At 40.5% G+C, this 72,089-nt stretch overlaps 4 protein-coding genes across 5 annotated transcripts; 3 read left to right on the top strand and 1 right to left on the bottom strand.

Moving 5' to 3' along the window:
- Positions 1-8,158: 8,158 nt before the first annotated feature.
- Positions 8,159-32,412, top strand: LOC5573537 (polypeptide N-acetylgalactosaminyltransferase 16). Of its 2 annotated transcripts, none has more exons than XM_001654622.2 (5): positions 8,159-8,422; positions 20,659-21,228; positions 30,863-31,101; positions 31,152-31,680; positions 31,742-32,412. In XM_001654622.2, exons 2-5 carry the CDS (start codon positions 20,915-20,917, stop codon positions 32,367-32,369), a joined length of 1,710 nt encoding a protein of 569 aa, XP_001654672.2. In that variant the 5' UTR covers positions 8,159-8,422; positions 20,659-20,914; the 3' UTR covers positions 32,370-32,412. The 2 variants fall into 2 exon arrangements, with proteins under 2 accessions (XP_001654672.2, XP_021693954.1); XM_021838262.1 differs by having other exon boundaries at positions 8,159-8,522.
- A 16,687-nt stretch (positions 32,413-49,099) lies between these two features.
- Positions 49,100-50,957, bottom strand: LOC5573539 (actin cytoskeleton-regulatory complex protein pan1). The gene is made up of 3 exons (XM_021838261.1): positions 50,452-50,957; positions 50,218-50,270; positions 49,100-50,049 (listed from the first exon to the last, which is right to left on the bottom strand). The coding sequence occupies exons 1-3, from the start codon at positions 50,842-50,844 to the stop codon at positions 49,197-49,199; spliced, it is 1,299 nt and encodes a 432-aa protein (XP_021693953.1). The 5' UTR covers positions 50,845-50,957; the 3' UTR covers positions 49,100-49,196.
- A 10,782-nt stretch (positions 50,958-61,739) lies between these two features.
- Positions 61,740-62,655, top strand: LOC5573538 (glutathione S-transferase 1-1). The gene is made up of 2 exons (XM_001654624.3): positions 61,740-61,974; positions 62,045-62,655. The coding sequence occupies exons 1-2, from the start codon at positions 61,834-61,836 to the stop codon at positions 62,570-62,572; spliced, it is 669 nt and encodes a 222-aa protein (XP_001654674.2). The 5' UTR covers positions 61,740-61,833; the 3' UTR covers positions 62,573-62,655.
- Positions 62,656-62,772: 117 nt separating this feature from the next.
- On the top strand, positions 62,773-63,938 carry LOC5573540 (glutathione S-transferase 1). The gene is made up of 2 exons (XM_001654625.3): positions 62,773-63,117; positions 63,313-63,938. The coding sequence occupies exons 1-2, from the start codon at positions 62,977-62,979 to the stop codon at positions 63,919-63,921; spliced, it is 750 nt and encodes a 249-aa protein (XP_001654675.1). The 5' UTR covers positions 62,773-62,976; the 3' UTR covers positions 63,922-63,938.
- The last annotated feature ends 8,151 nt before the right edge of the window (positions 63,939-72,089 follow it).

Below are 72,089 nucleotides of genomic sequence, written 5' to 3'. Positions count from 1 at the left end.
TGAAAATATTTTTTTGAATAATATGATTTATATGAGCGTGTGTATATTTTCCCTATTTTTTACATAAAATTTATGTGTATTACCCGATCTTGAAGCTACTATCCAATAATGCAGGTACATATCAAGTTATAGAACACTAAACCAGTGCAAATGGGACCAAGGGACCATCGAGTTAGCTATGACAATAAACTTTTACTATGGTTCTCTAACACGATATCGAGATATTGTCTGTTTCATTCACAACAAAACGCGCCGCCAACTTTCGAACAGACTGAAAAAATCGTCGCCAGCCAACCAATCAAAGGAGGTGATTGCCTTTGTGTTGGCAAGATTGGTGAAACGTCAAATTAACAGCGGTTGCTTGGCTGGCGACGATTTTGGCGACGGTTTCACCGGCGACGATTACAAATCGTCGAGTCCGATAGGGTGCAAAAATTACAATATTGAATAAGAATAAGTAAGAGAGAGTTGACTGCATAACAAATAAAATCGCTAAAATATATTAAGAAACCCGTTTTGGCCGAATGTTATTTTTGGCTCCTGATTGAAACTTACCTTTTAAGAGGATTATTGACCTGTCTTAAACTTCATATAATTGCCAGATTAGAAATTAAACATTCTTAATGATTTTCCCACGAATTCTTCCAAGATATCACAAGATCCTGCACCAGAAATTCCACCAGGATTTCTCCAGAATTAACAGATAGAAAGGTACAATTTATGTGAGAAAGTTTCACAAACTTACAAGTTTCTAATATTAGCACATTGGGAAGGTGCAGTTCGCGCAACGGTAAGTGGAAAACGTGCGACTTGATCGTAGCGCTAGTGTATACCTACCCAATAACGGTATAATTTTCGCGAATGACACGGCCATGCAGCCGTGATGACGAACATCACGTATTGAACCTTATAGGGTACACGCTCTATTAGTGGAGGTAGCTTCAATGGTGGAAATAGATATGCGATATTTGGCAATGATTAACGATGCTTAGCTAAGCTATCGAACTACATTCAAATTTAATCATAAAACTATTGAAAACAATTATGTTGCTTAAATGTTTTGCCTCTGCACCATTCGTGATGCATCAGTACCCATAGTGAAGGGCCCCATAAAAATTCAATGGGTTGCGTCCTTCAATGGCGCAACCATGCTAAGAACATATCTCCTCTAGTGTTCCTATTCCTATTGGTGCAAGGAGTTTTGCAAGGAAATGTTCCTTTAATTGTAATTTTCTCACATTTAACTGTTAAAAGTAGTTGAGATCTATCGACTGACACGTGAAAACCAGATATTTGGCATATTATGGCTGCTTTTCCTCAGTTACTCCACTATCGGTACTTTTGCCCTAGCTGGCCTTTCGTCGGTGCCCATATGCATCCATCAATCTATCGCGAAGCAACAAAGTTGCGCGTCCATTGTATGTCCTTTTCATTTAACCCGCAGAAGAAAACTGCGCGCGGCATATGATGCATTGAGATTGCACATTCCAGCAACGCTTTCGACAGATTCGTTCGCTTGCTGCGATCTAGATTTGGACGCTGATGCTCTCGAGTGCCGATCATTCTTCAAAGCGGCTTGCTTGGATGGTGGTGGTGGCGCTAGAAGTGCAAATTGACACGCACATGGTTTATTTCGATCGATACGATGAGGGGGCGATCGGGGCTTTGTAGCCGCGGAGAGTGTTTACTTGGCGATTGGCGCCCTATTCGGCATATGATCATTTGGGGGAGTGATGATTGGTGGCTAGGTAATTTCTCGCCAATTTTTCGGTATTGTTTAACGATCGTTTTATGATCGTTAGGAAACGACGATTGAATGCATAACAACTGTTCAGCTGCGGATTGTGGACTCATTCTTGTTTTGGAGGGATTGGTGCCTGTGATAATTGTTGGCGCGAGACGAGATTCTCACACGTCGCGACTATTTAGATTTTAGAAGGCCGTAAAATCAAAGATGGAATGAGCAAATCATTTGAGTAAATCACTAAACATTTTAATCTGTGAAATCTTTCATAGCAGTTGGAGCAAGTCATCAAGGCATTTTTAATCCAATTGAGCTATCAGGCTATCGATCACTTTTCAAATGAATGTTTCCTAAAAGTTTATATTTTTTATGGAAGGTCTCTTAAATCGATTTTTTTCTACCCAAAATGCTATCTAAAGTAATTTTCCTTTTTCTGCTGGCAGTGAATATTTTTGCAAACTTCTAGTGACCACTGCATAGTTTTTTTTCGGAATTTCTTCTTAGATTCCGCGAGGAAAAAGTTGTGGCAAAATATGGTTCACTCCCATCACCGACAAACAGACGTAACACATGGAACAATGGGTGCATTCTACGACTGGCGTGAGGTGAGAATTGTCGGTGTCGTATAGCGAGGTGACAATTCTCGACTCGAGTGAAGTGACTCGCCGTGTAAATCAAATGGAGAGTCACTTCACTCGAGTCGAGAATTGTCACTTCGCTATACGAGACCGACAATTGTCACCTCACGCCAGTCGTAGAATAAACCTGCAAATCTCGATCAAAATCATAGTCACTTGTACGCCCAATGCTAAAATTGGTGTGTTTGGCCGACGGGTCAATAGATGGCGGTAGTACGTAAACGTCAAACGCGAACAAAAACGATGCGAGCGCTGCGGGCGGCGGATTGGCCACCTACCATATTTTTGTAACGACTGTTAAAAAGGTGGCCGATGGACAATGATGAGAATGTGACGTCTGTTTATCTGTGCTCCCATGTTGAAAAAAAAGGCATAACAGTCCCTATATGAAATTACAACCCCAACAGCATCTGCGAAACGTAAATTATGTTCGAATTTATATTTTTACTGATAGAAAAATGAGGTTTCTGTGCGGAAGGGGTAGGACTTGAGTCATAGAAGGATTGATCATCCTGTGAAGAGATTTGTGTAGTTTTCTTGAAAAAATCGAGTGTTTGGAATATGAGTCATGTTCGGATTTTGAGACGAAACGGTACCCTATTATGAGTTTTACACACTACCTCAATAATAGTAACATTGCAATTATTGGCAAAGTACCCTAAAGGGTGTCCACGATGAAATTGCCACACTACTGCCCATAACTGCATATTTGTAACATTCGACAAAAGTAGGCATTGAGTAAATGGGATACCAAGTTTGCATTTTACTGCAGTATGAGAGGTAACTAAAATTTCAAAAAATCACTAAGAATTCTAAAGAGCTTTTTTGAGGCTACAATTTTGTACATCTTATATCGCATGTTGGGTGAATAGTTAGAAAATAATTCTGATGGAAATTTCGTTGCTACTACATTATGAGGCTCATGTATAATTTCAATGTGACTGTTATGCGGTTACAATTGCCAATGTGACAAAACAACTTGGTATTTTTTTCGAATTTTCTAGAACAATCTCACAGATTTTAGTAAGTTGAACGAAAGTATTTATCATTTGATGACTCTCCATGGTATTAACTCCAATTTGTCAAAAATGTCGAATGTGACTGTTATGCAGTTATGGGCAGACTATGAAATTGCTCTAACTTTTTAACCTTTGGGTAGAATTTAATGAAAATTTGGGTGGATTTAGTTCATAGCGCATTATTTACATCCTGCAAGTTTTAAAGTCCTGTGATCAAAACTCGCGGAAATGGAGTCGTAAGAACAGCTCGTGCGTGATAAAATCTTGCACATTCATCACGAGAACAAGGATCTCTCGCATCGTTCCATCGCTAAAACGTTGGGAATCACGAATTCCACGGTGTCGCGAGTGATTAAGCGGTTCGAGGAACGATTGACCACCGATCGGAAGCCCAGACTCAACATTTTTTGGAAACCGACGCCGAATGTGGACTCCGGCCCGATAATCATCGTCATCGATAGTCGTTGCAAGTAGTCTTTCCAACTTTTCTCCAACGCTGCCCAATCTTTCTCACTTGACCGTTTATTACCAGAACGTCAGAGGGTTAAGGACAAAGACAAATTCGCTATTTCTCTCGTTGGCTTCCTGTGATTACGATATTGTGATATTTACCGAGACGTGGCTGTACGCTGACATTTCGAATGCTGAGCTATCGAGGAATTCTCGAACTAGCGCACTTCGACGGGGTGGTGGCGTGTTGATTACGGTGAAATCGGAGCTAAACTGCAAATCCGTGCATCTTGTAGATTGTGAAAGTCTCGAACAGATTGCTGTACAAATTGTCCTGCCACATCAATGGCTATTCGTTTGTTCCATCTATATCCGTCCTTGCAGTCAACCCGACTACTTCATCAAGCACGCTGAATCTGTATAAGGGCTTCTTGACATGGCCAACCCTCATGATACAGTGATCATAATGGGTGATTACAACTTGCCTCATATAGCCTGGAATTACGACTTTTCTGCCCCTCAACGCTTCGTCTGAACAAGAACTTGTTGTAGTGGAATCGTTGCTGACTACTGGACTTAAGCAGATCAATTATGCTGTCTACTCAAACGGTAAGTTGCTTGACTAAGTATTTGTCAGTGACTCACAAGGGAAGGTCACGATGGTGTTACACGGGGTTTTCAACCGGACCATTTTTGTTAGATTCTACATGCCGAAATAAGAAAAACCCCAAAGCCTTTCGGGTGATGGACCAGTGGTTTAGCCAGGAGGGGCTCTGAAAGGGGCAATTTTGTACGTATATTATATTATTAAGCTAATTGGAAATTTGACAAAAATATTTTTTTAGTATCTATTGTGATGGCAGAGAACAGAATTGACATTAATGTATGTTTGAAATGTATTTTCCATGTCATAGGCGCAATCGGGATGGGTTTAGTATTTGTATACTATTCTAATAAAACCAAATTTGTTTTGGTGTCCATAGTCCATGTTAGTTACGCCAACTCAATGATCGGCTTTTTGCGTCGCAACACTATGGAATTCACTGACGTGCACGCTTTGAAGTCTCTCTATTGCTCCTTGATTCGAAGCGTGCTTGAATATGGAGTACAAGTTTGGGCTTCGTATCATGCAGTACATGTAACGCGTATCGAAAGGATCCAAAAAAAGTTTGTCAGATTTGCTCTCCGACGACTTCCGTGGACTGATCCCGATAATCTACCTGCATATGAGCGTTCGGGATGTGGCAAAGAACCTGCACCTAAGCCGAAGTTTTGTCCAGAAGGCCAAAACTAAGGCTGGGCTCCCAAGTAACATGTTTAGTTTTTTCATTTACTACAAGCTGTTGTTACCACCATATCGTTAAAACTTATTTTAGAACTTATTAGTCTTAATAACCTTAATAAAACTCTGATAAAACTCCGTTAAGCCCGAAAAGGCCCACACTACTACACTATTGAGGCCCACACTACACACTATTGAGCTCATCTAGCGGTATTGAATCTTTTACGATATCCTAATACACGAAATAAAATCAATGTTAAGAGCACAGACAAACATACGTAACACTTAGAACAAATCTCGATCAAAATCATAGTCACGAGGACATGTGCGCCCAATGCTAAAATTATTGTATTTGGCCGACGGGCCAACAGGTGGCGGTAGTGTGCAAACGTCAAACGCGAACAAAAACGATGCGAGCGCTGCGGGTGGCGGATTGTCCACCTACCATATTTTTGAATCGACCGTTAAAAAGGTGGTCGATGGACAATGATGAGAGTGTGACGTCTGTTTGTCTGTGTTAAGAGCTTATGATTGTACAAACATCAACCAAAAAGTTGTTTATAAACCTTTTTCAATATTGAAACCATCATGATGTCTGCCGCCTCATTATAATCAATTAAAAAAAATGATTTTTTGCATGGCACAAAACTTCCTTACGATCGCGTGAAATTCCTGCCAATAAAAATTTACTGGTGAAATGACATACAATTTTTCGATTTACAGCAACGCGCCACAATTACGAAATCAAAATTCGCTAACTCTATTCCATTTTCAGAATGATTTCATGCTCATCTCAATCATATATCGAAATTTCCCCCGCATATTGTAATTATCAACCCGAAACAGCGACAATAAAAATGGATCCCATCCAGTTAAATCTTGCTGGTCCTGTCTGGGATGGATTAAGATCAATTGGTGGTTATTCTGAGCAATTTAATCTTTCATAAGGGCTTTCGATCTTAAGAATCCATGCGCAAAATCCTTCACTGGCTAAAATATTCTTAAATTATACTATTTGTTCTGCACAAAGACAAATAGGTTTTTTGGGAGCCTTGGCTTGAACTTAATGCACTTAGGAAAGCTAGTGCTGTCAAAAAGGTAAACAAATCAGAAGATTCGATTTTGTGAGGCAATTCAATTTACAAAATTCGTGCCGTTATGTATCTAACTACGTGTTTATTGGAATGCATTGTTATGATAAAGTTAGTCGTGGGTGATCAGTTGGACTTATGCAGAAAACGGTAAGTAATAAGTGCTTAAAAAATGAAAGCTTTTTCATGTAGCTCAGCTGTTGCATGCAGCATAGTTGTCCCAGTGGAACGGGAAGTTAAGGCAAGCATGAGAAAATATGCTATATACGGTAGTCAGATAATTTTACGAGAGGAATATTTGCCATTTCTATGTTTGCGTTTTGATTAACTCATAATTCACTACATGATTATCATTATCAACATAATGATATTGATAACCACACGCTGACTGCATTCCAATAACATGCATCAGACAGTTGAGATTTAAGAAGGCTTTAACATGACTTAGTGCAGTCTTAGAAGTTTTATCTATGCTTTTATAAGACAAGCAAGATGGTGTACTAAGTATTAGTTTTAATAGATACTACGCAGCTCCTTCAAAATACAATTTATTATCAACAAATGTGGCCAGCAAACAAGTTTTAACGGGAGCTCTTATAGATATCTACAAAACATTTTAAAGTGGGTTTTACTGAAAAGATCGTTTAGCACTTTGCAATGCTTTATTAAATCGGTTAGGAATAATACATCTCTAATAAAACCTTCATAAATAACATTTAAGATCAAAAAGCATTGAAATTGTTACTTGGGCTTCGAACGTTCAAGGTACAAAAGGCCCCTAATCGCGACGAGAAGCAGAACAAGTCCGCCAAAACCCGTGACAGGAAGTTGTACCTCAACATGCTGACGAAAATTGAAAGCTGCATCATGGACGACGAAACATATGTGAAGGCCGACTTCAAACAGATCCCCGGCAACCTGTTTTTCACGGCCAAGGATAAGTTCAGCGTTCCGGAAGATGTCCAAATTTGCGAAGAAATTCCTGGTTTGGCAAGCCACCTGCACGTGCGCGAAGCGGAGTGCACCTTTCGTGACCCAGGACACGATGAACGGACAGATGTACATGAAAGAGTGCCTCCAGAAGCGGCTGCTTCCTCTCCTGAAGGCCCAAAACGTCCCAACAATCTTCTGGCCACTACTCCAAGGACGTGCTGAAGTGGTATGCGGACAATAAGGTCAATTTCGTGCCGAAAATGTTCAACCCTCCGGAGCTCCGCCCCATCGAGAAGTACTGGGTGATTATGAAGCAGCACCTTTTTAAACGACCTAAGGTAGTGAAGACAGTCGAGGAACTGAAGAAAGTATGGGTTAATATGCAAAAAACGGTTGATTCACAGGTTGTAGGTTGTGCAGAATCTTATGGCCGGGGTTAAGGTGCGGGCATTTGCGTATGGACTGTAAATAAAATACGAGTAAAATGAAGTTTAATAGTTATTTTTCAATCCCTGAAAAATTGATGGCAATCGGATGAAAACTCGAATTTTGCGAATCAATTTTGTGTGTGGCAATTTCATCGTGGACACCTTTTATATCCTGATTACTTTTTTTTGTATATTCCCTTATTCCTGTTCGGTCTGCTTCTCAGGCGCGTGCGGCGTTCCAAAAGTTAATACTTTGAAGACATTCGGTTGCTACCAGCCCTGTGTCAGTGAAAGTAGCTTTATACAATATTTGTCCCGAGAGCAACTTGACCCCGTTCGTTAACTAAATCAAAACTCTTCGCCACCGAATCAATCTAGTAATCATCATTTCCGCAAATTAGTAGCACATCGCAGTAGGTACAGGCAGGAACGTATTTGCACGCTAATGCAAATACAGAACGAAGCGGCAAATGAACGAGCGAAAATGAACGAATCAGAGTGCCGGTGGGCGCCGCCTGCCTCTCTGCTGCGTGGAGCAATCAATAAACGGAGGCACGCGTGGAGTTCGCCTACTGCGCTCTTGCCTAGCATGGTTCATCAGTATCGTTCGAGCCGGTAACGCGTTCGGTTAGTTCAGGTTGAAGCGCTGTATTCCCTCGAGGACAGAATTGGACCGGAGATTATCCGCGGCAATCGATTCCGGAACGTGAGCTCGCGTGCGTATCTGTAAACTGCTCTGGGCGCCGCGTCGATTAATGGTCACACATGTGATTTCCTGTAGTGCAGTTTTGTTCTTTGGACCTGTTTCGTCAGTCAGTGGGGTGGTCCAATGTACATGTAGGTACCTAATTTACGGCTATGATTAGATTCTTATTGCTGTTTTCGCTAATCATCGTGGTCGGCGCTTTCATAATTGGTAGTGCCAGTACATAGACAGGTACGTTTGCTCGGCTAATTTTCGGGGGCTTCTGCAATCACAAAAATCGACCCTCGGCGCCTACTGTTCGGTTCGATTGGCGAGCAGCAAAAACTGAAATGGCACAGAGCGTACTGCGATTTGTGGCGAAACAGAAGCTGAAGAAGCCACACTAACCTTCTGCAATGTGAGTCATTTTTTGGCTTCGCGTAAATTATACGTGCGCTGCGGCAAGGTCAGCTATCGATCCGCATCAACGTGGGCCCTTCCCGCAATGACGTTGGAAATGCTCTCTTATATTTCGTGGACTAGCTTATCGCGCTAGTGCTGATAAGACCTAACATCGCAAATCAATCGAATAGCAACGGACGAGTCGTCGACCGCTGCTCATGTTAGAGAAAAGCGCGTTCACATGGCGATTCTAATTCTGATAATTACCCGATGTTGCGAGGGTTGTTGCAGTGCACTCGAAAACAATGAAGCCATTTGTACTGTTCGTCTTCAATTGAATGGCGTGAAGATGGGCAATTATGTATCCCACAAGTAGCACAGCACTGCAATTGGCGGAGACATGTGAAAATGGTCGCAAATTGGCTTCAATTGAACTCCGCGTCGGACGCAGATGAGTCTAGATCGGTGTTGATGATCAGTGATTGCGAGTTTGTTGCAAATTGGTACAACTGGACACTTGAGATCGAATACCTACATCACATATGTTTGATGGGCTTAGATGGTACACTCAACGAATCAATATTGTACTCCCAAGTTGGTGCAGTCGTCTAGTAGAGAACGCAACGGAAATGGCTTTCACTGTAGTTTATGAAAACGAATAATTGTTTTATAAACATATGCAGTGGTTGCAATGCAGCTCATTGATATTTTGATGTGCGGAGTTTCCAGTTCAATGATTTGTCCAGCAGTGATTTCGTTTTTCGAGTTAGATGAGATCAAATTTTAATATCACAACAGAGAAACAGACGTAACACTCCCAACAAACATTTTAGCGTAATAAGAGCTAACCAAATCACTCTTATAACTTTTATTCGTGTACTTCAGCTTAGAATATTTTTTTTTAAATCGATCGCCCACCTCACACCACCATCATCATCTGGTGGCCATTTTTTTGTTTTTTTTGTTACAAGGGCTACCACCTACGGAGTGGTAATGGCTAAGACCAAACGCGCCATAGCGCCCTAGGAGAATTCGTCCGAGTTCCTGCGATCGATTATCGATGTACTCTTTCCGCATCATCCCACAAGCCCATGGCCCCCAGCGCCGTATGCGGCAGATGAAGGAGAAGAAGTGGCGGTCTTCACTGCATTCGGCCCATTCTGCATCAGAGAATCCGACCAGGTCTTCAGATTTCGCGTTATTACTTGCTCGCAGCTTGTAGTCTGTGGTGCATCTCCAGTCGTTTTGCGTTGGACAGCTCGTTTTATGACTGAGGATGGAGACAGCCGCCGATATGTCCGGTCTAGTGTTGACCGACTCATACAGCAACTGATCAATTAACTTCTGGTAGTTTTTGTTGTCCGAAAGTAGCTCTCCTTCATCTTGCTTGAAGTATCCAGTATCGATAGGGACTTTGGACGACTTGGCCTCCTCTAGTCCATTCGTTCCGGAAATTTCATCGATGTATAGCTTCTGACTTAAAGAGAAATCGCCGTTCTCGTCACGCTCCATTTCGATTCCAAGGTACCAGTGTACGTTTCCCATTGACGAAATGTTGAAACGTTTCTGAAGTCCTCTGGCTGTTCTCTCGATGGTACGCTCGTTGCAGCTGGCGATGATCAGGCCATCGACGTACACAAGAATGTAGCACCACTGGTTCCTTATTCCGGTAGAGACACTGGTCAGAATTACACTCCTGGAATCCCAGTCACAGCAGGTCAGTGTGCAGCATGTGGTTCCAGGATCGCGCGGCTTGCTTCAGTCCGTATAGGCTTCTCGTTCTCGTATCCGTGCACAGTGAATCCAGGCGAATTATGCATCAGCTTCACTCATACGATCAGCATGCTGCTCGGGAAAATCTTGAAATCTTCTTTCTGACGCCTCGTTGAACTTGACATCTCAGCTGATGATGATAGCGTTGCTTTCCGGATTCAGTAGACGGTATGCTTTGCGTCCCTCAGCGTAGCCCACCAGCACTAGTCATTCAGCTTTCTGGTCCAGCTTCTTTTGCTTCTGGCTTGGAATATACACCCATGCCAACGAACCAAACACGCGGAGATGGGTATGCGAAGGTTTGTGACCATGCCTTAGCTCATAGAGCGCTGCCGTCGTAGGTATACCTACGTATTCTATAGAATATTCTGCAGGTAGTTAGCTGTTGAAATGGCTTCACCACAGAACTTCTTCAGATTAGCTTCCGTCAGTAAGCACCCCATCATTTCTGCCAACGATCGGTTCTTCCTTTCAGCGATTCCATTTTGCTAGGGAATGTATGACGCTTGCATCGCAGTAGATACAGTACCGTGTAGCAAGAAAAATCGTCCACCAATACCATAGTGTAACGGTTTCCACCCAGAGTGTTCAATTCTAAAGGACCAGCCAAGTCCGGATGGATGAGATCTCCTGCTACTGCTTTGCTCCTGCTTTCGGATACCCTTGGGAATGACAGCCTTGCCATCTTGCCTTCGTAACATCGTTTGTCCGCCGCAATCTTGCATAGTGATTCCATTGTATAGCCCTTCACGCACGACGTTCTAGATTGCATCAATGCTCCGGTGTCCCAACCGGCGGTGCCACAGATGAACGCATTGCTTCGGATGACTGTTGGCGGTTAGTATTGTCTTGTCCGATCCAGCTTTTTACGAGCGCTAATGGCTGCCGCAAATAGGCTCGCTTTGTGGTAGGGATCAGTCGGTATGACGTTTGGCTTGGGTCCGTTCAATATCCAGTTTTTTAAAAGCGCTAATGGCTGCCGAAAACAGGCTCGCTTTCTGGTAGGGATCAGTCGATTTGACGTTTAGCTTGGGTAATTTTATATAGAACAGACCCAAGCCAAACTTCATATCAACTGATCCCTACCAGAAAGTGAGCCTTTTTGCGGCAGCCATTAGCGCTCGTAAAAACCTGGATAAAACGACCCAAGCCAAACGTCAATTCGACTTATCCCTACCAGAAAGCGAGGCTGTTTGCGGCGGCCATTAGCGCTTATAAAAAGCTGGATAGTTTCTTGAGATGACACAGGTTGCCTCTTCGTTCTCCGATGCCGATTTTGCATGACTTCTTGTCGAAAAATACTGAGAAACCTTGATCGGTGATCTTGCTTACCGATACTAGCTAGTACCGGAACGTGATAAACTTGACTCAGCTTGATGTTCATCGGGTTTCCCCAGAGGGATGACGTCCTATTTTTTCACCATGGAATTTGACAGCTTGAGCTGTTCCTCCTTATCGGGAGCATAATTTATACTCCAGAGTGAAATTCCACTCACACACCTATATTTTTCGGATGTTTACCTTTTCCTACGAGAGAATACGGTACATAACGCATGAAGCGCAACGAAATCTGCTAAAGCTGATGATGATAATGAGCTGCTGAAAAGCAAATGTTTCGTCGGATAATCAAACCATAGATAACAGACAAAAAAAGGAAGAGTGAATCAATTTCTTCAGAATGAAACGCAAGTAATGCGTTGAATCTGTGTGCCGTGGTTCATTTCCCCACATTCGCACCAGCTACTTTGTTAATATGCACATTCGTATGGGTGAGCTCCGCTATGGACCGATGCACGAGTTCACTAATTTGACGTTTGAGCGGTGCCGAATTCACTAGTTTCCATGGTCGCCTAAATAACACGACACCGCTATAACGTCAAATAGTGAACCCGTGCATAGGTCCATTGTTTTATAAGAGGCCACAGAAAAAGATCGTCTTAGCAATCCCTTGGGTTTCCTCCACCGTTGACGCCTTGAAACATGCCTACGCCAATGCCGTTGGCCCTGACTCGCTTTCCGTCCACTACCGTAATATTCTCTTGCCATGATGTGTCCACCCAGACAACCAAAATGTACGCATAACGAAATTACTTGGAGGCTTTGTATGTGCAAAATTTCACTTATAAGATGTCGCGAAAAGGCCTTCTACGTACAAAAGTGGAGGCGATGCATTTATTATGTGATGATTAATAACATACAATGCGAGTGTATAAATATTCTCCCGAACTAACCTGTTATCTTATGCGACTTAACTTATGATAACAAATGTTGATTTGACAGCTGCTACGGATTGAATCGACTTACTTTGTACGAGTGTACGGGACGAAACAAAATGTACAAATGAACTCAGAAATGAAGTGTTTTATGCGAGGAAACTCATCAATTTGTCGAGTTTATCCACGGTGTTTTGCGAGTTTGATGTAATTAGTATGAATAAACGAGTTATAACGTGAACTTTCATGCGATTTCTGGTTGTCTGGGCAGAGTCTCCAACAGATCCACATCGTTGGTCATGTGTGAAGTAGCTCCGGAGTCGAGAACCCACAGTCCTCTAAAACAGGCCTGTCCAACCTTTCTGAACCGCGGGCCAAATCGCAGAAATAATTTTGTGTCGCGGGCCACATTTTTAATCGAACAAATATTCCCTTGAAATCTGACAAAAGTCAGTAAATGAAGTTCATAAAATCTAACAATAATGGAGTAAATTCCAAAAAAGATAATCTCGTTCGGATTTGAAGATAATTGCTTCTAAGCATTCTGCTGGTCGGTTTGTCCATTATCCATTGTGAGATTCCCTTTCAAAATTATATAATAATCTAGTCTGGAATATTTTGAGAATCTACCCCAGAAATTTTAGATCCTGTGTGAATAATATCCAGGATGTTTTTTAAACATCTTTCTCCGAATTCTGTCAAGCCGACCATATATTATTAGCATGAACATTTCGTGCTTAAATCCTGATCAAGCTTTAACGAAAATCTTGGTCAGAATTTCCAATATTTTACAAGAATCGTGCCTAGGATGCCTTCAGAATCTCACCCAATAATCATTTTGGAATGCCACCTAGAAATCTTTGAAAATGCTGAAAAAGTATTTCCAAAGAAACCTGCTCAAAATGTTGTTATTTATTCGTTTAATATTCTGGCAAAATTATGTGTTAGATTCGTTAAAAATCCTATCCTATTTTGTAAAAACTAAATTGAAAATTAAATAGACTTAGTAAGTTCTAATTTCGGGTTGGTATAATACACAACGATAAAAATATGAGAAGAATCATCGAACCCTCCGCGGGCCGCACAAAATAAGGACGCGGGCCGGATGCGGCCCGCGGGCCGTACGTTGGGCAGCCCTGCTCTAAAAGAATCGCCGGTTTCTGCAGCAAGGCACGTTTCGTCAGTAGTAGCCATTTTCACCTTCTGCTTCGGTTTTGTGTGATCAGCAACCTTACTGTCATTCGCAAACTTCTTGCAATCACGACGTAGTTTCCCTCCTTGTTGCAGTAGTGGCACGTTACTTTCGGTCTTGCAAATGACGGTCCGTTAGATGCGCCACCGGCTCACAGTACTTTCTCCGCCGCCTGGCGCTCCTCACGACGTCTCCACTCGTCCAGTAACTTGCCCTTAGCGAATTCGAGAGTAAGGTCCTCTTCTGGTCGATATTAAAGTTCTGTGGCCAAGCTCCCGTATGACTCCGGTAGACTTGAAAACAGCATCGCCACGATCAGATGTTCCTTGAGTTCTTCTCCCATCGCAGTCAGTCTGTTCATTCAGGTGGACCGACATACTTCCCCCTTCCTGTAACCGCTGCGAGCAAAGCTTCTGTAGCACATGGACCTTGCTTGAGAGAGATGACCGCTCGTGGTCCACATGTCCTTCGCCGTTGCAGCTCGAATGATGTGAGATACTTAACCATCTTCGATTGACAATCCGATGAGCGCCCGTGCCTTCGCGTCGTTAGCAGTCCAGGTGGCATCCGCTTCGTCCGGCTTCGATTCCGTAACGATGGCCTTCAATCCTTCCTGGATCAAAACCAACTCCATGCGAAACTTCCAGACTGGATAGTTGGAATCTCCCAGCTTCTGCAGCGAAGACTTGAATTCGTTCATCTTGAGAATTTCTTGATTCTTCCGCAGTTCCGCTTGACTAGTAGTTTGCTGGAACCAACAACCTGATGAAATATGGGAGCTGAAGTGGAAGACATCTGTTCTGCCCATAAAAGTATAACTGTCCCATATGGATTTCCGAACCAACACCTGTTTTCATCGAAACATCCATGTTTTAACATATACTTTATGACGCATATACAAATTTACACATTTTGTTTGAAAATGTTGTGGAAAAATATGAAGTTGGTGCAGTCCCATATTGAAAAATAAAGGCATAACAGTCTCTATATGAACTTCAAATCCAAATAGCAACTGAAAAACGTGAATTTTGTTCAAGTTTATATTTTTTGCTGATCAACAGAAGCAAAATGAGTTATCTGTACGGTAATGCCAAATGAATATGACATGCAGAAATGTACTAGAAAATTATGAAAATTTGTATGAGAAGACAAACTTCAAACTTTGAGTGCTATTTTCTCAATGCCTACTAATTCAATATGGGACAGTTATGCTTTTATGGGCAGTGTTCTAGTTAACGGTTTATTAAAGAATGACAAATACAGTGATACCTCCATGAATCGATGTTCCATGACTCGATATCGACTCATGGAACCATACTAAAAACAAAATTTCATGGTTACTATGATGGTCCCTAGAAGCAGCTTTCCAAAGGATTGCTGTTCCATTGCTCGATATTTCCATGAGTCGATGGTCCCTTCAATATCGACTCATGGAGGTTCCACTGTATTTTTCATTTGATCTGCCATGGTATAAAACAATAGGTTGCTGTGATGAAGTTGTAGAACCGCAGTGTTTCTTCGATCCACGAACAGAAACCACCAAGTGACCCGTTGGCTTATAGACTTATCTGTCTACTAGATCCGACGGGCAAGTTCTTGGAGAGGTTGATTTTCAACAGGCTAGTACCGGCCATCCTGGGCCCGCTGTTATGGAATGCGATGTACGATGACATACTGAGACTGCCCCTTCCGACGGGTGTTAAGATATCACCCTAGTGGTCTATGGTGAATCGATGGAGGAAGTAGAGTTGACAGCAGCGCAATCTATTTCCATAGAAGAGGAATGGATGAAGTCTTGGAAACTAGGACTGGCCCGTCACAAGACTGAGGTGGTTGTGGTCAACCACCGCAAGTCCGAGCAACGGGCGCTTAACTCGGTAGGTGATTGCACCATAGAGTCCAAGTGATCCCTTAGGCATCTTGGGGTAATGATCTATGACAAGCTCAGCTTTGCTAGCCACGTTGAATATGCCTGTAAAAGGGCATCTACGGCTATAGCAGCGCTTTCGAGGATGATGTCTAACAGCTCTGCTGTAATTGCCAGCAAACGCAAGCTACTGGCAAGTGTGGCGCTATCCATACTAAGGTATGGAGGATCAATTTGGTCAAAAGCGCTTAGAACGAGCAGAAACCTAAAACGGTTGGAAAGCACGTACAGGATAATGTGTGTGAGATATAGAATCCACTACGTTGGAGAATGGCAATATAATTGATCACAGCAAGCCGGTGGGCATCTCTGAATGTTCACTACTGTCAGTTGCCCACAAGATGCAGCTGAGAGAGTGGAGAGAAATGTTGGCTCTAGCCAAACGCACATCTTCCATTTGACAGCTCTAGCTTACTGCGAAGCTTTGCAAATACATCATCATTGCTTTTGGGATGAACTGAGGTTGGTTTCTCAGTCAATACAAGAGCATGATTTCGCTTTCCTCTTTGCCCTTTTGGGTAAAGAGCTACAAAGAGACAACGAAGAGCTGTCTGGAAATGCTCTTCCCCGAACTGAGAAATGGGAAAAAATGCTCTCCCCCTAACTGAGAAAGGGAGAAAGTAATCTCTTTCTCTTTTAAGCACTGAGGTTGTCAAAATAAACTCTTTACCACTGTGGGAATGAAAATAAGTAAAGACAAACGTGTAAACTCTTCATCCCGCAGATCAAGTACGCTCAGTTTGTGTGGGGTAAAATCGCTTCTCTTTTGTAGTTGATCATTAAAAGGGGGAGAAAGAGGATAAGTCAAGAGCAAGGAAGAAGCCTGTTTCCAGGTGATTATCCAAAACTCCACATTGGCGATCCTGCCAGCTTTCTACTAATTTGTGGAAAGATGCCTAGTATTTATTTCAGATTTTATCAATAGGAGGAATCACCCTGCAGCGTTGCTAATGTGAAAATCAGTAGTGCAGGCTGCAGCGTGGAGTGTGTCTAGTAGACATTTCTTGACCCCCATGTCAGATTAGTTTTACGCTCGTTGAAAAAAAGTGAATGCAGAAGAGAAAACCAGAGAAGCAGTGGTGTGCGTACGCTTACAGTGTGTTGTTTGCCGAGGGGGGATATGAGCCCCGGCAATGTCCGCTGCCGAGAAGCGACAATTCTTCGATCTTGTTGTTTTGCGTATGGCAAATGTCAGATCGAACGATTATATAGTGTTTACCGTGAGGAAAGACGAGCACCGGTAATGTCCGCTGTCGAGAACTGAAATTTAGACGATCTTGTTGTTTTGCGTGGTGCAAATGTCAGATCGGTCGCTTACAGCGTGTTGTTTGCCGAGGGGGAAAACGAGCCCCGGCAATGTCCGCTGTCGAGAAGCGTCAATTAGTCGATCTTGTTGTTTTGCTTAGGGCAAATGTCAGATCGGACGATTATAGGCCTATTCAAATGACGTCTCAAATCAGCTGATCGGGAAGTACTTTGACAGTTCTTCTATGAAAATGACAGGCCCGTGTTAGCACCGGTCCTCCACTGATGTAAACAAATGCATAGACGGATTTGTCAAATGAAAAGGCCTATACCGTGTCGTTTACCGTGAGGAAAGAAGCGTCCCGGTAATTTTCGCTGTCGAAAACCAAAAGTTCGACGATCTTGTTGTTTTGCGTGGTGCAAATGTCAGATCGGTCGCTGACAGCGTGTTGTTTGCCGTTGGGGAAGACGTGCCCAGGCAGAGTCTGATGTTTGATAAAATTGAAAATTTTGACAAACTTGTTATTTTGTGTTGTACAAATGTAGATTAGAAATCTTAGAGCGCGTTGTTTGCTGTAGGGGAAAAGACTCCGAAATGTTCGTTATGAAAACAAGATTCTTAGAGCGTGTTACTTGCTGTGGCAGAAGAGCTTTTCGGCGATTCCATTGTTTTGAATTGTGCAAATATCAGATTTAAAGTACAGAGCGTATAGGTCTATTCACAAGACGTTTCAAATAAGCTGATCGGGAATCTCTTTGACAGTTCTTCTATGGATATGATAGCCCCGTATTAGCACTGGTCCTTCACCGAATTAAAAAAATGCATAGACGGATCTATCACATGAAAAGGCTTATTGTATGCCGTAGGGGAAGAAACCAAACAAGTTGTATGGCAAAAAATGAAAGCATGACAATTGTTTATTTTTTTTCTTAGTGCTATTTGTAAAATCAGTGTTGTTTGTCGTGAGGTACAATTCATGGAAATGTACATCGATGAAATATTAGAATATGCCGACAAATGATTGAAATTTAATTAATAATTTGAGAATGCTGGATGAGCAGCACCCATTGGTGCTATTTGTTTCTATCATAGATTTGAGTCATGGTTCATAGAAACCCAGAATTATGGGGACTATGCACCTTAACCTTGTAATTTCTTATCTCAATGCGTGGAAAATTTCTTGCAAGAAATGGTAAAGAAAAGTATTTTTCCTTGATCGCAGTAAACTGTTGAAAAGATATGTCAATTCAAATGGAGCTTACTCTAGAAATTTTTTTAACTATTTTTTCCGCAGAAATTTTTACCTTTCTTGAACGGAACAGCATAATTAGCTTCAAGCAATAATAAACTCACAAAGATGTGGATAAATTGTTCTCTAGTGCAAAATTTATCCTGATAAGCCATTCGAATCCTGGACGAGGTTGCGGGTGAAACCAAATCAAAATCATCGTTCAAGCTTTCCTCCGCCCGTGCAGCACTAATCGCGTTCCGAATGGCAAAGAACTTTGAAGAGGCCAAGAATAGCGGAGGTTCACCGACGGCCTTCGATGAGTATACAGCCCTTGGGTTCGGAGCTCCCGTTAGAAGTGCAAAAGTTACGTGGCATGGAGAACTAAGCATCAAATATTTTTTGCAACATTTTTCATAAAGCCCAATAAAAATGACGAGAGCATGAGCATGAGCATAGATGACCGTACAATTCGTAGTAGCTACTCCGTTATTGACCAGAACAATCGAAGTAGCACATGGAATTAATGAAAAAAAGGCCAATAAAAATGACGAGAGGATAAAAACTGATTAAATGGTTTGTTTAAAACCAGACTCGAAACGAGTGAGACTGGATACCAAAAAAACTGTATGACTGAAATGGCACGATTGTTTGAAGCATTATTTTTGAGGCGACTGCGAAATCATATGCCAATTCCTAACTCCTATCTTCTGACTAATAAAAACGCACGGGTTATAACAAAAAAGCCTTTAGGCCAACAATAGTCATATTTAACAGAATTTGTTTTTTCAAAATATGCAAGTAAAATAATTATTAAGAAGAAATTTCCCAAAATTAATATTTTGCACCGAGTCCAACTATCCGAGATTTGGTGTGTCGTATGTAGTATAAAGATGAGCAAAAGAAATGGATGTTTTTTTTTTTATTTTAAAATATGTTCTAAAAACTCTGTCCATTCATATTTGTTTTTCGAAAATTGACTACAATTTCTTTGGAGCAGAGGGAGAATGTGAGATATAGAATCCACTACGTTGGAGAATGGCAATATAATTGATCACAGCAAGCCCGTGGGCATCTCTGAATGTTCACTACTGTCAGTTGCCCACAAGATGCATTCATGCTGCCCCACTTGCGAACCGACACTTGCCTGGGTAAGTTGTATAAGCATCGCGTGGAGGGTGATTCCTTTCCAGGTGATTATCCAAAACTCCACAATGTGCTTAAGAACAGCAAGTGCATACCGGACGAATCTAAAGAGGACGTGTGCATCATAGCCGGGATGACGCCCATCGGGCTTATCATCAAGGAAGATGTTCAATGCTTCAACCAAAGGGGTACCAGAGGAGTCTGCGACACGTGTAAAGAGGAAACGGGGAAGTGAACTTCCATCTGACACAGTTTCTGTCAGGACATGGTTGCTATAGACAGTACCTGCATAGGTTCGGGCACTCAGAATCTCCTGCGTGCCCCAATTGTGCTGGTGTGGAGGAAACAGCGGAGCATGTCGTGTTCGATTGCCCCCGTTTCATTGTTGTGAGAGATCGCATGCTCGCTACATGCGGAGGAGACACGTCCCCCGACAATATAATAGAGAGAATGTGTGCGGATGCCGAGTGCTGGAATGCAGTAACTACGGCTGTCACTCACATTATGTTAGAATTGCAGCGCCTAAAACGTGCCGGCCAAGAGTTGGCCGCAGAAGATTAGCCCTGCCGAGGCTGGTCCCTTGTAACATTGTTCACGTCGGCTAGGAGAAGCAGTTTACCTAGGCAACTTCTGCTACATGTGTTGTGCCCCTCCCCGAAAAAATACCGTAAGGTGGTTCCGGAGAGATGAGGGTTTGAGACCAAGGGTAATGTCGGTGCACTCTGTACACCACTTAAGCAATTCTACGAGAATTGCTCATGTACAGTGCATAGGTTGGTTTTAGTGGGTCGCTGAGTTACCTTCTCATGGGGTCTTTTTGCAGATTTCTACATTGTAAAAACAGCGATTAGTGAGAGATACTCTCAATTTTTTTCAGAATTCAATCCCTGACCCCATCATGCATCGGTTCTTCGAATAAAAATTATCTATCGACTAACTTTTTATAACTCAATTCTGAAGGAACAATCGAGTTCTGGATATATCGAAATATAAAACACAAAATCAGCCACTCGACTGGAAATATTGCTGCCTTAACTTTTGGCATGACATAAGTTGGCTTTAATATAATTCTCAATACCGGTATAAAATGTAGGATGAAAAGAGCTCACCAATTTTGAGTCGTCAGCTCAATCGAATCAAATACCTATGTATCTGAGAATATACAACAACGTTTACAAATCCATGTAATAAGACCCTCAATCATTCTCTCCTTTCTAACATAGAAAGCATCTAATTCTTATTATTCTGCGTCTCATTTCAGATAATCGTCGGAAATAATCCCGTTTACTAGAAACACAGAAAAGGCGCCACAAAAAATCCTCTCGATGCGTTATCGCGTTCGACAGTAAACCAAAGCACGCAAATCGGCACCCGAGCCGAGCACCGAGAGATAGAGATTACAGTTGTCCCGCATACCCCTCAAACCACATGGCCTTGCTTCCGGCAGTGACCGCGGGGCGTCGTAGCTAGTAGCCGCTATCAGTCACCCGCGTGTCTTCGGTGAACTCGCGAGCAGAATGAAGATTTTCTTTCGCAAAAAGTGCGGCTTCCTGGTGATTTTGGTGTTTGGGCTGCTGTTCATCTTCTGGAACAACGTTTACCTGTTTCACGAGCCGCAGATCAAACGAAAGGTGGACGACCTAAATCAAACCGCCAGTTTGGCGCTCGTCTACAGCAACTGGAACGAGCTGAGTCGACATGGGGCCGAGCTGGTCGGTGGAAGCAATACTACGTCTCCGATCAATGGCACCTACCAGCGACACTATTTTAATTTGGAGCTGAGCGACCGGATTGGCGTCGATCGAACGCTGCCCGATACGCGACACGCAAAGTAAGTTGAGTTGTTTTTTGTTATTAGAGATTCCTTTAAAAGTTGCTTCACAGATGCTTAGCTTAGACTGACTACACATATCAATGGTTGCTATTCCGTGATTGACCGAAGTCAGTGAATATGCACAAAGAATCAATTAGAAGTTCGGCTGGGATTGGCCATAATCTTCTTCAGTGTGAATAATTCAGTGCCTCTATTTATACATGGTCAATAACGGCGCCGGCCACGTCCTTGCAGTCAGGTGGGATTGAGGGAAGGAATGTTAGTGTGTAACCTTTGCTATTTGGAGACCGTGTTTTCCTCTGCATCTCCACAAAGGCTACTGGGAGGGATGGTTGTTAATGGGGAGGATTGTTGGGTCACAGAATTCACTTTGATAAGCGATTAAACCATGATAAACGATTATTCGTGAGATATAAACATGCTTAGGAGTATAATATTTTCAACTGACATGGAAAATTTCCAAACAGGAGTAAATAATGTCGTTACTTGAAGTGACGAACCATTCAAAGTTTGTTGAACAAATAGCTAAAAGCAACATTCCTACAGCTGTTAGGATGAAAGCATGTGTAACAATATATTACAGGGCTGGTAGCAAGAATTGGTACCGAAAAAAGTAATTTTAGTGACCAAATTTGAGAAATAAGTGACTAAAAAGTGACTTACTATTCTCGAAAAAGTGACTTGAAAAGCAAGCCGTAATCAATTTTATTTTATTTAAATTCTAGTATACTGTTTTACGATCAACATCAATTATGATAGGGAATATTCCATATGATCTTCTGCAGGTAGTAGGTCCAGTTGAGTACCATATTTGGACATTTTTATTGTGCTTCCAAATTTACAAGATATCACCTTGAATTTTTTCAAACAGGGTAGTTTACATTTACGTCTGAAATCTGAAAATCTACTAAAAAAGGATTATTTTTAATTAGATTTTCAATATTTTCAAAATTTTGTGACTTCTATATTACCAATGTATTTTATATTGTAAATTTCAATAAGAATTTAGAACATTTGTAAAATTAAAATTTTTGTTGTTATGTTATTCGATTTATGTTATTCCATTTACACTCCAGCTTTTCTACCCAATAATGTCAATATTTTTATGCATTAATCGATATTTCAAATCAGTAGCGCAACCAGGATTTGATTCTAGGGGGGGGTTTTGTAAATTTTAAAATATATTTAAGAAGATTTTTTTCATGAAAAAATCGAGTTGAAGAATAAAAGTATGTTTTAGAAATTAGAAAACATTACAATAAATTAGCGTGATGCTATACAGCTGCTCTCTTTCTGCAGAGGCGTCTGGTCAGCCTGTTCAACCTGTTCATTGAACAGGTAGACCATTTGAATCAAAATCGTACAACTAATTTAAAAAAGGAAATCAAATTTGGTGGTATTTCACCAAAGACAGCAGCGCAAAAGTTGAAGAGAAACTACTGTGCCTGTTCAACTGCTGCTGTTGAACCAAATCCCATATAACTAAGGTCCCACATACATTCACAGCTTAGTAATCTGTACACGCTCAAAAGCATACACACCAAATTTTTATTGCTGTTAATCAGCAAATTTTTGCTGATTTTTTTTGTGCTGTAAATTCAGCAATCCATCCAGCAAAATAAAATTTGCTGAACTGATCAGCAATGCAAATTGTCATCCAAATGACAGCTGGGTTACTGAGCATTCAGCAAAGCGAATTTGAATTTGCTGATTAATCAGCACTAGGTTATTTGTTATTCTAGTGGGATTTCTTGCTGACTTCCAGCAATTTCAGATCGCCAGCACCCGGTAGATGAAACATTTTAGGTAATATTTGTAAAAGATGTCATAGAAAACAATATAAAATGCGAATGCGTTATATGTGATAAACATTTATTTAAAAACTAGTGGTCCCGGCAAACTTCGTCTTGCCATCAAGTAGGCTGTTGAAAAACGCCATGGAACGCTCCGTGTAAAATGGAAGTTCCGTTCACTCCTGTTTTTTCAACTTTCCCGTTAAATATCCTTTGCTTTTTATATACACAAACACGTCGGAACACTTCAGGAACATAACTATGGAAGAATCATTCTAATCCGTCGAGCCGTTCTCAAGCCATTTCGTGACATACAAACACCACTCCATTTTTATTTATATAGATAAACGCAATTTTCTGCGCTCTGGGGAAAATGGACATCGTCTACCGTAACGGTAAAGTTGCCACCTAGAAATAAACATTTTGATATTTATTGAACTATCAATATCATAGTGAATGTTTAGTACTTACCAAATACGATATTACGAAAAATATACATAAATATATGGATGTTCGGGTAAACATTTTTTTGCTGCTCCATGCTGATATTGTAAATGAAACGAGTGGGAGAAATTAATTCTTTTTTTAAATTTTTCGGGTGACAGATAAAACAGTTTGCTGATACGAGTTCAGCAATAATGTTTGCTGGTTTACAGCAAAATTTCAAATAGATTACTGGTTATCAATCATGTGTCATATAAATTACTGAAAATCAGCAAAACTGATGGTGATGACAAGTATCCAGCAAGTTAGATTGCTGAATTCCAGTAAGCAATTTCAGAAATGCTGTATATCAGTAAAATAGTGTATTGCTGGATTGGTTTCAGCAAACGAAATTGCTGGAAGATTAATCGAAAATTTGGTGTGTACATGTGTGGAAACAACCCGTTCAACGAAAGAAGTTGAACAGGTTTTACTTTTTCTCCTTCCGAAATATTGGTGCACGCTAAGCAGTTTCCTAATCGAATGCAATTTGTTCGGAATAGATCGGATTTCCAATGTCCATCCAGACATATTTACATCAACTTAGAAGGATATCCACATTATAAAATGAGAGGTTTTAATAATTAAAATCAAATTTATAACAATTCGAATGCATACCAAGCATACGTAAATTCGATTAATCCAATGTTAAACTAATCATTTCTGGTCTTTGGTGAAGTTAGCGCAGTCAATATGGAAATAGAATGTTCTTAGAGTGCAAATTGCATGCTTTACGGTGCTAACTTTCATGCAATACGAAATCGGTTTCTCTCGACAGGTTCAACCAGCCGATTTGAACAAGCTGAAGAAGATGATATAAGCTCAGGAAGAATGTATTATCAATGGAATAAGTGCATTTATTTTTGCTCCGTAGACTGCTCCAATTTCCATATTTTAATAATAGATGATTCCATATCTGTTTTCTCTATAGTTTATTGTGGGATTCATGTTGTTTTTAAAGAAGGATTAACCTTTCTAACGGGATTTTCGGCTTGCCACCGAAGCGGACAGCGTACAAATCATTCGCGATGTGTTCTTACGCTACATTCATACAATTCAAGTACCGCCGTGTGGGGTGACATTTGTCCTAGAGGGTGACTTTGACCGCCCTTTTCGATGCATCTCTTGAATTGCACGGGAGGCAAAAAACTAATTCATGACCATCTAGTGGCTATTTACAACGTATTCTTGAAGCTTACCACATTGTTTTCATTATTCTGGTTATAGTTTGCTGTAAAAATCTTGGCCCAAAGTCACCCTTATGGACCAAAGACGACGGTATTGCTCATTTTAAACGCGCAGATATGCGCGCAACGTCAACATTCAAGTAGGTTTGAATTTTTTCGTTCTTCAAGTATGTTTGTAATTATCTAAATCTGAAACATTTGGTGATTTTTATTATCACTGCGACGATATACCACCATTTTCTGTTAATCGCATTCCGTGGATTTTTTTTTGCAGAGCACAATACGCACATATTCACATATTAGTTGTAATGCCTAAGGGACCAAGAAAATTATTTAAAAAAATAGTGTTTTTTCTATATTTCTGCCGGATACACGAGATTAATATGCAGATGAAAACATTTGCAAATCAAGTAAAACGTACCAATAAATCGTAAAAAAAAATGCACACTGCAGTTATTTTACTAAATGCAAGAATATATGCAAATACGCGCACATTGATACATTTTGTTATTTCTGATATGTTTTGTAACTGAAACGTGCAAAATCCAGTCAATCACCAGTTTACCGTTTACATAGGCGTTATTTACCCAATTAAAAAATATATTTTTCTTGTTGTTGCACAGGTGGCTTATTTGAGCACGCGACGCCTCTGTACTTTCTGTGTAGTCTCTTAAATATATTTTCGAGTTTATCAACAAGGAGAATGGCTTCAAGCGCAGAGATTTGCAATAAAAATCATTGAAAACTAATTGTCAGATCTTACAGGATTGGCAATCCTGATAATCGAGTGCAAAGGTCAAAAATTAATTCTGCTTTCATTGGGCGATTTTATGTCCAAACATGTGATAACACCTTAAACAACTATCAAACCTTAATTTTTGGATGCCTTTGAAAATCACGACTCATTTACTATTGTAGTGGGACGCCAATGCATCCATATTTCTAATAGACAAATCCGAGTAATATTTTTCTAACATTTTTTGAATGAACGCCCTCATCACCCTTAACACTCAATCCACACCTACATAAAAATTGTCATAAATTCCTAATGGGTCCGAAATGATTCCACCGGCAGCTAAATACTTCAAGAGCATTCGAAAATTTTCCTCCTCTCTAATAATCTTTAAAGATCAAAGAATTGGTATACTCTAAAGGTCGCCAAATTTGGCAAAATGCTTGAGCAACTATAAGAATTTTGATATTTCGGATGCTGTAGCAATGAAAAGGTTCTGAAGGTTTGGCAAACTGTGGACACAACGAAAGTTTATGAATTTAAAAAATGAAACTTAGATCAAAATAAAATCATTTACATTCCTAGTGTTCCTACGAATCAAACTAAGTTTTTGCTCTGTGTTGAATTTCTAAAACATACTTGGCAACCCTTAATTTTTTTCGGCTCTGGGGGGGGGGGGTGGTTTCGACCCCCAAAACACCCCTTGGTTGCGCCACTGTTTCAAATAAAAAATGAAGACAGAAGATCGAATTTGATTGGAATACTGCTTAAACCGCGTCCATTAAACGCCGACTAAGGAAGAAATTTTCCATCAATAAGTTTACTGGAAGGTATTCACATTCTAAGACTTCCTCATGCAATTACGACAAGTACTTTTCGTTTTGCCGTAAATTTATTATTACTTCGAAGACCTCTTCAGGAGTTTGTTTTGTGATTTTTACGAACTTTTTATGTAATTTTTCTAAGAATCGTTTATATACCTTCATGTATTCAATCTGTTTTATTTTTTTTTAAGAAAAACCACGAACAAAAAAAATCTTAAACTTAAAACAATTTCATATTTTTTTGTGAAAATTTTTGAAAAATCCACGAGGAATTTCTAAATAAAATCCTAGGGTAATTTCTGATGAAACTTGAGTGAGTTATAATGATGAATACCTACGAGGATCCCTGAAAGATCTCTCGAATTCTTGATGAATATATTTCTTGATAAATTGCTATGATAATAAAAGCATATTAATCCATCAATGGTCGGAGCAATCACTGTAATAATTGCTGTAGTATTAACTAGTGTGGAACCTTGAATGAAATTTTAAAGAATCTATGCAGGTCTGGAAACTGTATTTGAAAAAATATCAGTGATGTGTTTGAGCCGCAGTAATAATATTTTGAAGAAATGCTGGAGAAATTTCTAGAGGAATGTAATGAATACTAATAATACCTTAATTATGTTTTGAGAAATTCCGGAAAGTAGTTATGGATGAATTTTTTGAGAGAATCCTTAAAAAAATGCCTGGATTAAATGAAAAAGGCGTAGGAATTATTGTAGGGTTTCTTGTAAAAATGTCGATTTTTTTTTGAAAACTCTATAATAAACCTTTGGGGAAAAACTTCTGTAGAGCATGCGGGAAGAGTCCTAGAAGTTGAAGTTGAAGAAATCTGTGAAAGAATCAGTGATCTGAAAGAAATACAGAGATTTTTTCTTCAGAGTAATCTCTGTGAAAATTGCGTAGGAATGCTCTTAATTTTTTTAGTATAAAATTGAGAAGAAATTCCTCTGAGCTTCTATTGAAAAATTGCCGGTGGCATTCCTGGTGGACTTCTTGAAAGTATTCCAGAAGGAATCTCTGGATAAATAGTTACGTAATAGTCTCTGAAGGTTTCTCTGGCGCCTCTAGAATGTTGCACCAGAATTCATTGCAAGCAGATTAACCATCTATTTTCGACTACTTTAATCGATAGTTTCTTTATGAAAAAGCGTTTTTATAAAAAGTAATTCAAAAATAATATTTCAAAAGGTCTATTTTTTTTCAAAATCATTTTAAAATTTGTTGGTTGTTTTACAATAGTAAACTGATTGCTTACCAATAGGTTTACTATTCAAAAAGTTAGTTGACTTTTGGATTAATCTGATAAGTATAGAATCATAATCTACTGTTAACTCTCCCTTACTCGATATTTCGTATCTCGATATCGAGTTAGAGAACCACAGCAAAAGTTGGTTTTCATGGCTATTGCGATGGTCCCTTGGATCGCATTTGCACTGGTTTTGTGTTCCATAATTCGATACCTCCTTTACTCGATGGCCCCTTCAATATCGAGTTATGGAGAGTTGACTGTAGAAACTAATTCATAGTATTCCTCTGGTTCGGTTTGCATCAAGTTCGTCAAAAATAATTGAGCTCTGGAGCTACCATGGGAAAGAGAGGGTTATGGCTAAAAAGTGACTTTAGATACCATATTGATTATAATGCCTTTAGAGACCTTAACTAAAAATAAAAACTTTTAAGAGATGTGCATTATAATAGTATCCAAGCCTTTAAAAAAGATCTGCTTACCTGAAAATATACTATTTTTACTAGCTTTCATTTTCCTACAAATATTATTTATTTCATATGCTCATGAAAGATACCCAACTAGAACTGGAAATCGTGTTTGCCTTTCCCATTTTAGCAATCCTAAGTCCTACTTCCTTATTTAAACAAGTTATTCGGAATATAAAAAATAACTTAAAGTGAATTGACTGAATACCTCAAGTTGTAACAGTTTTTGATTGAAGAAATGTTGTGTTACAAAAAGGACATATTCTGCCATAATAATTACTGGTTCGAGGTTTTTTTTCCTGCGTATAGCTGAAATCTTCTGATAATTCCAGGTTTTTCCAGGTTGAATAAAATTCCCTGATAATTCCAGGTTTTCCAGGATTTTTCAGGTAGTAGACACCCTGCTAACTTAAAACTTAGTCTAAATTAAGAAGGCCGATTCAAAATTTTCACCCGAAAAATTAGCTCAAAATAATTGAAAAAAGTGACTTTTTGATGAAAAAAGTGACTTTAGTTGAAATGGCTTCAAAAAAGAGACTTTAAAGTGACTGGCCTCAAAAAAGTGACCAAGTCACTTAAAAGTGACTTGCTACTAGCCTTGTAACTCAAATTGAAAAAAAATAAATAGATTGGCTGGACCATCACATAATATTCTTATGCCGACACTTACAGTGGCGAACCATTCAAAGTATTTTGAATAAAATGAACGTTTTGCAAGTCTATACTTCTAGCACAGACAAACAGACCGAACCATTCAGAGCTTTTTTTTTATAAAAATAAAGGTAAAAGGCAAGCGATTTTATATGAAAAGATAAAACAAAAAAAAAAATGAATTAGAGTTTATGCCGACACTTACAGTGACGAACTATTCATAGTTTGTTGAATAATCATATTTATGTCCCAACGTTGTAACGATTAAATGTGCGGTCATATATATTTTATAGATTTAAAAAAAGCATGAAACGAGCTCACCAATTGATCCTTCATCCTTGATTGAGCAGCCACAATTTTCAGTTTTATTTGAAACATACATACTAACTGAGAAACGCGAATCGTTTTTCGTATTTGCGCCACGCGGACCGAAAACAATTGGTCTTGATTCCGTCGCTCGCCCTGCAAGAGCATGCCACAGAATCGGAAGACCAGACACTACTCTGGAAAAACTTCATGAGAAATTTCTCATTCATTTTTTCTGCTCAAACGTGATTTATTCATTTGGATATCACGTAATAAACAGAGATTCCATAAGGTAATTAGTTGAAAAATAAAGAAAGATGAAGAAAGTCCTGGCAAGTGTCATAGATTTTTCGGAATGATTCCTAAAAGAATTTCTAAAGCAATTCCTGGAAGAAAGCGTGAACAATGTTTGAAGATGTTTATGTAGAAATGACAGGAAGAATTGCTGGAAAAATCAACGTACGAATTTCTGGAGGAATTGTTCTAAGATTTCCAGAAACAATCGTCTAACGAATTTATGTACAAACATTGGAATAAACTTAGTGAGTGGAAATTTTTTGAGCAAACTCCATTAAAATTTTATGAAGGTATTAGCGATAAACTGCTGAAGTAATTCAAGGAGTAATTTAGAAAAGTAAGAAGTCAACATGAATATGTAAAAATATTTGAAATGATTTGGCTCCGTAACGCCTGACGGCACATGAGCCTTATAAATAAATGTTTAAGTAAAAAAAGGAATAATTTAGAAAGATATTTTCCAAACATCCCTTTGAAAATCATTGGATGAGTTGCTGAATTGAATGTACACACTAAGAAAAACCTAATATCAAGTTTTGGTATGATGCAGAAGTTCCAGGAACAATTTTTGACGTTATCTTATGTCAATCAATCCTTACTTGCACCTAGTAGAGTATATGATCCACGCATCAAATCCTTCGGTAGCTGCTTTCGCAGATTCTGATAATCATCTGATTTGGACAAACGACTAACTTCTGTCTTGATGATTTTAGCTCCGTTGCCACCCTTACCAGCTGCTTGATTGTACTTGCGCTGCTGAATATACGAAACTTAACTTCTCTCAAAAAAGCTGCACGAGGCTGACGAAGGCATCGTCTTCGTCTCGGTTGCCCGGACTTTCAGTTCCATGCAGATGTTCATTGAAGTACTACTTCCCACCTTTCAATCACAGCGCCCTCAAGATGTGTACATCCTTATTCCTGCACATTTTACCTCACAAAGACTTCGTGAAAAGAATCCGTTGAGCTTCTGATGAGCTTGAGAAAGGCAATATTTTGTACTACACACTACGAAAAAATCATGTGATTTACGTCTTTCAGGATGCACATAAAAGAAGCGAGCCGAATGACGTGAATGTGTGTCGAATTCAAAATATGTTAGTGTCTGATTCGGGAAAAGTCGATCACAGTTCCATTGTTTTCGTGTCCTTTATTATGTGAAATTACATTTTTTGTTCAATACATCTTCAAAGACACATTTTTGTGTCGTTCCACCACTTACATCATCTGTCATTCAGTCATAACCTGAATTACGTCCAAAGTAATATTCATTATTTTTAAGAGTGTAGTGGACCCAGCAAACTTCGTCTTGCTATCAAGTAGGCTGTTGAAAAACGCCATAAAACGTCCCGTACAAAATGACAGTTCCGTTCACTCCCGTTTTTCCGACTTTTGCGTTCAATATCCTGGGCTTTCTATAAACACAAACACGTCGGAACACTTAAGGAACATAACAATGGAAGAATTTTCAAAATCCGCTAGGCCGTTTTCAAGCCATTTCGTGACATACAAACACCACTCCATTTTTATTTATATAGAAGATAGATAGATATAGAAACCAATCCTAGTTCTTATATTGAAACGCCAGTCTATAGAAGTGACACAAGTATATCAATTTTGATTCTTACTATCATTACAGTTGCAAAACGCGGGAGTTCCTAACCTCCCCGGGCCGCACCACATCTGTGATAATCACGTTCCACAATGAGGCCACCTCAACTCTGTTGCGTACCATCGGCAGCGTACTGAAGCAAACTCCCCCAGAACTGCTGCAGGAAATCATCGTTATCGACGACTGCAGCACATCGCTCGAGCACAACCTGGACTTTCTGGGTCGGATTCCCCTGGTGCGATTCCACCGGAATTTCGTCCGGGAAGGTAAGTTATTGGCGCGCCAAAGAACTTAATGTCTCGAGCACTCAGGTAAGGTTTGATTCGTTCCAGGAACATTGGAGTGGCGTACGCCAGCGGAGATTTCGTCCTCTTTCTGGACAGTCACTGCGAGGTGAACCGAGGCTGGTTGGAACCGTTGGTGGATCGATTGACGGTGGACTCCACGGCGGTGCTGAGTCCCATTATAGACATCATCGATGCGGATAGTTTCGAATATCGACCGAATTCGGCGCGACTGCGAGGTGGATTCGATTGGAGTTTGCGATTTCGGTGGCTTCCGGTGGCAGAGGAGGAACTGGAGCACCGGAACCATGACGAGTCTCAGCCGTTCTACAGTCCGGCCATTTCCGGTGGGGTGTTCATAGTGTCGAAGACCTTGTTCCAGCAGCTGGGAGGGTTCGATGGTGGGTTGGAGATTTGGGGCGGCGAATCGCTGGAGTTTTCGTTGAAGACTTGGCTTTGCGGCGCCCACGTGGAAGTGGTCCCGTGTTCCCGGATAGGGCATGTGTTCCGTCGGAAGCATCCGTACGGGTTTCCACAGGGAAGTGCCGCTACTTATTTGAGGTGAGGTGGTTATGACGAAGAATGCTAGAGATGAACCTAACCAGTGAATCGTTCTTTACAGAAATACCAAACGAATCGCGTCCGTCTGGATGGATGAGTTCCAGAACTTTTTCTATGAGACTCGGCCGGAAGCCAGTGGACTCTCGGTGGGCTCTCTGCAGCAAATGAAAGATCTGAAGCGGCGATTAAACTGCCGCAAATTTAGTTGGTACATGCAGAATGTGTTCCTGGATTTGAAGCTGCCCAACGAGAACAATGCAGCCTTTGGCCACTTGCGACATGGCGAGCGGTGTTTGGACGTGAAACCAAAGTACAAACGGTCCCGGAAGCGAAGCCACCGGCAGCGGAGGTTACCCCAGGGCAACGATGTCCTATTGGTGGAGTGCAGCCGGGATGATGCGGATGGTGCAAGCAAGTGGTCCCTGAACAAGAAGACCGGCCAGTTGAGTACGGATTCGGGGGCGTGTATGAATGTGCGGCAGGGTATGGTGCAGCTGGAGCAGTGCGAGGACGAGAATGGAGATCAGCAGTCGCAGAGGTGGGAGAGGAAGGGCGGCACGCTGGTACACAGTGAGACTGAAATGTGCCTGGAGAACTTGGTTAGCGCCGACGTGGGCGTGAGTGAGTGCCGAAGGGGGGCCCCTAGTCAGCTGTGGAATTTCTCCGTGGAGATACAGCATTTGAGATGACATCAGGATAGGTAGAATAATAAATCGTTTTTAAAATATGCAAGCTATTATTAGATTTTTTTTCCGAAAATAATGAAATTCCAATTTATGTTGCAGCGTTTGGTGGGAAAATAAGAGACGCTGTATTAGATATCAATCGAATCCGAAAGAGATTTCACCTGTTTATCTTCACTTCAGGTCTTTTCAAAGGTGGACAACATTAGAGGTAGTCGTTTAGTTCAACAGTTGCTTACCTTTCATGTACAATCCGGCAAATCCGATTTTTCTAAGAATTAGGTACTTGAAAAATTCATCCTACTCTTTTCTTGACAAATACGCAAGATATTACGTTAGACATTTGACTCGGTAATTCTTTTATAAACTATTTCATGAATTTTATTGAACATCCTTAAAGCAATCTTGTCAGAACAAAAAGTTTGCTCAAGTTAGCTATAGATCAGGTCTTCGATCTTTTAGATATAAATCAACGGTTTGGGCGCTATTCAAAAAGCGCATGAAATCGACGAAATAAAACACAGTGCAATGTAATCCGTCTAGGCTAGCCCATCTGGCCAGCCTTTTTGCCGTTAAAAAGTGGTGAACTCGCCAAGGGCGAAAAACCTTTAAAATAAAGATAAATAATAATAATGGTTTTTGGAAAATGTCTTGAAGGATCTGAATGGTTTCCTACTGAAATTCTGGCCAGATTTATTAAGAATACCAGTTTGGCGGATTCTTTTTTGGATAACTATCTTGACAAGTCCTTGATCTACAACAAAGGCCTTATTAGGTCCTTGACGAGATCTTGTATTCTGCAGATTTACATAGAAATCTTCTAGTCATTCTTAAACATGTTTGTGGCATCTTTAATGAAATTCATTTTAGGTATTCTTAGGCAGATTTTTGTTTAATTTTATCGGGATTCTTGGCAAACTCTTCGAAGGATGCCTGGAAAGATGCCTATTTTGGATTGGTATCAATTTTCACCAAAACCAGAACTTCTCCAGGATACAGTCATGAACAATGTCTAATGCATAACTTCGACAGGGTGTCTACTCATTTACAGAAATGAAATTCCCTGAGTTTTCCAGGTTTTAAAAAATAATTCTAGGTTTAAGAAATTTCCCAAAACATACGAATAGTTAATTTAAGATGATTAAAAATTTTTTTTCTTCAAATGAAAAGGTATCTTCAAAAATAAATTTATCTAGGAAAGAATTCAAAAAAATTGGTGATTTTTGTTGTTTACCACGAAAATCAAGAATGTTTATCGAATGATCTGAAAGGTCCTTTCTCATATCCTTTCTCTTAAAATGGGATTCATATGTACAGGGTGTCCGCAAATTATCCGAACAGCAAACTATTGGCAAGATGATCTCTCATTGAAAACAATGAAAAAGTCAATGTCCATGTACCATTTATAATTCAACTATATGTTAACACAAAATACAACTTTAAAAAATTTCGAAATAATTGCCTGTAACTGAGACAGGCAAATTTAAATTTTTCGGAGACGTTTTTCCTGAGGGCCGCTAGTCATACTGGAGATATGTTATCCCTATGGACTTTTCTCTTATATCATAAAGCTCGAAAAACAGCTCCTTTTAAGACATCTCAATACATTTGGGTTCGTTTTGCAATTATTTGAAATCGGAAATGTGTCAAACTTACTTCTTAAGAATATAATAAGCCAATGTTTAAAACCATGCAAGAATATATTGAATATATTATGCTTGATTGTATAGAGCCATGTCTTCAAAGTTTGTACGGATAATTTGCGGACACCCTGTATGGACTTCATTGACGTACCCGTTTTGCATTTTTTCTCTGGGGAAATTGAGGCTGGTAGTATGATCGTATTAGAAATAATTACTTTAGACACTTCTAGTAAAAAAAACGAGACCATACATATATTATAGATAATAAGAGATACTTAACAGGAAGCACGAGATGAGAGTTTGATTGCTACATTGAACAGACATTTTTCTATGTATAATTCTAAGGGCGTTTTTGGAATTTCTTATGACATTACCAGTATAACAGCTTGATTTACTATAGATTTCTTTCACGTATTACTCCGCAGATCTCTTCAGGAGTTTGTTTTGATTTCACAGCGTAACAAAAATGACATTTTTGCGTGTCTCAATGATGAAATTATGTGTCTCTATTAGATTTGGGGTCGCCGAATCTGATGCCGTTTTCAGAAATGTCCCTGCACGTCACAATTTTTAGCTACAGGTCGCCAAAGTTGTATGAAACACTGGTTTAATTGATGTTTACATGAAATTTAAAGTATGATTTATCAAACTTTTTTGTGATAAAATTAAGTATGCATGCAAATCAGGACTTAAACTTTCGATTCAGATAAAATTTGGTTGAAATTGCGCGATAACATTTAGTTTAAATCGATTTTTTCAACATGTTTGCAGTCCCCATACAAAACTCTTCGTTTCTCTTATATGGCAAAATACAATACTGTTCTAAAACATCAAAAAATAACTTTTGAGCATCGATTGTATTATGAACTTTGCTGATAAGTATTGTTAAACACATAAAGTTTGAAATCTGTGGCAAATTAAGTTAATAAATTGCCTTACAAGCTGGAAAACTTGCATGCAAGTTGGCTCATATAGTAAAATTTTGCATATTCAACAGTCAATATCTCAAAAACTAGACGTGCTATGACATTTTTGAAAACAGCAATGGATTCAGCAACCCTTAATTAAGTAAATAGCGGTATTTTGATGCTTGAGACAAAAACGTGTTCCGCAGTGTTTTTTTCATGAACTTTCTAAATAATTATTCCAAGAAAATTGTTATATACCTTCATTAATTCAATCTGGATATTTATAAGGTAACCACATCAGGAATCATCCATCCAAAAATTATTTCATCAATTTCTCTAGGACTTCCTCCAGCATCTGACACACGAGCTGATTGCTTGAGTCCATAGATGCTTCTCTTGAGACGACAAACAACATTCGCTCCTCCTGTATGGTACATATCCGGCTGCTTCATGTATATCGTTTCGTCCAGTATCCCGTGGAGATATGCAGTCTTCATATCTACATGCTTGACGATCATTCCACGTCGGCTTGCTATAGTGAGTAGGGTACGCAAGGATACCTGCTTGGCTACTGGCGCAAACACTTCATCAAAGTCCACGCCAAATTTTTGGGTAAATCGCTGCGCCACTAGTCTGGCTTTGTGCCGCACAACATTTCCATTTTCATTTCGTTTTGACTTGAACAGCCCTTTACATCCGATGGCTTTCCTGTTTGGCGGCAGCTCCACGAGTTCCCAAGTATCGTTATCGACCAGAGAGCGAAATTCATCATCCATTGCTTCCTTCCAATGCTGCGATTTCGGGCCTTGTAGAGCTTCGGATGGAGTACGAGGATCATCACCGCCAGACGATTTGTCTCGAGTAACTAAGCCTTGTTGTGACTGCTGCATTTCTTCCGCTACGGCTTCCGATCTCCGGGTGACGTGCGCCATCACAGGGGATCCGAAAACACGTATGTGGGCTAGGTCTGGCTTCCTCCCACTCCAAGCCTCTTCAGGGGTCATCTCATGTCCTTTGGTTGGCGATCGATTCATTAAATATACAGCTGTGGCTGCCGCTTCGGCCGTGAACGTTTTGGGTAGATCTTGCTCGTTCTACGATCGTTCGATTCCCTCGCTCCGCGAGCCCGTTCTGCTCCGGAGTATAATCCGCCGAAGTTTGATGACAAATCCCTAGTCGCCGCAGATATTCTTCTAACTGCTTATTCACGAACTCCTTGCCGTTATCTGTGCGAAGAATTTTTAGCTTCTTACCTGTCTGCTTCTCAGCCATGCTTCGGAAATTTTCGAATGCCCTGTAGACACTTTCTCCAGACTTGTCTTCCAAGAAGTAAATGAAGATCCTGCCTGATTTGTCGTCCGTGAACGTCAGGTAGTATCGGCTGCCACCCAGGGATGAGACTTCCATCGGGCCGCCAATATCGGAGTGTACCAGCTCTAGGACTTCACTCGCTCTTGAACCAGACTTCGGAAACGGGAGTCGCGTTTGTTTTCCCATTGCACAGATTTTACACTTTATGTCTACTCTTGTCGTAGGGGTATCCGGTACTTGCATTCCAGTGACCATTCCACACCATTCCAGTCTATGCCACAGGTCCAGGTTCTCCGAGGAAGAGCACGCCAGTGCTTTGCGCGACACCAGATGGTCCAGCTTGAACAAATCGTTGTACCTCGTACCAGTAGCGATTACCTGTCCCGCCGGGTTGATAACTTCCACACCATCCACGTTGAACGTAACTGTGTAACTGTGAAATCAAATTTACTGAAAGCTCTGGAATCACCTGGACGTCATGCATTTCGATGGGCGAATCTTCAGGACAACACTCCGGGTAAATCTTGACTGTTCCCTTGGCAACAACGGACATGGAACCTTTGTTCGCTGCTAGAACTTTTCCACCGCACTGACAGGAATTCTCCAAAAAATCTTCTGTTTTCGTGAAATTACTTGAAGCTCTAGAATCTAAGTACCAATTTTGATCATCTTCGGCAATGGTTGATAGCACGGTGCACCGAGCGTTTCCATTTTCGGTCTTCGAAACCTTCGTCGGACAATTCTTGGCAATATGTCCTAAACTTCTTGCAGTTCCTGCATTTCGGGCCGTTGCCTTCTGATTTCATATTGACGCCTTGTCTTTGCTGCTAGTTCTGCCGCTTGCCTGCGAAGGCCGCACCACTTGATGCTGACGAGGAAGTACTCACATCTTGCAGAAGCTTGGTTTTGATCACGTCCGCGCCGATCTTGAGTCCAGAGTTTTCGATTGCCATTATCATTGGACGATATTCTTCGGGTAAACCAGCAAGCAGTAACGTTCCAATCCATTCATCGTTTATGTCGAAACCGATTCCCCGCAACTGGTGGGCCGTTTCGATGATGCTATTCACGAAGGCTTCCATGGACTCGCAGTTTCCGAAAGATGTTGTAATTAGCTTCCTGAGCAGTCCGACTTTCCTTGTTAAACCGGAGTCCTCGAACGCCGCTTCCATGCGTGACCACGTCTCCCGGGCTGTCGTAACGTCCTTTACATGAATGTAGTTCACGGGATCCAAGGGTAAAATAATCTTGCCACGAGCTCTTCGGTCTTTTGATGCAACCACTTGAACGAATGTTCCGTCGGGATTTTTCGCAGGCTTCACAGTTTCCCATAAGTCTTCCAACTCCAAATACGTCTGCACAGCGAACCTCGAGGTAGACCAGTTGTTACGTCCCTGGAGCAGCTGAATGGATTGTGGCTTCGACCTGGAACTGCTGCAACCGCTAAATCGCCTCCACCGTTTCGTGCCATCTTCGAGAATACGCTTCGATGAATTTTCCTTTTTGTACTATGTTTAGAAACTTTCTAGGCTGGGCTCATAACCTATTGGTGATATTCAGGGAGCCGTAGAAAGAACAACCTTCACGTACAGTGGTTGGAACATGAATAACGTTTTAGTGTGACAAGAACTATAACAATTGTTAAGTGTGGCTACTGTGATGTGTTATTTGTTTAGTGTGACTACTATGATTAGTAACAACTTCTGCATCATGGCGCTTAATTCTTCCACAGATTTCCATACTAACTTCAAACGTGCTTAAAAAATAGTTCCAAGGAAAATTTAGAATTTGCAAGCATAGCATAGCATAGCATAGCATAGACTGACTGTACATGTCAATGGTTGCTACACTCAAAATAATCCAAACGTCATTGTTACGTGAAAACATACGTGATTTTTTTCCATCGCACTTTCCACGTAGCTCTTACGTTAATCATAGGTAACCCAGAATGAACGCATGAATTTTTGAAGATCGTCCATTCCACCGCCGCTAAACGTAAGAGCTACGTGGATTTTCCGGTAGCCTTTACGAAGCGTTTCAATAGGACCTAGATGGTTTTGCATTAAATTTAACTGTAATAAAGACCAATCTTATTTCTAATAGGCTAAAACTAATTTCCAATGTAAACAAACTTAAAAGATTGTGATATTTTTATTGTCAGAGCATTTTGAATCCTGTTTCCCCAATTTTGTGAGTTTGGTCTGCCATGTTGAAGCCTTCGCGTGCTATAATTGATAGAAGTTATAAATCAAAATCACGTATAAAATATGAAGTAATGCAGGGATTCTTCTGTATTCAAAGCATTTTACCTTGAAATCAATCTTACACAGTGTTTAAAGCAGCAGCAGCTTCTGAAGTTCTTCAAAAATCAAGCGGGTGCCATCTTAGGATTTGAGCTCAACAGCGAATGTATGTACACTATGCAAATGTCAAAATGAACTCAGGCACCTACGTGAATTCCACGTAAGCGCGATAGGTAACCTCAGTAAACATTACCGAGTCACTATTTGGTGGTTATGAATGGTTTAGTGAACTTTATCTTAGTCAGGTGAAGTGAAGGTAAAATGAATTTGGAATGATCTACGTGATTTTTCACGTAGCAATGACGTTTGGATTTTTTTGAGTGTACTTCGTGATTGATCGGAACTGGTAAGAATTGCACTACGATCCAAATGAATAAGGGATGGGATTTTCCGCTTAAGCCTGATTCGCTGCTGACAAGTAATTTCTTGGCCTATCTTGATGCATGGGAAATTTCTGCAAGGAATCGATCAAGTAAGCGCTTTTTTCTGATCGCAGTACGCAGTTGAAAAGAAATGTCAATTCAAATGGAGCTCACTGTAGGAAATTTATTGACCATTTCTTGGGCAGAAATTCTAACTTTTCTTGAGAGGAACAGCATACTTAGCTTTACTCTCGAAGTACAATTTTAGCAGATCTAATATTATTGATCAATAACGGCGCCGGCCAAGTCCTTACAGTCAGTTGGGATGGGGAAGGAATGTTAGGGTGTAATGATTGTTGCTTCTAGAGACCGAGAATACCTCTGCATCTCCACAATCACCACGGGAAGGGTGTTTATTAGTGAGGGAGGAAAAGATCTGGGAGTCACCTCTGGTCGGTGATGCGATCCATGGACAAGGGGGAAATATACGACTTGTATTTAAAGCTAGTTTTGTATTTTTGTCTCGAGAAGTTTTTGGAAAAAATACGTCAACATCTATAATGTCGAACAATTCAAAAGACGTTTTTAATAATGACGAAAACTGAAAATTGCATGTATATATTTTAACTTATATGAAACAGGAATAATGTCGACACTTGTAGTGACGAACCATACATAGTTTGTTTGAAAATTACATATGAGTATTACTGTGCATTTTGTCTCGATATGGTAGAAGTTTTAGAAAATACGTCAACATTCACAATGTCGAACAATTCAAAAAATAATTTTTTATAATGTCAAAAAGAGAAAAATATATGTATATTAAAATTGTATAAGAAAAAAGCATAATGCCGACACTTATAGTGACAAACCATACAAAGTTTGTTTTAATATTACATAAAAGCTACGCTTTCAAGAAAATATGTGTTATCATAAGCATGAAACGAACTCACCAGTTGGTAATCCATTCTCGACTGAACACAAAACTGACACTGACAGCAAAACTTCTTGGCGTCCCGAAAACAAACCGTCTTGCTTGGGCCTTCCCAAATACGTACCCAGCAAGACGCTCCAAAACAGGGGGAAAAAAATTCTCTGGCAACGAAAACACGCGCGAAACCGTCAGCAAAATCAATCGGACGACGCAAAACCGAACTGTCCTGCTTGGGCTTCACGAAGCACTACCCAGCAAGACGCTCCAAAACAGGGGAAAAAAATTCTCCGGCAACGAAAACACGCGCGAATTCGTCAGCAAAATCAATCGGACGACGCAAAACCGAACTGTCCTGCTTGGGCTTCACGAAGCACTCAGTTCCAAGGAAAATTTAGAATTTGCAAGAAACGAGATACTCCTAAATAAGCCAATTGTCTCATTCCCACTCTTTGCATTTCGTACACGCGTCAAAAAATCCACATGAACTCATTCCACTAATATGTGACCTTAAAAACTCTTGAGTAGAATGAAAATAAATTTTAAAGAAGAATGCAGCGCGGGCTGCAATGCTGCCAAGGATGAACCACGTGCTAGCTCAACTCTACGGTGAACTCAGTATCCTGAAGGTATCTGAAGCTGGAAGGATACGCTGGGCAGGGCATGTTGCAAGAATGCCGGACAACAGTCCTGTAAAGGCGGCATCCATAAATTACGTAACGCTCTAGGGGGAGGGGGGGAGTAGGCTCAAGCGTTACGGCTCATACAACAATTCAAAAAATTTCATACAAAAAGCGTTACGGAGGGGGGGGGGGAGGGGATCGAAAATTTCCAATTTTAGCGTTACGTAATTAATGGACGCTGCCAAAGATGGTGTTCGCTACGAATCCGGTTCGAACAAGAAGGCGTGGGGCGCAACGAGCTAGGTGGATTGACCAGGTGCACCAGGACCTGGAGAGCGTGGGTCGCAGTCGAGGATGGAGAGAAGCGGCCATGAACCGAGTGAATTGGCGAAATGTTGTTGGCGAGGTTTTATCAAGCTAATTGAAGTAGAACCAAAAAAAAAATAATAATAATGTTGCTGTAAGTTGATTGGCTAACTTTTTCAGCAAAACAGATGGGATATTACCTGGCCTTGATCCTTTGGTGGAATTTGAAATCTTAAGTCCTGTTAAAATGTCCTGTACCTGAAAAACGTTCAAAATCACGATCATTATCCGAAAAGTTATTATCTGAGACGAGACTCGCGAAGACGGTCTTCTTTTTCTGTGATTGCTGAGTTTTTTTTCTTATTCTACTTTGTGTTTATACCAATTATGCGCATGCTGTTCAATTCCTCTCAGCAAAAAATGATTGAGTTTGCATCACATCGAATCATAAATAGCCGTATGAGTGAAATTTCATGCCAGCAAACGTAGCAGACATTAGAAATAATTAATCTTCTCAGAGGCGTCGCGTCCACATGTGCAACATGTGCACTGCACAGGTGGCAAATCGTTCATCATAACAACCTACAATTTCTACTATTATTGAAGTACGATTCTTTAATTCTCTTAATGAAATTTAGCCTATTTCATTTATCTTCATCATTGATCATCGCAATTTTCACCTTTCAAAATATTTGTTGTTATATTTTTGCTATTCAAATTAAATGCAAAAGCTGTTTGGTGCGCCGCGAGATCTGTGCCCTAATTTTCCCTACGCGCTCAGTGCGATGCATGCTACGCAACACTTTGTTCCACGCTACACGTTGTTGCTGTAACGATGAAACCCAACGTGTGCACTCTCATCGGGAGACGCGTTGCCTTTCGTCGTACACACAATCCTGTATATGTGGTAGAATGTTTTTTGCACTACAAATGCCAGTGTGTAAGTAGCCAAAGCGTCAACTCTGGCCGGTGCACAGTCTTGCCACATCAATCTGTGCGAGCGTGCGGTGGGGAGACAAGAGACAAATCAATCCACGAGAGAGATCCATTTTGCTTGCTCTCTTTTTTCCTTCGCGCTTTCAACATCACCACGCATGTGGTGTGGAGTACTGGCGTGATTTTTTAGACGGCTGACGGTAAGAAGTTTCTGTAAGTTTGAGACACAGGGCCCGCGCGTTTTTTTTTGTACAATACTAGTTAAAAACCTCGCTTCCAGCATGCAGTATTAGCGCGGTGGTACTTGTGATGGTCAATCAGAAAACAATCAGAAAATGAATTCAAAAGCGATCGTGCCCTCCGTACCATCATCGTCAGTATAACGCTTGTGGTGTGGTTTAAAAGCGAGCAATTTTCTTGATACGTGCACCAAGTATACGAAGCGAACGATCTTGTATTAATTCTATGTAAAAATATGTGGGTTCTGACCACTAACTCTATATTGCAATATTAGTTAGTATCCAGTGCTTTATAAATCGAAACTGATGACCCGCATAATTTGAATTATTTTCATATGCAATTTTACAATTTCCCCATAATGATGACTAATCGTTAAAATTGAAAAAGTGAAACAATAAAACTAAACAACCCGATTAGCATCTGTAATCATAAATGTTTTTAATCAACTGAAAGACTAGAAAACAAAATATATTTGAAAACGAAGGTTAGTAAATATTGATTATACATTTTATCACCTTAGAAAAAAAATGGTTTGAATCCAAGGTGTACCTAATAATGACACTAATGTTGTTTCCGTTTTTAGGAACTGGGTCGGTTATCAGCACATAAATAAACAAACGTCAAGCAAATTGTAGTTCGGTCGAACTTGAATCGGGTTGAGGTTAAAACTGTGGTTCAGAACAGGTTGCGCCAGTTCCAACCTAGTTTCAAAAACAAATTCGACATAAAATAGAAGTGCACAGGTTGATAATTAGGCCACGCGACGCCTCTGAATCTTCTGCTTAGATTTATCAGCAACTTTGGAAAAAACTGCTCCGCCGACTGAGGTTTTTAATAACAGTTTACTTTGAACACAATACTTTTCACTTTTTCAGCCATTAAAACGGTGGGCTGCATTTGACGTTTCGTGAGAGGGGAATCTGGGCTGCATATGACGTTGATATTTTTCCTCTTCGCGAGTCTCTCTCAGGTTATTATAAGTCTTTTGGAAAAAAGTAGTAAAAACATTGCCGATGCCATCTGGATTGTCTGTTGTTTTATCATATTCTTCTTCTTATTTTTCTTCTTGGCATTACGTCCCCACTGGGACAGAGCCTGCTTCTCAGCTTAGGGTACTTATGAGCACTTCAACAGTTCTTAACTGAGAGCTTTCTCTGCCAAATTGGCCATTTTCGCATTCATATATAGTGTGGGCAGGTACGATGATACTTTATGCCTAGAGAAATTACCATTACGAAAACATCCTGAACCGACCGGGAATCGAACCCAGACACCTTCAGCATGGCTTTGCTTTCTAGTCGCGGACTCTAACCACTCGGCTAAGCAAAGCTGCTGTTGGTGCTGGTTATACGAACAGCTGTTTTATTGTGATGCTTTGTAATCTTGTTTTTTTTTGTTTGCGCTAATTTTGTGATATGGTTTGTTAATAATGTTGAATGTAATGAAGAATGTAGATTTTAATGAAATGCTCTTTTATTATCTCCCCTTAATTGCTAAGTATTTTTATTTATTAAATGGCTAATGATTCCAGTTTGTACACCTCGACAAGCTGGTGCATTCCAGGTACTGTTATGAAATCAGCGCTAATTAAAAATAAGCTCACTGTTTGTTGTGTAAATTGTCAAAGTATTTGTGCTCGAAAGCTTTGTAAAATTGAAGAATTACGTATGATTGTTGGAATTAGTAATGTGGACGTCATATGTGTAAGTGAAACGTGGTTGAATGAAAAGGTGAATGATTCTATTTTAACTATTGACGGATATGAAATTATAAGACATGATCGAGTGGGGCGCTTAGGAGGTGGTGTGTTGATTTACATCAAGAAAGGAATTACTTATGATGTTGTCCTTAAATCGAATAATCAGTGTGGTGTAGCAAATACTGAATTTATTATCGTTGAACTGAACATACAAAAGGAAAAATTGCTTCTTACGGCATTCTATAATCCACCTGAAATATATTGTTTTCAGAACAATCTATTTCCATCGTCAGTTCCACAAGTTCTAGCCACATTAGAAACCCTAATCGGTAACCCAGAAAGGCTCATCCAATCGCTGTTAGCTAGAGTGCGAAACACACCTGCTCCCAACACTGACAAACTTGAGACACTAATCAACTTTGGGATCGTTGTCCAAAACCTAGTAGGGCATTTAAGGCGAAGTAGGCCGTCATTGAAATTTGTACGCATCGTTGATGATTGGTGCTAATTCATCTCACGATTTCGAATCAAAGAAAATCGATTGGTTTTGCACTGACACAGCTGAAAAAGTATCAGCATATTTAATGCATGTTAGCGCGTACAATGATACTTTTTGAAGTCAATATAAACTATCAAGACTGCGTTTTATCACTGCGAAATGCAAGCTGAAAAGTCATCATTGTTGCCAAAACGAATGACGGGTTACTTAGCCTTAAAGGCTGCCAATCAACAAGCTCATCTTGCAAATCCTTCGTTACTACACGATTTGATTGACAAGCTGCCTTCAAATATTCGCTTGGACTGGGCGCTCTACAAAAAGCAACTAGTAGGTTAATTTGCCCATTATTGCGGTATTCCCTATTATTGCGGTATTAGAAATAAACACTCATTATTAATCGAAAACTCTATTTTCTATGGATATTATTGATGATGATGAAAGCTTATAGTGTTCCCAAGCTATGCCAGATATATGCTTTGAAAATTAAACGATTTTGATCGATGGAAGAACAGTTTTAAATGATGCATCAATAAAAGCCTACATTTTTAACCAGACCCTCTATTTATGGACGGGTTTTCATAAGCGTGAATTTTTAAGTTAAGAATAGAGATGTACCGAATATTCGGCCGGCCGAATACCTCGATTTTTTTAATTTTGCCGAATATTCGTTCTGCCGAATAATAAAATCCGTTATTCGGCCGAATAGGCTTGCAGGAGCTGTAACGTACCGCTTGGCTAGTTAGAAGCGTTTGAAAATTTGAGATGCATCGAAGCTAAGCCCGGCATTTTCAAGAGAACCAGACAACCGTTTGTGCTGAAAATTTAACTTTCTGGTCAATCGCTGGTGTTGACCCATCATTCCAATATTCAGCGTTAACGGCTGTCAGATTCTCTAGATTTATGCTCTTCGATACAGGTTTGGCTTCGATGCATCTTCAGCTTAAAGTCCGTCAATTATCAGGACTTTCTATACGTTCTATATCCTTTGCAAAACCTACTGATCACGTTCTTCTATTATTATGAGAGTCAGGGGTCTGCCGTCTATTTGCCTCAATTTTTATGAAACACTTCCAAAAGTCGGATGAATAGTAAACCAAATTTCTTAAACAAAAATCAACAATAGGATGCAGCTTCCTAGCTTCAGAAATACAGAAACCCTCAGAACTTATGATTTCTGCAAACGGTTTCAAAAGCTCAAGAAAACGATCATTCATTTCCATTTATACTTCGTTTAATTGTTCAGCTTTCCCTACTTAAAAAACTGCACATACGGGTGTTATTCGGCCAAATATTTAGGTTTTATTTGACCGAATATTAAGTCATTATTCGGCCGAATGTTCGGCCGAATATTCGTTTGGCCGAATAATAACATTTCAACTATTTAGTATTCGGCCAAAGGCCGAATAGTGCTATTCGGTACATCTCTAGTTAAGAACCAAAACAATTATATGCAGAGGGTATATCAGTTCAGTATGGATGTAGTTACATGATAGATATTGAATTTTGAATAAAAGTGTAAATGTTCTTCGACGCGTCGGACAGGAATCAGTAAACACGGAGAAGAAAATTGGTGAAGATAAGATAAATAAAACTGAGCGAGTCTTGGGAATGACCTGGATGCCTGAGGAAGACCTGTTCACATTCTCTGTAAATTTTCCCGATGATCTGAAGAAAATTGCGTACGAAGCTACAACAGTAACTAAGCGAGGCGTATTGAAGTTGCTGATGTCTTTGTTGGACCCACATGGTTTGATCTCCAACTTCCTAATTCATGGAAAAATTATTGTACAAGATCTTTGGCGAGGCGGAGTAACCTGGGACGAACCAATTCCACAGGAGATCTACGCGCACTGGAAACGCTGGGTTAACCAAATTCCTGCTCTTCAGAATGTCCAGGTTCCACGATGTTATTTTTTATCCTACAACGTAAAAGACCTAGAAACTCTTGAACTCCACGTATTTGTCGACACAAGTGAGTCGGCGTATGCGTGTGTCGCTTACTTCCGCATCATCGAGCAAGGCAAACCTCGTTGCGCATTTGTATGCTCCAAAGCCAAAGTTGCTCCTCTGAAACCCTTATCAATTCCACGATTAGAACTACAAGCAGGAGTCATAGGTAGTCGAATGGCTTCATCCATAAAGGACAATCACAGCCTCTCAATCAAACGCACCGTTTATCACAGCGATTCCAGTACACTATTATCGTGGATTAGATCGGACACTCGCAAGTACCGACAATATGTGGCAGTGCGAGTAGGAGAGATCCTGGAGAACACCAAAGTATCCGAATGGCGTTGGGTACCAACTAAACTCAATGTGGCTGACGAAGCGACGAAATGGACCAATAGACCAGCCATGGATCCAAACAGTAAGTGGTTTAAAGGACCAGAATTCTTATATTTGCCAGAAGACCACTGGCCTGCTCAAAGGGGATTGTCAACAGATACCACTGAGGATTTACGATCGATATGTATTCACCAAGAAATATTGCACTGCGCAGTAATAGACGTCTCAAGGTTCTCTAAATGGGAACGATTGTTGAGGAGTGCAGCCTACGTGTTTCACTTTGTTGATAACTGTCGCCTTCAAAGGGAAAACCGGAAACTCCAACTAGAGCAAATTGATTTTGAAAATGCAGAACATGCCCTTTGGCTTTGGGCTAAAAACTTGACGAATATGCAGAGGAAATGGTGGAGTTAATGAGGAATTCAAAAGAAAACGCGAGACGACAGTTACGCTTCGATAAAACCAGTAAAATACGAAAACTTGCGCCATTCCTCGATGCATTTGGTGTGATAAGGATTGAAGGTCGAATTGAGGCTTCACCATTTGCATCATTCGATGCAAAGTACCCTGTTATTCTTCCCAAGGGGCACTACGTGACCAAGCTTTTGATTGACTGGTATCACCGTCGCTTCGGACATAGATTCAGTGAAACGGTAGTGAACGAGATAAGGCAAAAGTTCCACATTTCTAATCTGCGGACTCTGGTTCGTAGTGTAGCAAGGCGGTGCAATTTTTGCCTGGTACGGAAAGCAGAACCAAAAATTCCAAGAATGGCTCCTCTACCCGTAGCACGAGTGACTCCGTTTGAGCGGCCGTTCTCCAGAGTTGGAGTCGATTATTGTGGGCCCTTTGGAATAAAAGTTCTGCGAAGCAAAGTGAAGCGGTGGGTGGCATTGTTCACTTGCCTAGCTACGCGGGCAGTACATTTGGAAGTGGTTGCGTCACTGTCTACAGAGTCCTGCAAGCTAGCTTTTCGGCGGTTCATCCATCGCAGAGGTGCCCCAGCTGAGATATATACGGACAACGGGACTAATTTTCAAGGAACGTGTCGAGAATTGGCGAAGCAGCTAGGAAGAGTGAATGACGGATTGTCAGAAACCTTTACAGACGCAAATACCAAGTGGTTCTTCATTCCACCAGCATCTCCGCACATGGGAGGAGTGTGGGACCGTTTGGTGCGCTTGGTAAAGGCAACGATGGCTGGTCTACGACATCTGCGAACTCCAACAGAAGAAGTATTTCAGACCTTATGTACAGAAGCTGAATCAATGATGAATTGTAGGCCTCTAACCTACATACCGTTAGAAACCTCGGATCAAGAAGCTCTCACCCCGAACCACTTCCTTCTGTTAAGTTCGTCGGGAGTGAAACAGTCCATCAAGCAACCTACGTGTGAAGGATCGGCACTTCGAAGTGATTGGAATCAATGTCAACTAATGCTCGATCGTTTCTGGACTAGATGGATCCGCGAATATTTACCCACTATCACACGCAGAACAAAATGGTTTGAGGACGTTCAGCCGTTAGAAGAGGGCTCGCTGGTGTTCATAGTGAACGAAAACGAAAGAAATAATTGGCTGAGAGGCAGAGTTGTGAAGTTGATTCCTGGAGCAGATGGAAGGATAAGGCAGGCTGACGTGCAGATTGCTGGAGGTGGAATTTTACGTCGAGCGGCTGCAAAGTTAGCTGTATTAGATGTTTTGGATAGCGGTAAACCTGCCGATATCGGGCAGCTTTACGGGTCGGGGGATGTTGGCACTGGCATCACTGACGGACGCATGACTGTGGGCGCAACGGACAGTGGCGGCCTAGATACCCTTCATCGTGACGGATAGGTAGAAAAACACGAAGCGAACGTCAACTAGTATGACCAGCAAATTTGATTGAGATTTCAGTAGAGGCATTCAGGATTATATTTTTTTCTCTTTTGTATACGATACAGTATTAATTGAATTCGATTATTCTAAATTATCTTGTGAAGTATTGTAAGTACGATTGATTTAAATTGAACTATGAATTTATTTCGTTATCGATATTACAGATACCTGTGTGGTTAACGAAGCTTTATATTCTTATAAAATACCCAAATTTTGTACTCGCTATCCGTAAGTTTTTTTTATGAAGTAATTCAATCAATAATGAAGTTAGAATTTGCTAAACCAGCCTTAAACATTCATTCATTCAGTACGATTGTAATTCACCGTTGAGGTCAAGAGGAGTAGTTTGCAGACTAAAAGTCACCGAAATTGTAAGCCAATGAAACTTAGAAGTTTGTAAACAATTAACCTAATAATCTCTACCATTTGTAGCTTAAAAACAACATTCTACAATAAATTGCTCGCTGAAGAATCGAAGACTTATTTCCTCTAACGGTGGTAACAATATTTCAGAATAGCATTTTTTTATCAGTTTCATGGCGCTTTGTTTCTACTAAAATCTTCTATTTGTAACACTAAAAAAGACCTAAGTCTTGCGTTACATTATTTTCACAATAAATAAATAAATAAATAAATAAAAATAAGGAAGGCCCCATGCTCTATCATCCAATGTCAGTTTAGATGGACAATTGTTAGACTTCATCTTCGTTTTAGCATAATTGAAGAAATTCATGTTGTTCCCTGAAAGATATGATTCCTAGTCCAGGAATGGAGGTGAAATTATCGTTACGCCAGCAAAGCCTTCAGGAGCCTCTCATTTGAAAAACTTAAATTTATCAAAGATCTCGATACATGCGAATGAAATGCGAATTTGTCACGATATATCCTAAGTCACTTACCCCTAACACCTCACGAAGCATCGTCGTCATCGTCCAGCGCTTGCTCCTTCCACTTGAGGACGTCCTTCTTCGGTGGCAGCCGAAACCGGAACTCGTCCAGGAAATGCGTGTAAACGTTCTCTCCCAAGTTGACCAGCTCCACCGCTAGCGTCTTTTCGTCCGCCTTCCACTGTCGTTCCGGTGCCCCGGCGAACAGTTCCATGCGCAACAGTGCCACCATCGTCGGATTCAGATACCGTTTGATTCCGTTGAAGAGCTGCACCTTGTTCATGTACGGTCCCTTCTCCAGCAGCTTGGATGGCCCTTCCTCAGCGGGGAGCTCGGGCTTAGGAGCAACTGGCGGCGCGGGTGGCGTTGGCACCGGAACGGTTATCACCTTCGGTTCCGGAATGGGTCTGTTCAGGACATCGGTGAGCATTTGTTTCACCTCCGCTATCTGAGCGGACGTTTGATCCAACTTTTCGATATAGGCCGGGTCGGTGATGACCTTGACCGTTGGAACTGCGGGCAAAGGTGGTGCTGCTGCTGCCGCTGCATTGGCTGACTGAACCTGATTCTCGGGAGCAGGAACTTCGGTTGTGACATCCGTCGACGAGGAGGGTGTTGCCACTGATGGAACTTCTTCGGCGGCCACAGGTGCTTCGATCTTTGGCAAGCGTTGGATGGAAACAATCTGCATTTTGGATTTGCCTGATGAATCGTCTGACGAAGGTCTCCGTTTGCGTTTGACCATCACTTTCCGCAGAACGACGGGTGAAGCGGAAGCCGATGGAGTTGCCATGGGCTCATTAGTGTTCCTCGATAGGAGTCGCACTGAGAGCGTATCGGAAGTTTTGTTCAGGATTTTGGGCTGAGGCGGTGGACTTAGGGGCTGTCCATTTATTATGTAAGGGTTTATGGGGGGAGGGGGGGTTTGAGATTTCTTACGCGCCATACAATTTATTTTTAATTTTCATACAAAAAATCTTACCATGGGGAGAGGGGGGGTTGAAAAACCCCGAAAATTGTCTTACGTAATTAATGGATCGCCCCTTACGACCGGCGTTATGTTGAACTCTTCATGCTCCGAATCAACAAACTGAATCTAGAATAAAATATTGAAACATATTTAGACCAACATAAAACGAAAGTTTTTCAAAAAACAAACGAATAAAACGTGATTAATATTCTAAATTTACTATATACTAGCACGGTGCCGAGAATAGATCTCATACCCTATTAAAAATGTTCAATCAAACCGAACATCTCCAACCGCATCCCCTTACCTCCATCCGAGTGGTCTCGGGTTCCATCGGTGCCGCCTCCGCCGTGCCGTTGCTATCCTTCTCCGGTACAATCCATTCTTCCCGTTCGCTGGCCTCATTCGTTTCCACGTTCAGAACGGATCCGTCCTGCAGGATATCCAACGTCGGAACGGCAGTCTTCACCAGGCCTTCCTTGAGATAGTTCATGAACATCCGATTCTCGAAGTGGTCCTGGCAGACGACCTTGTTTTTCAGCTTACTCAGCGGAAGCGTCATGAAGTCGGTCTTGCTTGCGTTCTGGGCCCAAGTTTCCAGCCGCGGCCAGTCCCGAATGGGGAAGTGGAAAAAGTGCATCCCCGGCTTGCTGCTGCTGCTGTTTTCACACTGGCGGAAGGTGCACCGGCAGCCACCCATTGTTTGTTGAATGTCGTATTAAAACACCGTAGATAATTACTATTGTCGTTTTCGTTTTTAGGAACTGGGTCGGTGATCAACACATAAACAAACAAACGTCAAGCAAATTGTAGTTCGGTCGAACCTGAATCGGGTTGGGGTTGAAACTGTGATTCAGAACGGGTTGCGCCAGTTCCAACCTGGGTTCAAAAACGAATTCGACATATATTTCACTAGAATCGCACTATTTTCAACGTAAAAAATCGGTTAGCAAAATAATCACAAAAATCAAGCGTCCGCGGGTTGCGCTTGTTTTGAAGTTTTGACAGTTGTAATAGGGTGACCAGCATCATCAAGCACGAAGTTCGAAAAACGAAAAACAAGAGCAACTTGAAATATGGGCGTAGATTAACGACAACAAAATGTTTGTTTACACGCAAACAAACTTTGTTGTATTATCTACCGAATCCATGGTAGAATTAAGAACTGCACCAACGATTTTCAACCGACTACAAAAATCTGTTAAGTTCACTATAATCTGGTAAAAATCACTGAGCAGTGTAGTAAATGTGACTATGTCCATACCCGACCAACCAGTCTTCATAATTCTTTATAGATCTTTAACCAACGATGGCGATCGCTAACGGTTCAAAACGAATCTACATCGATCGCTATCGAAAATCACTAACTGGTTGACCGGGTAGTAGCCTCGACTACAAAGCATTGTATTTCAATCCGTGACACCCACCGTACAACACATTATGGTGAAAAGTACAATGCCAAACTTGTGAATCGAGAATGTTTCTAGTCATAAATACTACAACTCTGGTTCAATAAACAGAATAAACTTTCTTGTTGACTATGTTATGGTAAAGTTAACAGATTAATGTAGTCGGTTGAAAATCGTTGGTGCAGTTCTTAATTTTACCATGGATTCAGTAGTTTCTATGATGGAATCTGAGGCGGACAGGGCTGGGAGAAATAACCAGGACACGGGTTCTAACAATAACAAACAAGGTTTATTAACAGGAAACGGTCTGTACACTTCGGTGTCTTGATGTGGAATGGGGTTGAAAAAATAGTACGGGCGCTCACGTCAGTAAACCAACGGCTACTACGTTTACACCCCCTCTCGTTGGGACACTCCTAGCTTCTTCCGAAGTTCCTCAAATCGTCCAACGTCCAAGGCAGGTCCGTCACACTCGAGCTCAGATTGGGTACCACTTCTAGTACTGCATTTCGTCCCTCGGTAGTACAAAAGGTACCCAAGCTTGACAGATCGCAGTACACTTTTCACGGCATTCTAGATTACCTTATGAGCCATAAAATTTTGGGCAACTGCAAGGGACATGGAGGTCTTTAATTTGTCTTTGTCCAAGGCCTTTGTGAAGAAGTCAGCTAGTTGGTTAAACCAACTTGGTTTACGCTCGCAATCGGTTCGACTAGCAACTTCCCAGCAGCAACAAGACCTCGCAGAAAATGATGCTTGATGTCTATATGCTTCACTCTCTTGCTCTCCACGTTCTTGGCCATACCGATACATCCACGGTTGTCTTCGAATATGGTCACTGGTTCGATCGTCTTCTCACCTAAATCACCGAGGATTCCGGCCAGCCATACTGCTTCCGATGCTGCAGCACTCAATGCCACATACTCTGCTTCACTTGACGAAGTGGCCACCGTCGTCTGCTTCTTGCTTGACCATACAACCGTCGATCCATACACTTGGAAAACGAATCCGCTAACTGACTTCCGGTCCTCTGTGTCGGTAGCCCAGTCTGCATCCGCGAATCCGATCAGGGGTAGCGCTCGGTCATCTCGGTAAAACGTAAGGCAATGGTCCATCGTTCCTTTTAGGTAACGCACCACTGGTTTGAGTGCGGTCCAGTGCTGCTGTCCGGGTTGGGATTGGAACCTCCCAAGGTACCCGACTGGAAAACAGATGTCCGACCGCGTGGACACCATCACGTACATCAGGCTCCCCAAAAGTTCACGGTACGGTCCGTCAAAGGCTTCGGTTACTTTACGATCGAGCTGCAAACCCTTCTCCATCGGGGTCCTTGTAGGGTTGCACTGCGACATGCCGAACTTCTGGAAGATTTTCTCCAGACTATTTTCTTGAGATAACGTCATCTTTCCGCTTGACCAATCGTACCGTATCTTCATGCCGAGGAAATGGTTTAGCTCCCCACAGTCAGTCATGGCGAACATCCGGGACAGTTCGCGCTTCAGCTCCAAGATCGTCGACAATTTCATGCCCGCAATGAGGAGATCATCAACATACAGTACGACGAACACGGCATCTTCCCCCTTCTCGTCGGTACGGGTGTATAGGCAATAATCGTGCTTGGAACGAACAAAGCCTAATTTCAGGAGCGCTTGGTTAAATTTCTCGTTCCAACATCTAGGGGATTGCTTCAGTCCGTATAACGATTTCATCAGACGGCATACCTTGCCTGGTCGCGCTGGCACGCCGTCTTTACATCCATTTGGTGCCATGGGCCTGGATTCAGTAGTTTCTACAATAAAATTCATTTCAGTGTATCCTGCAGAATTCAATGGTACACTCAAAATAATCCAAACGCCTGGCGGTGCCGAATTCATTCGTTTCCATGGCCACGTAAATAACACGGCACCATGGGGTAAGACACTTTTTAATATTGGTATTAATATCCGTTAATACAGATTAATATATATTATTTTTATGATATCATCGAGTTCCTAGTTACATCTGACAGAAGTATCTTGAATTTAATTCAATGGTGGGGGTTTATAAACAAGAGGCTAGGAATCGTGGATTGTATGTCTTGCGCATTTGACATACCACAGAAGGCATATTGCATCGGAATCGAGTTGCGGAATGGCCCGGAGATCGTAGAAAGATGTGGGGCATTGATGACAATGGAGCTTCACTGAATGTGAAGCATCGTACAAGGTGCCAGTCTCCTTCTAGCCAGACTACCAGATGGATGTTGGCATCAAACAGTGTGGTCTAAGTTGCATCGGACGGATTTTTCATATATTTTGCTCAGACGATCTGACGATAAACACAACTTGTTTTTCACATAAATAATCAATTTGCCTTGGCAACTCCGGCAACAGGCAAACAGCAAAACTCCATGCATACTTGATAATCTTCTCAATATCAATATTAATATCATTAAAAAATATCAATATTTTAATACTGGATCTAGTGTCCTGCCCCATGCACGGCACCGCTCAAACGTCAAATAGTGAACTCGTGCATCGGTCCATTGAAAACTAGCAATTTTCACTAAGCCTGCCTAGATTGTCGTTGGCAAACTGGAGTTATCTTGCAATTTGGAAAACAATTGTATCAAATTTCGTGTTTAGTATCGGTGCCTCCCTCCCAGGTTCGGCCCAATAAGCCAAATTTGGGTAAAATGCATTATTCTTAAGCTTGGGTTTAATGAACTCAATTTTGCGTTGAATCAAACCAAATTTAAGTAAATTTTTCTTATGGCTTCAAAGGCAAAGTACCTAATGGAGGCCTTGGAAATTGAGCCAAATTTGGGTTATCCAGCTTTTTACGCTGGCTTGCTATAAACTTTGAATCACCCTTTTTTGACTTTTGTTGTCCACGCTATAATATTTTTATGGGAACATCAAAGCAAACCTCGCGATGTTGGAATTTTTTTCAAAGTTGTTTGTTTGAAACGTCAAAAAAATATTATCGTTGCAGCAAATGGAAATCATTAAACTATTTTACGAATTTTCCGTTTAATACTTTATGTTTTTATCATTTTAGGACTGTATTTAGCAGACATATACTTTGGATTGGTTCCTGTTGATTCTCGAGATGAATTATATTGGTAACCGTACTACGTGACAAAACAACGATGCCGAAGAAACTGAACTAGCAATTAAATAATTTTATTCGTCCTTTCTCTCAGTCCCTTGAAGGCAAATTACTACCTACATTTAAAGAGTTTATGTGATCGTCTCGCTTGATGAACAGCTCAAGTCCTGACTGCAGCGATTCCGGCCCTCTTTACACTATCGCTGGCGTGGAATGAAATGAAAAAATATTTACTCTTTACCATAGTTTGTCATGTTTTCTACATCTAACACATGGCTTGGAAGCTAATTTCTCAGCAAGCCCGGTGTCCACACAAGGAAATCCTCTTTTACGGTTTCTACGCCTACAACGGCGGAGCGGAACAATCCAGATTCGGTCACTGGTTCACGGGGGGAGAATCACTGCACTGTGGGTTTTCAGTCAGGGAAACGAATCAGACCTTGACGAAGATCTGAATTTGAACATTTCAGACCACACATATATTTTTGAAAAAGTGCATGTAATACGTTAGTCCCTCTCTCTCTACGAAGGCTTACGGGAGGTATCAAAAATCTATCGTCCAAGCCCGTCAGAGTTTCGTTGTGTTTGCTGACTGCGCTTATTAAAATAACTCAATTCAAAGATTATTTACAAAATGCTACTTATTTACCCATTAGTTTGGCTTAAAAACTCATTCCATGTGTATAATTGTGGTATAATGATACCTAAAATAAAAAGAATGAAGTTAAAATAAAATGGAACCGATATTACAATACAAAACAAAACGCCGCTGCAATACAAATTCAGTGAAATTTTTTGACAATTCAATCAACAATCTAAAATTATTGCCTACTAAGACTAAACTATAAAATCGGTTGGTAAGAAATGTCAAAGTCAAATCACCCCTGGTTGTTTTATAGCTAGCGTAAAAAGCTGGATTGGGCTAATAGAGGTAATAAACTATCCAGCTTTTTACGCTAGCATGCCATAAATTTTGAACCACCCCCTTGTGACGTTTCATGTCTACACTATAATTTATTTATAGTTCAATCAAAGCAAGCTTTGTGGTTGAGTTTCAATGTTAACTTTGTATTTATGTCATAAATTTTCACATTTGTGTTCAGGAATTCCAAAAAGGATAATTGTTTTTGATTAACCTAATGTTCTTCATTTCGTTTTAGGTTGATAAGCTTACTAAACTACATAACCTAGGCGTGCTGAAGGAATGACGTGATGCCGATTTGGAAAAAATAAACTTTTCTTGAGATCATTTCACCAAAATACATTGAGCTCCACTCAATAACACAGATGCTTGTAAAATAATTGTTGTGCCAAAATATATCAAAAATCATTCAAATGCTACCATTTAATCATCAAAACCAAGCTGAAGATTAAATTTCATTAGCAGTCACTTTTGTAGTGGCACTATGATTGAAGACTTCTGTTAATTATATAATGTGTGGTGATCGGATTAGCCAATATTTAAATCAACGTTTTATGACCCAATACATATGATAGGTAACATAAATCTGAATGAATTTCGATTCATACGATCGTCTAGGAATATCTAATGCCCTTTATTCAAAGATGTTCAGCGTCGGCAATCTAATGCTTGCTTTGCCAAAAAAGGTGATTCTTTTAAGTCGAGTAAGATCTATTTAATGGTACTTCTTCAAACTTTTTCAAAATTAGGAGAAAATTGATATGCAGAAAAGTGGCTGTATAAAAAAGAAGTGCCGCGAGGGCCACGGCAAGAGCTCATATTTTCCAAGGATTATTATTGGAATTACAATGATTCATCATCAGTTTATTTATTCCTGTAAATGATAACGAGGTCTTCCTTCCATTGTGTACCTAAAATAAAATAAATGAAGCTTAGTTAAATGAAATATAGTTGACGGATAAGTACTTGAATACGAAACATGAATTGGTTGGTGAAAATTTTTGACAGTCGGGTCAACGAGCCTTGAGTCACTGCTTACTAAGAACTAGCTATAAAATCTGTACGCAAAACATGTCAAATTCGAATCACCCCCTAATGTTTTATAGCCAGCGTAAAAAGCTGGATAGAGGAAGAATGCAGGGGGGGTATACGCAACGAGGTGCGCCTACCTTTCATGTTTTGTGGGTGTGTTCGTTTGGCTCACAACGCTGCTAGGCATCCCGCTGTTTGAGTGTTGAAATGCATCAGCATTTGCTGCCTGGCATGGCCCGCGTTTTCGACCTGTGCTATTTGGGCCTTCCCGCGTGAGAGATGATGCTGTTTGGGTCGGCCCGCGTGAGAGATGATTGTTAGGCGAGCTTTGTTTGTAGTTGACAGCCGTACACCCACCCTGGAAGAATGTCGCTGGCGTCGCTGCAGGAACATCTTTTGCTGGTGGAGATAGGCGGGACTATAAATGTCAACGCGAAAAAGTATGCAGTTTGACACTTATATACCCGACATGTTTTTGAGCGAGAACAAAGGGAACAGCAGCGACATTCGTCCTCTATAGTTTTCTATCTATATTATTGGGCTCAACTACTGTTTTGCGTTGAAACAACTCAAATTTGAGTAGATCCGCGTTTCCGTGTAGATTTCATAAGAAAAAATCATAAATTCCCTCAGATTGTTCTCCTGCAATTCGTTCAAAAGTTCCCTCGGAGTTTTTTTTTCAGGGATTAAAGTGAAAATTTCTCCAAAAAATATTCTATTGGCGCATTGAAGGATTACTAATCAAATACTCAAAAGGATTTCTATAATAGTTCTTCTACCATTTTCTCATGGATTTACAGTATTTTTGCAGAGTTTTCTCCAAGAATTATTGCTCGAATTTTAATATATACAGCCAGCTATCCATAACTCGATATTGAAGGGATCATCGAGTTAGGGAGGTATCGAGTTATACAATACAAAACCAGTGCAACTGCGTTCAAAGGAACTATCGAGGTAACTTTTGAATTTGTTTACCGGCATATCGGTCTATTTTGCTCGAAGTAAGAGGGAGCATGGAGAAGAAAGCAATGAATACTAGATGGATAGGTACCGTAAGGGAACGGCGAGATGGATGGATTAGATGTTGAAGAGGGCATACCATATGAAACAGTACTACTTGAAACGTCCCCTATGGGAACGGCTTGGGTGTGTTTTGAGAATGACACTACCAAGACAGCCTTATCGAGGTAACTATAAAAACCAACTTTTAGTGTGGTTCTCTAACTCGATATCGAGATACGAAATATCGAGTAAGTGAGAGTTGACTTTATATTGAAGTATCTCTAGGTATATTCTTAAGCTTCTTTTTTCAATGATTTCTCGTCAAATGGATTGTTATAGAATTCCTTCAGGTTCATCCAAGAATACTTTTAGGAATTCCTTTGGATTGTTTATTTTTTCGCATTAATTGTTATAGAGATCTCCGAAAGACTTTATGGGAGAATCCGTGTAATGTTTGTAGGGCCCAGATAGCCGTAGCGGTAAACGCGCAGCTATTCAGTATGACCATGCTGAGGGTCGTGGGTTCGAATCCCGCTGGTCGAGGATCTTTTCGTAAAGGAAATTTTCTCGATTCCCAGGGCATAGAGTATCTTCGTACCTGCCACACGATATACACATGCAAAAATGGTCAATCGGCTAAGAAAGCTCTCAGTTAATAACTGTGGAAGTGGTCATAAGAACACTAATCTGAGAAGCAGGCAAACATCTCACCCTGATTTATCTACTGATTTAGTCAACAATTCATCATAGAAATGCTCAGAACCCGTCTATAAATCCGTCATGAGTATCCTCGTTTTCTGTTGGCAAAGCTGTTAGATAACTCAGTTAGTTAGATGAAGTTAAGCGATGGTACACAAATTATGTCGCGCTAAATTTCGACTTTTTCGACCTCCCTTCCCCCTTTGTCACGTTTTTTGTATGAGTCCTTCGAAAATTTAGTAAGGCTTGTCACGCTTGGCTTGACCCCCTTGGAGTGTGACGTAATCTGTACATGATCCTTAAAAGTTAGTGAAAACTTTCATGAACTATCTCGGGAATATTTTCAGAGATTTCTTTTTAAACTCTTAATCATACAATTTCTCAGAAAATTCTGCGATAACTCCTCCAGAGATTTCTCTTTGAATTCTTTCAAGCACCTCAGAAAAAATGTTGATGAAAATTATCGAGGAAGGTCTCTAAAAATATTTTTAAAAATGCTTCTTAACTATCTCAAGGGTCTGCCCAATAGTTTTTCAAGATTTCCTCCAAAGAATAAGACAATAGTTAAGTATAATTATCACAACTACTTTCGGGTGTTTCCTCTTGAATTCATTTAGAAATAACACCCACAATGATTTGTGAATATATAACGAATAGTTTATAAGGATTTTTGATAATACATTTATCTTAGGATGCAGCCTTTAATCCAATGCATTTTTTTCTTGGATGACCTTCAGTAATAGTTCAAGATGTTATGTGTAGAGTTATTCCTAGTAAACCTGCTGAGATTCTTTTGAGAATCTTTCATTATTTATTAGCATGAACGCTTAAAGAAATTCTTAATTATTTCAGGCATTTCTACTAGAATTCTATCAGAATGTAAACAAGCAACCACTTCAGACATTTTCAGCGATTTATGTATGAATCATCCTAAATTTCATCAACCATTCCACTAAGTTTTTTTTCCATTGATTTCTGAAGCATTTTTACAGAAACTTCGATTGCCTCACCAAGGATGAAAAACTAATGCAGTACTGATTCGTTTTTGTCAGCCCCTTTTTAGAAAACCTTTTTGTCTTCACAGTTCATCGAATTTTCAACAAATATTGCTAAACTCTTTAAGGGGGCAGGATCCGTCTTTGATTTCGGAATTTTCAAAAGCAGCTTTTTTTCCAAATCAAAATCAAAAACAAAATTAAGAACATTTACAGGAAAAATTGTTCACTGTATTCTGTTCTCCAACCGAAAACAGTGAACACATTTTCATCGAACAATTTTAAGTTTTGAACAGAAAAACTGCTTTTGAAGTTTCAATGATTACGATGACGGAGCGTTGAACGTTAAAGTTGTTATGAATATACATAACACATGGAAGAACACACCTAGATAAATTATTCTCATTTTGAAGGGGACTTAAAAACTTTTTTAAAAAGGAGCTGACAAAATACGGTCATCTATGTATAATAAACCTTAAAATAATCTCCCAATAGTTATTCTGAATTTGATGAGGGATTTTCTAAGAGTTTTCTTTAAAAAAATCACTAATACTAAAGATACCTTCAAGCCCTAGAGCCCTTGAAATTCTTCTGGCAAAAGCACTAATTTGCAGAAATAATGAACATACGAAGTCTATCTTCTTTGTTAAACTGTCTGCTAGTGCACAAAACTAAAATAGAAATCTCACTATGGTTTGATGCTTATTTCGCGAGATTTATACCTTTAAAGTTTTGATTCCGAGCTGTTTCATTTTAAAGCCTGATTTGCTGCTGAAAAGGAATCGTTGAAGAAATATATCTCGCCGATTCCTTGCAGAAATTTTCTACAGTTACTCCCGTTTGAACTGACATTTCTTTTCAACTGCGTAATGAACTAATTTACAATGACGTCACGCTGCTTCTTCCACCGGGAAAAGAAAACCTTTTACTGCGGGCCGTGTTTACAAAAAATGAACGATTTCGTTATGCATTCATCCACTTCATGTTCATCCGGTGAACATTCGTTGTCCGGATGTTGGTCCGGATGTCATTTAATGTAAACATTGCCCGCATTTAGAACAGAAAAGAAAAAGAAAGTCGAGGATAAAAGAAGACCGTGGATAAGTCCATGCAGGCTATCGATATCGATGGGTACACCATCTTCTATGGTGACAGAGGGCTCGATTGGCTTGTCAGATGGATCGGGCCCGGGACATCCTGTCTACTGCAAATCGCTGCACTTGATATAGGACATGTCCATAGGCTGGCGTAATGTGATCAGCTTGATCGCATTCTTGATCGATTACTTGCAGGAATTTCCCATGTATCAAGATAGGTCGGGAAATTATTTGTCAGCAGCGAATTAGACTTAAGAGTTTAAGGGGTCTTTAAATTTTTGAATCATTTTGTGGATTACTGGCGAAAAGAGAAAATAAAATTTCTTGAAATTCCTAGAGACACAAGGACACACTTCCGAAATATATTCTTTGGAAATTCATAGAACAATGTTTGCTTGGAGCATTCGTAGTAAAATTTCTTGACGTATTGTACAAAAATGGGGTCACGGAAAAGCAAATATACCCATAGTTTGAGTTTCATCCAAGAGGTGTGACAAAATCTCAGGAACCGGAATGTTTTTGTTGGATTTAAACCAATGGAAAACATTTAGAAACCATTTAAAAAAAGTTCAGAATTCTTTCAAGAATCATAGGAGAAATCTCTCGAAGAGTTCCTGTAAGTGCCAATTAATTATTTTTTTAATCTAGGAATTTAAGAAAAAAAGTGTTTCAAATGTCTTTCAAATTTTGGAATGTCTCCACAATATTTCCCTGCAGCTTGCGCTTCTTTCTCCGGAAAACAGAGTTGCTGAATATAGCCTCTAGAATCGACGTTGTGCAGCGAACAGCCGTCTCGAGGCGAACAGCCGTCGAATATCTGCTCTAACTGTGCGTAGAATGCCTTGTTCTGGGCATTAGATCTTCCTTACTACTGTATCTTTGGTATCTTTAGTAGAAGGTACCCCCTTTTTCATTCCTTCTATCCAGTCCAAAAATATTTCTGCAGCTCTACGATATCGAGGATATGGGGATGTAATTCGTCCTTGATCCATGTTCCATGTTCTAAGTTTACTTTTCTCTTCTAGTAACGTTTGGAAAGCATCTATCTTCAGCTTGGAGACCTTCGACGTTGGATTTATTATAACTTCGGATTTGGATTTATTGTCCTCAAGCAGTAGTAGTAGCTTTCGCCTATAGCCTGACTCCAATGGTTCGTATCCACGTCGCTCATAAATATGTCGAAACAAATGAAACAAATTGGAAAGCAATAAATGCTACATCACCTGGATCATCAATCCATCCTCACATTATTACCAAACGTATTCACTATCTGATGTATCACATTTTACCCACTGAGAAGTTTCGAAACACGGCACGTAATCTTATCGCAATCGTTGACTCGTTTGCAAGCGCTGTAACCGCTGCGGCCTCAGTCAAGTAGTGATTGGGTTCGCAAGCGGACAGACCGAAATTCCTCGAAATTAGGCTGCTATTCAATCGAAGATGGCCCTGAATCTGTACTATATGCCGCTTTCGGCACCCTGTCAATCGATTCGCCTACTGGCGAAAGCCATGAATCTGCACATAAACCTGACCTACTTGGATCTCATGAAGGGCGAGCACATGAAGCCGGAGTTCCTGAAGGTGAGTGTTTCGGTCGATTGGTTGACACCTAGTGATCCTCGCCATTCCCTAATGCGATCGTCTGTTATAGATAAACCCGCAACACGTCATCCCAACGCTGGTGGACAACGATTTCGTCCTGTGGGAGTCGCGTGCCATATTGATCTATCTGGTCGAGAAATACGGCAAAAACGATAAGTTCTACCCGCGTGACCCGAAGAAGCGAGCCGTTGTCAATCAGCGGTTGTACTTCGATATGGGCACGCTGTATGCTCGATTCGCCGAATACTATTACCCGGCTATATTCGAAAACAAGAATTTCGACGAAGAAAAGTTCAAGAAATTGGAAGAGGCCTTCGAGTTTCTGGAAGTTTACCTCGGAAAGACCACGTACGTTGCCGGGGATAAGCTGACCGTGGCGGATTTCTGCATTTTGGCTACGATCACCACGATGAAGGTGGCAGCGGAGATCGATTTCTCCAAGTATCCCAGCATCGAACGTTGGTATGCCCAACTCAGCGAAGAAGTGTCCGGCCATGATGAAGTGTGCGTCCAAGGAGCTCAGGAGATGAAACCATTCTTCGAAGCTGCGCGAAAGGCGGCTGCCGAGGAGCAATAGATCGTAACCGATGTATATTTATAAATTGAAATAAAATAACCCCCGTGTAAGGTTTTTTCGTGATAAGATAACACAGAGCCGTACGATTGTGTTTTCAATTTACCTGTTCGTATTAGAAGGGGTCTTGCGACTGACAGATGTGGTTAGGTTCTGAATATTTTTATCACTATCGAAAAAAAGCTGATTACCATCGCTGAAGTTCGGGTAATCGCAGTCGAGTCGCTGCCGTCAGAAATAAGAAAAAAACTTCCATCGTTGTTATCGCGCGCGTTTCCATGTGGCCGAAGCGAACGTAATGTGGATTGTCACGGCGAAAATATTTACTCTCGTCAGTTCAATCGTAGCTGTTTGTGAAAGCGAAAGTCGGTCTGGTGCTCCGTCGGTTGCAACCGTAGTTGTTCAGGATGCCGCTGGATCTGTACTGCCACATTGTGGCACCGTTCTGTCGCTCCGTTATCCTGTTGGCCGATGCCCTTGAAGTGGAACTGAATTTCATCGAAGTAAACGTGTTGAAGAAGGAACAATTCAAGCCAGAATTCATAGCGGTGAGTTTACAGTTTTGCACGATCAAGCCCCTGATCGTAGCATGCCATTTGCGAGACAACAATGACGCGTGGTAGTTGAGAGAGATGAGTCACAATCGGGTTGCTGTGATTGTTTGGTTTGTTGAGTCTCTCCCAAGAAGCGCGAATGTGTGATTTGTTTGTTTCTCAACTGATGTCGACTTTTAATGTCCGCAGATGAATCCTCAGCACTGTATTCCGACGCTGGTGGATGGTGACGTCGTAGTGTGGGAATCAAATGCGATACTGATTTACCTAGCTGAGAAATACGGCAAAGTAAGCAAACGGTTCTACCCAACGGACATTGCAGAACGCGCCAAAGTAAATCGAATATTATTCTTCCAATTGGGGACATTGCACCGAGCGCTGTCCACCTACTACTACCCAATTCTGGCTGGGCTCGGCGAAGGAAAGCCGGAAGACTTCCGAAAGATACAGGATGCGGTTGGTGTGATGGACAAACTCCTCGATGGAAACAAATGGCTTGCGGGAGAAGACCTATCGATAGCGGATTTTAGTGTGGTTATAAGCGTTGCCTCCCTCGAAGGGGTAATCAAATTCGATCTGACTGTGTACAAAAACGTGTACCGTTGGTATCAGCAGTGCAAGAAAGAGTTTCGAAAATTCGAAGAACTCACACAGGAAGCCAATGACAAATCCCAGGAAATGATTGCAGCCTTACGTCAGTATAAGTTGGAGGAAATAAATTCCGCTAAAGAGCCGTGCTGTAGTGCACCACCGGGAGCGAAAACTCCCCCGAAGCCACCCTGCCCGGACTCATCTTGACCAAAACGAGTGATTGTGTGCGTACGTGTGATTTATGTCGGTATGTGCTGAAAGAAATTCCCTGGCGCGACGAGGTGGACCGACCCTGAAACCATGTGAGCGGGTTGCATTAGCAAAACGGTTATCAGCTGAGAGGAGTCGTTATCACACTGCCTACTGCGTTCCAGTTCGTAGTTCCCTTTTTCCGCACAGTCATTGCGAGGTTGTTGATATACTGGCGAAGCCGGCCTGCTATGTTTAGCTCCAGTGCATTCAGGGAACGTACGTTTATTGAACATCATATGTGGCTAATTTGTTGCGAATGGCTATTTTTGTTGGGATTTCGAGTGGATCGTTTGATAAATCCATTTGTGCAAATAATGCTCCATATTTACTTACATTAAACTATCAGTACATACACATTTTGACGTTGATCGAAGCACAATATGGTTAATTTATATAAACGCGAGTAGCTTTCAAGCTCAAATATTTGATAGGTGGTATGTTGAATGCCGTTAAGCACAAAACATAGAAGTGTAATCGAAATCAACGTCAAGAATCGTGTTTATTTCTTACTGATAGAGCAAACATTATAATGCAATTTGTAGTTCGTGAGAGTAGTTTGTCTTAGATTAGCAGTTAGTGAAGTTTTAAATGTGATAGATTGTATATTTCTGTGTAAAATAATTAAAGTTTTTAAAGCATGTTTCGTACGATGATTGGAGATTAATGATATTTCAGTAATAAAAAAAATCACATGGTGACAGCCTAAAAGTTTTAACAGATGCTTAAAAATAGTTTCCACAAACCTGTAGGTGAATTCCGGCGCACATTTTCTTCCATAATACACTAGCAAATTCTCTTTTTTTCGAAGAAAATACGCGCCGGAATTCGCCTACTGATCAAGAATTTAATAGTTATAAGTTCAATTATTTTCAAAGCTGCCTATAGGTACTCACCCAAATCTCGTGGCTTTCTTGAAGTTCAATCTAAAAAAATCTTCTTCTTTCTGGCATTGCATCCCAATTGAGACAGAGCCTGCTTCACAACTTTGTGTTCTTATCAGCACTTTCACAGTTATTATCTGAGTGTTTTCTTTGCCATTTGACCATTTTTGCATGTGTATATCGTGTGGCTAGCATGATACTCTATGCTCTGATAAGTCGAGAAAATTTACAACCTGAAAAGATCCTCGATTGGTGGGATTCGAACCCACGACCCTCAGCTTGGTCTTGCTGATTTTTTTCTGTGTACGTCGTTAGACTGTCTTTGAGCAATTCTCGTTGAAACCAGGCCACCATCGTTAGAATTCCAATTTTATGTCACTGATCGCTAGTATATGCTAAAACTAAAACTCGGTTTTCTAAAATTGGTGGACCCCTCGTACGCCAGCTAGCTGAACAGTTTGCGAAAAAGCCCCTTTTTAATTTAGGTATCTCTTCACGTGATATGTCTCACATGTCCCTTGGAACACATAGCAAACTCAATGATATCGTTTAGAGGAAGAATATAGCTTCCATCTGAAACTAAACAAATTTTGACGGCCATTTTAAATTTGGCCGCCATCTTGAATTTTGTTAGAAAAACCGTTTTTTCACCATCAGCGCACCACTCGTTTAGAATTCTGAGGTCACCATCGGTAAGCTGAGAAAAACTGAGTAAGATAGGCTACACAAATTAGGCGAACAATGGTTTTTACCCTATGAAATGGACGATTTTCTAAATCGTGTTCTACGATTTTGAGGTATATGGCGAATGCAATCAATGAAAACATCATTTTTTGTACAACAAAGAAACATGTTTTTAATCGTCGGTGTTCCTTCGAGTCGAGTGAAGAATAAGAGCATTAATTTAAGTGAAAAAATCTGGCGGCCATCTGTTCCAGTAAGGACGTAACGTCAGGAAAATTAGAACAAGAATAGTAAGCGATACGGTAGCCTTAAAATTCAGTATATAGCCAACAAGGTAAAAAAAACTCATTCTACTACTTAGAATCAAGATGTCGTCAAAATCTAAGATGGTCGCTAATTTTTTTCTTATTCTTCACTCGACTCGAATGAAACACCGACGATTGAAAACATGTTCTCGAAGGAAACACCGACGATTGAAAACATGTTCTCGAAGGAAACACCGACGATTGAAAACATGTTCTTTGTTTTCATTAATTGCACTCGCCATATCTGTCAAAATCGTAGAACATGATTTAGAAAGGCGTTCATTTCGTAGGGTAAATACCATTGCTCCCTTAGTTTTGTAGCCTATCTACTCAGTTTTACAATAACCAAAAACATTTAGTATAATGAAATACATTTCACGAACAATTTCTCGAAACTGAAAACAATTCCCGAAAACTTATTCAAACAGGCTCAAGTCAGAAAAGTTAACAAACTTTCTTTATCAATCCTACGTGTTTTGCAGACGAAATTCTACACGTTCCTCTCTAAATCAACTCGATTTTTCACTTTAGGAACGCTTAATTTCGCATTTACCAAACGGCGTAAGTAAGATTTTAATCAAAGAACGTTAACATTTGGAAAAGGGTTATTAGAGCCCTTGGAAATTTGGCAAGGTAGTCCTAATAGGGTAATAGACTTTATAAAACGAGTTGTGCCCAGTTGGGACAGTGTGACACATCAACCGATGTCTATCACATCTCAATTGTGAAAGGATATTTGATGAGCACCAAATAAAACATGGGTCATACCACAATATTCCTAAATAATGGAAGCAGTGGTTTAAAGGCTCTACAGATTAGGGAAAAAAAAGTAAGATTTTCAACTTTCGCCATCTAACTGTAACTTTTGCCGCTCCGTTGTATGGAGAGACAAAAAGTGACTTAACCACGAATCAAAACAAAACACTACTTGAGTCGATCGTACACTGGTGCATAAACGTCGTAAGTAACTGAATGAAACGGCTTATAATTTTGTCTTATTTTTTTTGTGGGAAACGATAGGATCTACCTAGTGTTTTAACGCGTGCCGATTGCATGTAAAATTTAAATGTTAAAAAGGGGATTCATTTTAAAACAGTTTTATAAGACATGTTGCGATTCTTCCTAAAACCGTATGAAAGTTACTTACGTCGTAATCTAGGATTTTAGAAAAAAAAATTGGTGCCGGTTGAGCATAAAGGCTATTACGCCTACCAAATATTTTTTCGTAAAGAGTTTTCATTTTGCAGAATTTAGATGTTGTAGTAAATGTGAGGAAGTAATGAACTGTAATTGAATTGATAGGCAGGCTTAGAGATATAAGAAATAAGTAGGCTTAGAAAAGTAAGAAACAAAAAGACTGTCAGTTATTGGTCTAATCTTGGCTCGCAAAGACGTTGAATTACTACATTGGCGTAGTTGGTAGAACGAAAATAATCTTATTGGAAAGTATTAATTAACAAAATGTGGAATTCGACATTCTATTCCGTTGGAATCGCCCAACGCAGGAGCTAACAGAAACACAACTTCCACTGGCGACGGTCGAGTGATGAAAGAGGAAGAGTCATGCTGTCGTCCACGCTCATTGAGTATGCGCGTGTATTTGTGACATTCGCTCGCTGAGAAGTAGAGAATATAGATGGATTCTATAAAGCGTTATGGTGTTCCCCACATCCCACTTCCACTTAAAAAAAACCTTCGGGGTTTGTCATTTATTTTATTTGTATTAAGATAATATATTTCACAATACATTTGTTTTCCCAACTATCATCACAAATCTGTACCCTTCAAGATTCCTTCATCATACGTGGGGGCCAGATAGCCGTAGCGGTAAACGCGCAGCTATTCAGCATGACCATGCTGAGGGTCGTGGGTTCGAATCCCGCTGGTCGAGGAACTTTTCGGGTTGGAAATTTTCTCGATTCCCAGGGCATAGAGTATCTTCGTACCTGCCACACGATATACACATGCAAAAATGGTCAATCGGCAAAGAAAGCTCTCAGTTAATAACTGTGGAAGTGCTCATAAGAACACTAATCTGAGAAGCAGGCTTTGTCCCAGTTGGGACGTAATGCCAGAAAGAAGAAGAAGACGTGAAAAAATACTTCAAAATATGACAGCAAACTGATGTCCTTTAGAATTAAAAAATGATGAAAAAGGATTTCTGTAATTCATCTTTGTTTCTAACGAAGCCCTTACTCAATACAAACAAAATAAGCGAAGAAGCATCTATACAGAAAAACACATCTATGTGAGACTGTCAAGTGTAAATCTATGACCTAATCAAAATTTAGTGTAATGTTGTAGTTGAATAAACAGTATTTCTTGGGATAGAATCCAAGAACGCCAAACTCAACTACAATACTTGAACATCACTTTAAGTTCAAGGCTATTTCTACAGAAGTCTCATGTTGTCAATCAACTCAAAGAAACTTTTATTGACTTAACAGCACCAAAACTGGGGTTCGACTTACAAACTGCGGGTTTTATCTCACCGGAGCAAGAATGAAAAAAAATCGTCTCAAGCGATCAACAACAAAGTATTGGAATAATCTAAGAGGGCCGTTACTCTCGCAGCAGCATGATTTCAACACCTCATTACGCGCGATGAGAGCGGATATTGAAGACGTAGAATAAATAAATATGAAAAATGCATCGACCTGCTTAAAAAAAACGAGCACAAATATCACAACACGTGCAAGCATGCTTCAATGGCACAGTCTAGAAATATTCCTCGTAAAAATTTGTAAAGGCGGAGGCGGGAATCGAACCTACATCCTTTGATCCGATGCGCTGCACTATCTGATGATACTTATTGTGGCCACGAAGCCAAATGCCTTTTTTATTCGTAAGCACAATGATATTATTTCGAATGTTCGAAGCTCTCTCGCCGAGCGAGAATAGACAACTAAACCCATCTCCAAAGCAATTCATGCAATTTATGATTTATTTCGATTTATCCTTCCCAGGCATTGAAGAATTCGCTCTCATTTGAGTATGAAGCACGATCAAAGCAAGCAAAGAAAAACATCCCATCTGTTGCGGTCCACGATCGTCATTGAATCGCAAGGTGTAACAAGTCTGATAAATGGAAGCAGCGAGCGAGAGCCCCAAAGAGAGAGCGATGATAAAATCCATGTTTCTCGCTTGTTTACCGTTGGGGATAGGTTCTTCTTTACTGGCACGATAAACAATCCACGAACTTCCAATAACAATAGTGTCCCCCAGGCTTGGAGCATGTTTAAAGGGGTTTTATCACGCACTACTATCCCCCCAATCTGATCAAAGTTGTAGCAGTATACGATAAACAGTCTCTCATAATGTGCAGCATATTATGATAGTTACAGAGAGCGATACGTGAGAGATTCTCTCAATTTTCTCAGGATTCAATCCCTGATCCTTCCTCCAGAAAATCCTATGGTATGCCATAATTCAGGATTCTTACAAACACTAGAGAGCGGAGAAATTTACACAATTTCCTTATGACCGCTAACAACTTTTCTACTGCTTAAGAAACAATTACGCTGAATATATTACTGCATAATTAGAATAAATCACAGCCTACAGCTTAGTGATAAGCATACAAGAAATATTAACCTGCCATAGTGAACAACGGCTTCCACGCTACACCTGTTAAGATGCTTGTAAAGGCTGGTAGACCAAAATATATAAAAAGATCGCCCAAAGAGGAATCACTTGATGTATTGATGACGCTATCGGTTTTTAGTAAAACTACAACGGAATCTTTAGAACCATTCACGCTGGTTTCCTCAGTCTTCCCATTTGCCATCTTATTGCTTAGTGTTGTTGTATCTTTCGAATCATCTTCAATCTTAATCAAGGTTTTCCTCTGCGCACATCTTAATAAAGTAACCCTTTCCAGCAGGCAAGCACCATCAGTTTTATTATTAGGATATGACCCTGTGCTGCTGCTGGACTCTTTCGCTTGTGTAGGTTGCATACGTACTTATGTACTTTCCGACTTCGTCAGTTATGACATCCATAGAATTATGTCCAAGCACTAGGCGAAATACCTGTAATCAAAGCTAACCCATCTAATTTCATCACAAATTTTCCTCGAAGTGGTGAAATCCCAACAACAAAATATCGGTCATTCAACACAACGATCTTCCATATACGAACTCGTAATTCCTAACCATTCACTACAGTATGCATGAAACTAGAAGTCGTAGAAAAATTTGCGTATTCTCGGCAGTCTAAGCTGATGCCGCGCTTCATTTATAGTTTTCTCTGACTTCAGCAAACAAATTACGTGTTTGTCTGTTCATGAGCTGCTCATTTCTCTATCGATTCACAACGACAAAAAAAAAGCTTAAAAGCTTAAAAGCTCTTTGGAAAATTTTCTACAACGCTTCAAACATTTAGTGGCTATTGTCGGCGACCTCGTTTTCTTCGGCAGCTTTCTTATAAAAAAAAAAAACTGCAGGCATATCTTTTCGGCAGCTCCATATCAGTCGCATTTTGTGGTGTGTTCATTTGAATTGATATCTCTGGCGAAATTGTTTGTTCAGTCTCTGAAATCTCGTCAGAAGGAAGCGAACAGAACAAAGAGTCATCTGAACGTTTTCATTGGTGTGTTTTGATAGAAAAATACCGTGTATTTGGCGTTTAAAATTTGGCTGCCGAAAATAGTCGAATGGTGCCAAAGCCGTAAATTACCCTACTTCGTCCGAGAAGGAAATAAGAGAAACCATTTGTTTTCTTCATTTTTACCTATCTTGTACAAAGCGTCCCACTTGCACATAAGTAAAATCAATGTCCATTTCAACTTGCACACGTCCCGATGTGCTAAACAAGTAAGAATAGATTTCAATCACTTACTTGTGGGTTCTTCATACGAACACGTTCATGATTATTGTTTCGTACCGAAACGCTTGTGCATTGAACAAAATGGCCTTCCTATCATTTCCTCTCAGCTGGAAAGCATTTTTTCATTCGAGCGTCCCGCCCGGCATTTTTTTATGTGACGTTCGTCCCGAAACGCTTTTTTTTTCTCATGCAACGTCGTCCCGAAGTGCTTTAAGTTCGGATTCACTTCACCGCTCAGCTGAAAAACATTCATTCGAGCGTCCCGCCCAGTATTTTTCTTGTTTTTTTTTCTCAAGTAACGTTCGTCCCAAACGCTTTTTTTCCACGCAACGTCGTCCCGAAGTGCTTGAACATCGGATGCACACCATCTCCTAGCTGAGAAACACTTTTCCATTCGAGCGTCCCACCCGGTATTTTCCTTGTTTTTTCTTGTTACGTTTGTCCCGTTTGTTTTATTCTTCACAAGCAACGTCGTCCCGAAGTGCTTTAACATCGGATTCACACCATCTCCTTTCACTTGTTTTACAGCCTCTGGCTGACCACGCCATCTGCAGTTTTAGCACTCTGAAAAAAATGAAGCTTACCAACTTTCGTTGTTCCTGGTAATATAATCACTTCACTTAGAATTTTTTTTTTTTTTATGTATTAACTTTTCACTTTCCTGCGAAAGGCGATTCTCACTGGAAATCTTCTATCGAGCTTTCCGAAAAAGAAAGTTCAACAGAACGCTGGCAGGAATCGCCATTGTGGAATTCGACATTCTATTCCGTTGGAATCGCCCAACGCAGGAGCTAACAGAAACACAACTTCCACTGGCGACGGTCGAGTGATGAAAGAGGAAGAGTCATGCTGTCGTCCACGCTCATTGAGTATGCGCGTGTATTTGTGACATTCGCTCGCTGAGAAGTAGAGAATATAGATGGATTCTATAAAGCGTTATGGTGTTCCCCACACAAAATTCCTGTGAAATGATTCAAAAAGTAGTCTCCGACGGACATGGGCGGAGATGAAAATTGACGGTTTCTGATAGGAATAGGCAGAAACCAGCAAAAAAAAAAAAAGGTCTCTGATGGACAAAGGCAGAGAACCGAAAACTTGGATTCTGACGGAAATGGGCAGAAATCCTGTATTAAACTGACCTCTGGTTAGACAAAGATCATCGATGAATGAAATCTTGTTTTGAACGATTGAAGAAGAAATAACCTTAATTCGATAAAAATGTTTGAAATACTGAGAGTTTTTCAAGTTTCATGATTGACATTTGCACGACTGCAAGATTATGTTAGTTCTTACGTACTGAACCAAAACGCATAATGTTCAAATCATATCCATTACGTTAAAGGTCGATAAAATTGGAATGCTTATGAATAAACGCAAAACTCAACACACTGTATCGAATCAGGCTAACCTAAAATGCGTGGAATTT

The sequence above is a fragment of the Aedes aegypti genome, chromosome 1 (assembly GCF_002204515.2).
Source record: "Aedes aegypti strain LVP_AGWG chromosome 1, AaegL5.0 Primary Assembly, whole genome shotgun sequence".
Lineage (NCBI taxonomy): Eukaryota > Metazoa > Arthropoda > Insecta > Diptera > Culicidae > Aedes > Aedes aegypti.
The sequence above is the reverse complement of the archived record's forward strand: the minus strand, read 5'-3'. Positions and strand labels throughout refer to the sequence as shown.

Excerpts from the sequence above, each read along its gene's own strand:
- LOC5573537 (XM_001654622.2), top strand. The coding sequence starts at position 20,915 with ATGAAGATTTTCTTTCGCAAAAAGTGCGGCTTCCTGGTGATTTTGGTG. Across the intron at positions 21,229-30,862 it reads CCCGATACGCGACACGCAAA|TTGCAAAACGCGGGAGTTCC; the intron begins GTAAGTTGAGTT and ends CTATCATTACAG. Across the intron at positions 31,102-31,151 it reads CCGGAATTTCGTCCGGGAAG|GTTTGATTCGTTCCAGGAAC; the intron begins GTAAGTTATTGG and ends CACTCAGGTAAG.
- LOC5573539 (XM_021838261.1), bottom strand. The coding sequence starts at position 50,844 with ATGGGTGGCTGCCGGTGCACCTTCCGCCAGTGTGAAAACAGCAGCAGC. Across the intron at positions 50,271-50,451 it reads CCGAGACCACTCGGATGGAG|ATTCAGTTTGTTGATTCGGA; the intron begins GTAAGGGGATGC and ends ATTTTATTCTAG. Across the intron at positions 50,050-50,217 it reads AACATAACGCCGGTCGTAAG|TCCACCGCCTCAGCCCAAAA; the intron begins GGGCGATCCATT and ends ACAGCCCCTAAG.
- LOC5573538 (XM_001654624.3), top strand. The coding sequence starts at position 61,834 with ATGGCCCTGAATCTGTACTATATGCCGCTTTCGGCACCCTGTCAATCG. Across the intron at positions 61,975-62,044 it reads TGAAGCCGGAGTTCCTGAAG|ATAAACCCGCAACACGTCAT; the intron begins GTGAGTGTTTCG and ends CGTCTGTTATAG.
- LOC5573540 (XM_001654625.3), top strand. The coding sequence starts at position 62,977 with ATGCCGCTGGATCTGTACTGCCACATTGTGGCACCGTTCTGTCGCTCC. Across the intron at positions 63,118-63,312 it reads TCAAGCCAGAATTCATAGCG|ATGAATCCTCAGCACTGTAT; the intron begins GTGAGTTTACAG and ends TAATGTCCGCAG.